Source organism: Polypterus senegalus, chromosome 8 (genome assembly GCF_016835505.1).
Source record: "Polypterus senegalus isolate Bchr_013 chromosome 8, ASM1683550v1, whole genome shotgun sequence".
NCBI lineage: Eukaryota > Metazoa > Chordata > Cladistia > Polypteriformes > Polypteridae > Polypterus > Polypterus senegalus.
In genome coordinates, this window is record NC_053161.1 from 168,289,215 (window position 1) to 168,361,303 (window position 72,089).

General features: G+C 41.4%; 2 protein-coding genes across 3 annotated transcripts in view; one reads left to right on the top strand and one right to left on the bottom strand.

The window, feature by feature from the left end:
- Nucleotides 1-13,405: 13,405 nt before the first annotated feature.
- LOC120534689 (zinc finger protein 79-like) lies at nucleotides 13,406-51,437 on the top strand. The gene is made up of 5 exons (XM_039762280.1): nucleotides 13,406-13,463; nucleotides 16,355-16,821; nucleotides 47,289-47,698; nucleotides 50,635-50,723; nucleotides 51,107-51,437. The coding sequence occupies exons 2-5, from the start codon at nucleotides 16,392-16,394 to the stop codon at nucleotides 51,435-51,437; spliced, it is 1,260 nt and encodes a 419-aa protein (XP_039618214.1). The 5' UTR covers nucleotides 13,406-13,463; nucleotides 16,355-16,391.
- A 7,559-nt stretch (nucleotides 51,438-58,996) lies between these two features.
- The window catches only part of LOC120534485 (zinc finger protein 239-like), a 17,076-nt gene continuing 3,983 nt past the window's right edge, over nucleotides 58,997-72,089 (bottom strand). For both annotated transcript variants that reach the window (XM_039762084.1, XM_039762083.1), the window contains exons 2-3: nucleotides 71,569-71,996; nucleotides 58,997-60,090 (exon numbers count right to left, since the gene is read on the bottom strand). In XM_039762084.1, coding sequence (XP_039618018.1) covers nucleotides 59,585-60,090; nucleotides 71,569-71,947 — 885 coding nt within the window. In that variant the 5' untranslated portion in view covers nucleotides 71,948-71,996 and the 3' untranslated portion in view covers nucleotides 58,997-59,584. The remainder of the gene's footprint in view (nucleotides 60,091-71,568; nucleotides 71,997-72,089) is intronic.

The following is a 72,089-nucleotide window of genomic DNA, read 5'->3' on the forward strand; positions in this document are numbered from 1 at the left end:
ATTTTTAGAAGACAGCATAGCTATAGATCACCATTTGATATATTTAAAAACTCCCGTCACGTACATAAAAAGGGTGATGGTAAATTACATCGAATGTTGTATAATATTAATTATTAGCATTTTGAATGGATGGTTTAGGTCGACGACAGCAAAATTAGACCCACTTACTACTGCTATTTGTTTGTTACTTCAAAATATCTATGATTGCAATAGCTACCTAATTAAGAAGTAAAACAATTAAAAAAAAAACACGTTTTTGATCAAAACACATTACATACCAAACTTGCGAACAAAAAGGTAAAATGTGACATTAAAAGAGTCACACGTAAGAAGAATGCATGAAAATACATGTGGCACAAACATGTCTGTGCATTGTCTTCTCGAACGTAGCAAAGCAAGTGCGGACATGAAAAACCGTTGCATGTCCGCGCTTGCTGGCGGTGGGACGAGACGACGGATATTCGACATTAGCAGAATCTCTCAGTCTTGTACGGCCATGCTTTCATAAAACACTAGAAATGATGTGACGTGTACTTATTTGTGATTTGAACTTGTGATTTCTTATTTATTGAGGAGCAGAGCTGCGAAAAAGATAATCAGAGGACAGTTTATGCATTCGAGTTTGAACAAAAATCTTCTGTTTCAAGTAAGTACACACTTTATTTATTTATTTTTTTAATCACAGGGGCTGTCGAAATTGTTAATTCTTCAGATAATATGACTGAACCAAAAAAAGAAATGCAGACAGTACAGCTTGGTCTATTTGTACTTATTTTTAAATTGACATATTTATTTCATAAATGTAAAAATGTTTAAAAAAAAAAAACTCTGCTCGTATTTTTTTGCTTTAATTTTCGTTAGTGCAGGTTTCGATATTAAATGTTGCACAAGATAATGTCATATTCCGTAGTCCTTTTATCTTTTTCGATCATTAACTACAAGTGATTAAAATGAAACGTTTGATATCTAGTGAAATATTTAATATCGCGTACTGTACAAATTAATTGAGTTGAGTAAGTAAAGTAAACGACTAGGGGGTCGGCGGTTTTAAAAGTTTTTGGTAAAGGGGTCTTGTGAACTCTTGATTTAGTGTCTGAAATGTGCACATGCATTTATCATTCATAGCCGTGAGCTCACTCTTGCAAAATGTATAATGTTTAAATCATTGTGTTCTGGAACTCAAAATATCTGCACACAATTTGCAGCACAGCCTGAAAACAAAGTTATTTTTGTGGGTACCTTTGAGGGACTATTTTTATGACATTAACAATATGGAAAATTAAACAGACTTTGGCTTCCTGGGACCTCCCTGCGTGGAGTTTGCATGTTCTCCCCGTGTCTGCGTAAGTTTCCTCCGGGCGCTCCGGTTTCCTCCCACAATCCAAAGACATGCAGGTTAGGTGGATTGGCGATTCTAAATTGGCCCTAGTGTGTGCTTGGTGTGTTTGTGTGTGTCCTGTGGTGGGTTGGCACCCTGCCCAGGATTGGTTCCTGCCTTGTGCCCTGTGTTGGCTGGGATTGGCTCCAGCGGACCCCCGTGACCCTGTATTCGGATTCAGCGGGTTAGAAAATGGATGGATGGATGTTACTTTGAAATGCATTAATTTTAATGACATTATCAAACCTTCGCTGAAACACTGGCAGCTGGTTACCATTTCAGTGACACAGCTGAATAAAAGCCGACGCTTTTTTATTTTTAAAACATTTGTGCAATGTTTTCAACTGTACCTCACTAAAATGTAAAAACTATTGAAATTAATTCAATACTGCATTCCGCACATATTAAAACAGCATTACTTATGCAACAGTCAAACCCCCGTTTTAAATCTTAAATTCGTCACATAATCCAAGGTCAGCAGGATGCGCTTTAGTACTTCGTATCGGCTCTTCTCACATCGCACACTCCACTTCCAACACGTTAAAAAAAGCCCCTTCAACGAGCTTTCGCACTGCCAAGTACGACACCCCCATTGCGAAGCCAGTGATCCACTTCCATCCAACACATGCTTAAAAAATAATCACTAAAAATACGCGCTGAAAGTCACAGCATGTTGCTCATAATAAACCACTTATCGATAATCATAAAGAAATTTTGAACTTCTAGTTACATTAACGTTATATTGTAACTCACCTGATATCGTTAAAATGTCAGAGTAATTTAGCAACACATAAGAGCTTGTTGGCTCTTAATCCACACTCCTTCAGTTTGTACTTTTTTTGCCACAGTAATAACATTGAGCTACTGCAATGACAGACACCTAAATTCAATTTTACACCCTGGAGTGACTGTACTCATACATATCAACAAACTTAAAAGACTATAGGAATTTTTTTAGCTTACATTACTTCCGTTGAATTTAGGAAAACTTCTTGCCCGTCTATCCCGCGTTGCAGACACGTTAACTGATGTTGGGAGGCTCGATACTTACGTATCGAACTTTCTAAGCGCTGATTGAAGCGCCGCTGCGAAGCTTGTATCTACTATGTGCCCGTCACGTGATATTGATGCGCGCTAGCAAAGACGTAGAATTACTAGACTCCGCATGACCAGCAGCATCGTACGTCAACGTCGCCGCCATATTGCGAGTGGCACTGCTGTGGAGTGAAGTAATGAATAATGTGCTGCTTTGGATTGTACAAACCGCTGTACGCTCTAAGCCAGATCCCGGGGGTAACATTTCATAGGTAAGGCTGAACAATTGTTTTGGTTATATTTGGCCATTAGAATATCCCGTTTTATAATCTTAACACTCAAGGTCACCTTACAATAAAATGAAACAACATTAGTTGAATTAAAACAAGAGAATGATAAATCAAAAAGCAATAATTAGCGAACAAACAAAGATCACTTTTGGCATACCGGTTTGAAAAGATAAGTTCTGAGGGTAGTTTTAAAATTTTGTTATTGAATCGAGTTGACGTATATAAGAGAATGAATAGAATTTCCGAGTTGAGGAGCACTAAGAGAGACGCTCGAGCTCCCATAGCACTGAGTCTGATGTGCGGTACAGAAAGTCGAGCTGCAGATGAGGATCTGAGTGAGCGAGAGGAGTGTCAGTCTGTAGGAGATCAGTGAGGTTGAGGAGAGCTTTAAATGTCCAGAGCAGTGTTTAGTATTGTATTCTGTAGTGAACAGGGAGCCAGTGAAGTTGAGAGAATAGGTGTAATATGTTCAGTGGATTTAGAACAGCAGGTTATTATCCTGGCAGCAGAATTTGGAAGAAGTTGTAAGCGATGGATACGTTTTTGTGGGATTCCAGATAGAATAGCATTACAGTAATCTATACGTGAGGTGACTCGGGCATTAACCAATACTTCAGTACTGTGTTGCGTAAGAACAGGACGAAGTCTAGAAATGTTTCGGAGATGGAAGAAGACAGTCCGAGAAATGTTACTTATATGGGAGGAATTATTTAATAATAATAATTATTATTATTATTTAATAAATGACATTATGAGTGTATAAATTGATATAAATAATTGCATGTAAACGTTTCGCCAATATCTATTGTATGTAAAGATACTGTTTTAAACGTTATTGTTTTTTCATCAGAAAACCCGGTTTCCACGTCTAACTGTATTAGTTTAAATGGCACTTTTACCACTCGCAATAGGGCGGATGCGCTGACGTATCGTGTCGACTGGGCCACACAGTTAATGCAGCGTTTATCTGTATATGTCTATGCGCGCTAGCGCCGTGACGTCACTGCCATTTCCATTGGTCAGTGCGTTCGCCGATCTTCTTTGGCTGACAAAGTAAAAGTAGTGACCCTCCTCCATCTGCGCGGTGTTCCAGCCTGAGTTTGAATCTTGCGGTTCCCGTAGGCAGGACTCGTTCTTGGAACACAGTCAAAAGAAAAATTCCATCCATTTTCCAACCCGCTGAATCCGAACACATGGTCACGGGGTTCTGCTGGAGCCAATCCCAAGGCACAAGGCAGGAACCAATCCTGGGCAGGGTGCCCACCCACCACAGGACACACACAAACACACCAAGCACACACTTGGGCGAATTTAGAATCGCCAATCCACCTAACCTGCATGTCTTTGGACTGTGGGTAAAAACCCACGCAGACACGCACGGGAGAACATGCAAACTCCACGCAGGGAGGACCTGGGAAGCGAACAATTGACTTTTTCTAAAAACTCGTACTAATCTAAAAGCTAATAAATACGTTTAAGAGACATTGTGAAAGGTTCACACGGGATACCACATTTCTTGGTGTGGAGTCTTGTCTATGTAAATTGATGAGCATATTTACCATAAGGCAGCATACGTATTGTAAAAGTGCAGCTTCTATTCCACTCCGTGCCAATCATGTCACAGAGGATGAGTGACATCACACATTAGAACTTACAAAGCCGACGTGGTCAAGACACTCCTCATAAAACATTTTTAGCATTCAGTGATTCTCAGATCTGTAGCTGAAATGTATTGTTGATTTCCAGAATACAATGCGAGTAAAACCGTGTGCTGTATAACTAATCACAACTGTCTTTAAAACAGAATCATTGTAATCGACAGGGTCTTCTGCAATTTAGGGAAAGCCTCGGGATTTCTGCGTTAATGAGACAAAATAAGTTGAAAAGACTTTGCGAATTCATCCACAGGTGGGCATAAAGATCATTCATGTAATGACAAGAATAAGCACATCTGGAGCCAAACTTTCAAAAACGCACCTGACTTTGTCAGCAATGTCCACGTCCCTTGTGAATGCATCTTGTCAAAGGTTGTCGAGGATCAGTAAATAAGAAGTCGTATGCACTGCAGTACAGCAGAATAATTCATTTATGTAACTATAATTATTAAAAGACTGAGCTTTTGCCGTTTCTGTATTCTTAAACCATCTTCCAGTTACACAATCCCAGTCACTGACACATTTCACATTCTCTGCTCAATTTCTGCCGCGCTACCCAAAGTAGGCATCTGCTGTCACTTGTCACCGATCATCTACAATGAGTTTTATTTAAAGCTTTACTGTCCTTTCTGTCACACATATAAAATAAGACAAAAATTGTTCATAATTAATAATAATATGCCAATAATGGGAAAACACACACACACAAGATGGGAATATTTATGAGAAGAGCCTGGGCATCAGGGTGAGGAAGTGCTTTGTCTCCCATTGTCTGAGGTCTCTTCTGTCGCCTCCCAGTCTATCAGCCACACTGGCACGCGTTACACTGGGACCAAAAGCAACGGAGAATACGGACAATGTACATCTTCAGAAGTGGAATAAATCAAACTATATACTGATAAATTTCATTGCCAAACATAAAAATACAAAGCCTGACATTTCAGACAAATGAAGAGTTTTGTTAGTTATACAAATGCACCATAACTGCTATACTGTATTGTGTTGTGAGTTTCTGTTTATTCACAGCAAGCTTTACATACCAACAGGGGCAATTAATATGGGAGATACGTTTAAAATAATTCTGATTGGATTAAAATAAAATACTCAAATATATTAATAAACAAACCGAGAAGCCTTGGCCTTTAGGAAATATCAAAAAGCTTGTGAGCTCTCATTAAGAACAGAATGCATTGTTAACGGTACACACTCTCTACTGACATGATGTCACGTTAAAACAAACAAAAAATAATAATATAGCACAGTCCACACAAACTCACAGCCTCCTTAATTTGTGATCTTATGATTGTCAAAAATCATATAAATTAAGTCATTTTAAGAAGAAAACAAGTCTGCTACAGTCAATTCAATAAACACTCCCTTACAAATGTTTGCATATACAGCATAAGAGAAAGAATCTCAATGAAGAGGGGCTTGTGAGTAGTGACAAATAATATATGACGCTAAATTATGTTTGGGGTAAGAGTGAAGTTCCAACGTGTCCACTCTGTCCTGGACGAGGATCCCTGGAGCATATTCTGAGTAGCTGCCCATCTGCCCTTGGAGAGGGCCGATACCGTTGGCGACACGATCAGGTCCTAAAGTGTATAGCAGAGACCATTTCACATGCAGTGGCCAACAACAAATATGTTGGTAGCCAGAGAAGAATTGCCTTCATAAGGGCTGGTGAGCAGGCGCAAGCAAAGCAAAAATCATTCAGCCTCCTTTCATCTTCAGCAGACTGGGAGCTGCGGGTTGACCTGGGCAGGCAGCTCAAGTTCCCGGAATTTGTAACATCAACCTCATTGAGACCCGATATAGTTTTAACATCTGCATCGTCCAAGCAAGTCCTTTTGTTGGAACTGACAGTCCCATGGGAGGACCGCATGGAAGAGGCAAATGAGCGTAAGCTGCTCAAGTACCAGGAGCTCATTGAGGACTGCCGAAGGAAGGGCTGGAAGGCTTGCTGTGAGCCCATAGAAGTAGGGTGCAGAGGATTTGCCGCTCGATCCCTGTGTAAGATCTTTGCCAGGCTTGGAATCACAGGAGCTGCAAAGAGGAGAGCCATTAAGTCCATCACAGAAGCCGCAGAAAGAGCCTCGAGGTGGATTTGGATCAAGAGTTCCGCAAAGTGGGCCAGTGCTGCTGGGACACAAGTTGGGGCGTGATCAACCCCGGCTGGGTCACCTGAGAGAGGGTGTCTGATGTTGTGAGACCCGAAACACCCGATGATCTCAGGAAACATCACTGATGATGTGTCCCAGCGCATCCAGAGATGTATCTAAATACTAATGCATAATAATGGGAACAAGTAAAAATGACAACTTTCAAAAATGGATAAGTCCCGGGAGGTTCTGCTCAACCTTTATAATGCACTGGTGAGGCTTCATCTTGAGAACTGTGTGCAGTACAAGGCAGCATCAGTCTGGAGTGTGCAGATCACGTAATCAACTAGAGACACTAGAGCTTATATTATTAGGATGGGTGATATACCTGTATAAATTACAACAAGTTCAACATTTTAAATATCTGGGAAGGGAATCTTTCTCCCTTCAATCTGTAATTTTCCGTTAAAAAGACTTTCAAGGAGTTGGTGACCAGCAGGATCTTGAAAGATCAGCCAGGAGTCAGTTGGGCTTTACACCTCTGGTCACTAAAAGAGAAAAATGAAGTGAGCAAAACTTGAGACCGTGGCTGACAGAATATGAGATGAGAATGAATACAAATGTATGGAGTGGGAGATTAATGTAGTTCCTCACAGTTCTTTCTCTATTATCTTTCCTGTAGATGTTAATGACTGGCAAATTTTGGCCACCAGCATTATTATGTGTGTGTATATTCAGTGGATCCAGAAATTATTCAGGCCTCTTCATTTTCTGCACACTTTACTGTGTTGTACATTAAATTTTAGTTTATTACATTTGACGATTCTGCCCATTAAATCTACACTCAATAACCTGTAATGAGAGTGAAAAAATGTTTTCAGAAAGGTTTGCAAGTTTAATACAACAACAACAACAACATTTATTTATTTATATAGCACATTTTCATGCAAATAATGTAGCTTAAAGTGCTTTACATGATGAAGAAAAGAGTTATAAAAGACAAAGTCAAAATTAAAATAAGACAGCATTAATTAACATAGAATAAGAGTAAGGTCTGATGACCTGGGAGGACAGAAAAAAAAAAAACTCTGCGGGGGTTCCAGATCATTAGACCGCCCAGTCCCCTCTGGGTATTCTACCTCACATAAGTCAAACAGTCCTCTTTGTATTTGGGGTTCTCATTGAAGGACTTGATGATGATGGTCATGCAGACTTCTGGCTTTTAATCCATCAATGTAGGAACATCACGGTGCTTTGATCAGGTGGTGGTGGCGCAGGCCGCCACCACAGAAAACCAGGAAAAGAAACAGAAGAGAGAGTTGGGGTCAGTACGGATTTTAGAGCCACCATAAATAGTTATAATAATAAATTGAATATACAGAATATCAGGATTAAATTAAGGTGAAGTTATAGAAAGGCCATGTTAAAGTAATGTGTTTTCAGCAGTGTTTTAAATTGCTCTACTGTATCAGCCTGGTGAATTCCTATTGGCAGGCTATTCCAGATTTTAGGTGCATAACAGCAGAAGGCCGCCTCACCACTTCTTTTAAGTTTAGCTTTTGGAATTCTAAGGAGACACTCATTTGAAGATCTAAGGTTACGATTTGGAATATAAGGTGTCAGACATTCCGATATATAAGATGAGGCGAGATTATTTATGGCTTTATAAACCATAAGCAGAATTTTAAAGTCAATCCTGAACGACACAGGTAACCAGTGTAGTGACATTAAAACTGGAGAAATGTGTTCGGATTTTCTTTTCCTAGTTAGGATTCTAGCAGCTGCATTCTGCACTCGTTGCAAGTGATTGATGTCTTTTTTGGGTAGTCCTGAGAGGAGTGCGTTGCAGTAATCTAGTTGACTGAAAAAAAACGCGTGAACTAATTTCTCAGCATCTTTCAGTGATATAAGAGGTCTAACTTTACTTATGTTTCTTAAGTGAAAAAATGCTGTCCTAGTGATCTGATTAATATGCGATTTAAAATTCAGGTTTCAGTCAACGGTTACCCCTAAGTTTTTAACTTCCGTCTTAACTTTCAATCCTAGTGCATCAAGTTTATTTCTGATAACCTCATTATATCCATTATTGCCAATCACTAAAATTTCTATTTTCTCTTTATTTAGCTTGAGAAAATTACTATTCATCCATTCAGAAATACCAGTAAGACATTGTGTTAGTGAATTAACAGCGTCTGGGTCATCAGGTGGTATTGATAAGTACAGCTGTGTGTCATCAGCATAGCTGTGGTAACTCACGTTGTGCCCTGAGATAATCTGACCTAACGGAAGCATGTAGATTGAGAATCAAAAACTGAAATCTCTAATTCATGTAAGTATTCACACCCCTTATTTCATTACTTTGCAGAAGCCCCATTGGCAAGAATTCCAGCTTTGAGCATCACTAAGTAATTCCCTATAGTCTGTGCACACTTGGATTTGGGCAGTTTACTGCATTTTTCTTGACAGATCTTCATAATCTCTGTTAGATTGTATGAGAAGTGTCTGTAAATCTGCCATCTTCAGGTCTCTCCATGGTTGGTCTACGGGTTTTAAACGTTGTCTTTGGCTGGGCCTCTCAAGGACACACAGAAACTTGGACTGAAGCAAGCACAGTATTGTCTTTCGGTCATTATCGTACTGAAAGGTAAATCGTCACCCCAGTCTGAGGCTGTGTACTCTGGAGCAGTTTTCATCACGGCCCTCTCTATATTTGACTGCTTTCATCCTTTCCACGGTTTTTAACACTTTATCTGTCCCTGCTGCTGAGGAGCATACCACAGCATGATGCTGCCACCACCGTGCTTCACTGAAAGGATGATCCTAGACAGACGATGAGCAGTGCCAGACAGGGTGCTTGGTGTTCTGCCCAAAGACTTCAAATTTTGTCTCCTCTGACCAGCAAATCTTTTTCCTCCTCCTCTCAGAGTCCTTTAAATGTCAGTTGTCAAACTCCAAGTGGTATGTTACTGTATATACCTTTTATCCAAGAGTGGCTTTCCAGGTCCTTCTTGTGTGGAGAGCGCTTTGAATAGTAAAAAAAGTGATATATAAATATAAAGAATTATTATTATTATTATTATTCATCCATCCATTTTCTAACCCGCTGAATCCGAATAGGGTCACGGGGGTCTGCTGGAGCCAATCCCAGGGCACAAGGCAGGAACCAATCCTGGGCAGGGTGCCAACCCACCACAGGACACACACAAACACACCCACACACCAAGCACACACTAGGGCCAATTTTAGAATCACCAATCCACCTAACCTGCATGTCTTTGGAGTGTGGGAGGAAACCGGAGCGCCCGGAGGAAACCCACGCAGACACGGGGAGAACATGCAAACTCCACGCAGGGAGGACCCGGGAAGCGAACCCGGGTCTCCTAACTGCGAGGCAGCAGCGCTACCACTGCGCCACCGTGCCGCCCATTATTATTATTATTATTATTATTATTATTATTATTATTATTATTATTATTATTATTATTATTATTATTATTATTATTATTATTACTCTACCACAAATGCCTCAATAATGGAGTATGTCAATATGGTTGTCCTTCTCACAGGTTCTACTATCTTCTGAAGATCAGTTATAGTAACCATTAAGTTCTTGGTCACTTTCATAGCCATGGCCTATCTTGGCCAGTTATTCTGTTTAACTGGACTGAACATTCAAGGAGGAATCCTGGTGGCGCCAAATTCCTTCCATTTCACAATTATTGATGCCAGTATGTTCCTGGAAACCTCCTGAGCATAAGAAATGTTTTTACCCTCTTGCCTTGATCAGTACCACACCATGATTTGATTGCAGAGGTCTACAGAGAGTTCCTTGGACATCATGGCTTAGTTTTTATCCTGATGTGCAGTGTGAATTGCAGGACCTTATATACACAGGTACACATGGGCCTTTCTAAATGGTGTCCATTTAACTCAGTTTGTCACAGGTGGACTTCAAGCATGTTCTCTACACATCTCAAGGAGAATGAAAGCAAACAGGATGCACCAGCGTACAATCTGAAGTTTCAAAATAAAGCTTCTGAATGCTTGTACTGTAGAAATATAAGATTTCATTTTTTGATAAATGAATTTGCAAACGTTTTGGAAAATGTATTTTCATAATGTCATTATGGGTTATTGAGTCTAGATTGATGGGTACAAATGTCAAATTTATCAATTTAATAATAAACCTACAACACAATAATGTGTGCAGAAACTGAAAGGCTCTGAATACTTGATGAAGACACCATACTGCTTATGTAAACTGCTTAATCCAATTTAAACAGCATATATTTACATACATTGATTGGAAGAAAAATCACATGGATTATCTTTTAGTGATGAAGAACAACTAGTAACACCTGTCAATGAGTATTAAAGAAGTTATTAACAGTTTGAGGTCAATATTCCTGCCTCATAGCTCCAGCACTGTGAATCTGAACATCAGCCTCTTTACTTCCCCTGTGCAGTTTTCATGTGTTCCTTGTTACTGTGTTTTCTTTTTCCTTCCCATATTCTAAAAATGCACTGAGAAATCTGATTTTGCTTTGTGAGGTAGTTTTGAATTAGTACTAAATTTTAGACTTTGGTATCGATACCAGCATTCAAACCACAGTGCTTGTTCCAAATCAGTCTCAAAACAAATAACGGTCACCTCTATGTGCCACCGGACACTCTTAGCCGATCACCTGGGGCCTCATGTATAAACGGTGCGTACGCACAGAAATGTTGCGTAAGAACTTTTCCACGTTCAAATCGCGATGTATAAAACCTGCACTTGGCGTAAAGCCACGCACTTTTCCACGGTACCTCATGCCTTGTCGTACGCAAGTTCTCCGCTCGGTTCTGCAAACTGGTGGCACCCAGCGTCAAAGCAGTGCTACTGTTCTTGTGTGATTACTCATTATTTTCATGACGCAGCTTTATAAATACACTGAAACTAACCGCATATTGTTTATTAGTGTAATGCATCTGATTGTAATTAACTTGTAACAATATAATGGTCCAGGGAACAGCCATAGTATTCCAAATACCATAACTGCTTTAGCGTTGTTACTCTCACTTCGTCTTCTTCTTCTTCTTCTTCTTCTTCTTCTTCTTCTTCTTCTTCTTCTTCTTTCAGCTCCTCCCGTTACGAGTTGCCACAGCGGATCATCTTTTTCCATATTACTCTCACTGCACGACTCGGAGTATTTATATCACTGTACCTGAGTGTGAATCACAGCAGCAGCTGATCGGAAAGAGAATTATCAGTATACGGCATTAAGGACACGCTGTCTCAGCCACAGCAAAACGTTTTAAAGCCTTTCCTGTACGGACCTCGCGGTTCAGAAACAGTTTAATCCCAAGAACTTTAAATGCACTCAATCAATTTCTCCTTGTAGAACTGTTTGTACTTATAAGTACAATCACCCCACTGTAAACTTGCACTACAGTTATAATATCTCACAACCTGGGCCACTTTATAAAGCGCGTATTTACATATGATGACGATATCATTTTTAAGGTGAAATGCAGCAAAATATGTTTGTTAAATTATACACATAAAACTTTAACTTCATTTAAATAATCTATATTCTTCACTGGGAGTGTCGTGAAGGATAGAATAATTAAACATGTACTACGAAGATATTTCAATGTTCTTTAAACGTTTTGAAGAATCGGCGCTAAGCTTACAGATGGCTTAACGTCTATTACAGAGCTGATTGTATGGCGATTGGTTACTTGGGGAAAGAAAAGCAAGGACTCTTGGGGCGGCCACGCCAATATATATTGAATATAAAACAGAAAGAAAATAACAACACAGCTAAAACACAGCGACAAATTTCGACAATAAATTATTTCATCGAAGTGAAACACATGTTTAATAACGTGCTTTAACTCCTATCATCATGAAAATGACATCACGTATACATCTCAGTATTTTAGTTATTCAGAGAGCTGTAATATCACAAATGTAATGGACTCTGTGTCCAGTCGGAGGAAGAGAGCCAGTTTAAGAAGCAAGTAGTGATTCACACACATAGATCACATACGAGTAGAAGATCAAATACAAAACAAAGCATTTAACATGCTACTTTAATTACGATGTGATTTGAGAAACTGGTTAATTAAACGATTTTAAGATGAAGTTTATAATGTTCTACTAAATGACAAAATAAACGACGTGATTAAAGTGGAAATGTCGAGATTGAAGTTGACATTTCGTGCTTTTTCCCCACCGTGTGCCTTTTTCTCTGTACCCTAATAAACTTTCATATGACACTCAGACAGTGGGCTTACAACTCTTCTTTTCACGGCAACTTTGATATGTGACTTCTTTTTTATTTCCGGCACTGTGCGATTTTGTGAATGTGAGCTTTCAAGTTTCTCCAACACGCTATGTCACTCGATCAACTTCCTTTTGTTGATTATACCACGGCTTATTTGAACAAATAGTATGTTTTTCCTTTGCCTCCACTTGGTATTCGCTGAAATTCTTATATTTTCCCCGTGCTTTTCCCGTTGTCTTTTCACAGAAGGCTGCGCTTAAGGGCGATTTATATTGATTTGCATATTCAAATAGGCGTAATTCTGGGAGGATTTGGGGCGTTACATAATGCGCGTGCACGAGCGTTAGTTTTCACGCTGATCGGGATTTATGTAGCAGAAGAACGTGGAAGTTGGAGTACGCACAGATTCCTGCATCTGGATTTTTCTGTGCGTAAGCACATTTCGGCTTTTGTGCTTACGCCATGTTATAGTGCGAGTTCTACGCACGGCGTTATACATGAGGCCCCTGGCCTCTCTCCTCTTGTCAAGATCCTCTTTAATTTATTAGAATATTCATAAGGGTTAGTAATTGGCTGTTACTTGTCTGGCTCCTCCTCTTAGGGTTACCCACAGCTGATTGGTCACTCTGGTGTACAAAGCTCCAAACAGAGGAGCTCTAAGAGTAACTGAGACACAGAAGGTCTCAACCGCGCCAAGGTCACAATACTGGGAGGAGTTGAGATTTAGTACTGGGGTATGTATGAAGCTATTTATGGTTTTGTGTGTTTGTGGGCCACATTTACTTCTACAAGATGAAATCGGTAAACATGAACGTCTGTCTTGAGATGTTAAAAACAGAGCTGTAATTCTGTTTTAGAGATTTTAAAATACATTCTGAAGACATTCATTTAGACTCACACCAGGTTGCTGCTGTCCTCCATCATGAAATCTCTGTTTCCAGACCATTTTATTTGTAAACCACCTGCAGTCGCCCAGTGCCTCAGTTATATGTGACCCTCCATGACTCTTTAAACATTGGGGTTCAGAATTGCTTGTATGTTGACAGAAGTTTTTTGTGTTATAAACTATACACCATGGTGCTGGTTTACTGGGCATTTTACTACACATTTATTAAGATTTTATGTTTAAGTTCTCTTTGATTTAGGGAGGAAGACATTTCAGATTTTTACATTTTTTTTATTATTATATTAAAGTCATATTCTGCTGAAGTCAGGCTGTTCAATGAGGCAGGACCCCCACTACTTGACGTTTAAGTCAAACACCTCATTTAAGCACAGGCTGGTGTCCATCCAATAACGTACTGTACATATCTGATTAGTTAGCCTCCATTACAGTAGTGAATCAAACTCAATGTCAAAACTATACAGACAATAAATGAAGTATATACTGTATATTTGTCATTATAAATGCAAAAAAATAAATAAATAAATAAATTGTGGTGTGAAATAAAAATGAAAAAGCAAAGGAAAATGTGCAGACTGTAGATTTAAAGGTAAAGAGTACCAGATTTAAGAACTCTATTATTCTCAGAGCTACAGTATGAGCATTTGAAATGATTTTATTTGTAGGAATGCTGCTAAATGCTCCATTTTGAATCATTTTGGCGCGTTAAACATAATTATTAATCTTTGAACTAATCTTGAAGGTGTGTACTTGTGCTAACGCTGGTCATCAGCATTTCCGTCTTCTCTTATTTTCTTGTATTTGTGTAATGGTGGTTTATGTTTATTTACTATCCTGCTGAAACAAATTTAACTCCAGGATTATAAAGTCTGCCAAACCTAACCTGCAGACCCCCACTTCCAAACAGAAGCTCATGTGACAAAGAGAAAGTGGTGCAGATTGATTTGCCACTCCAAATGCCACCTTCAGATGATGGGCAGAAAGCTGGTAAATACATTAAGTCAATAAATAATTACAGTCTGAGGAAACAGAGGCCAATAACAGCCACTGTTATCAATTTGTGGATAAATTCTTGAGAAGGGCTAAGACTTAATTCTTCAGTGTTCACGGAGAAGATCACAGCACCAGCAAGATCTATCTCCTAAAGAAAACTCAAGATTTTAAAACAATTTTAAAACCACAACCAGCTCATATGTTTACGTCTCCTGCCCCCTCAGTCAATACAAGCTGTGGGTGTCTTTCTCATAGCACAGTAATCACCTCACACACTAAATACTGCCATCTTATGAAATACCAGCAGGAATCTCACCTCCGCTCGGTGATTTCACCCGAGTGTCCACCTTTGACCGAACTCTCTTATTATTAAACAGACCAGCACGACCTCCCTCACTAAGTTGCTCAAGTGACATACGTGTTATCACAAACTCACTCATCTGAATTTGTACCCTAAAACTTTTAAAACATGAGCACCAATTTAAACAAGTAGCTTTCTGCAGAAGTTCTTTAAAAAAATAAAAAGGTAGATAAATAAGTAAATAAACATACACACAAACTCTGGCCTGAACACATGCCAGAATGGCTATGAAGCAAGAACATTAAAAAGACAGAAAAGTTCTGACTTTCTGCCCCGGTCAGGGTAAGGGATCATGCAGACGTATTGCTGTTGGTATTAAGGAGCCCCCGTAATGTTTCTTTGACTCACTTATGCTGAATAATCTTTTAGCTGAAAGAACTCCATTGTAGTGTGTCAGAGAGAGAATGTGCAGCATTGTTTATAATGACACTCTGTTTTGTTTTAATTCTCTCCTTAGCTACGAACTTCAGGGGGTCCAGGGTGTGTCCCATAACTGAGTCTGCCCTTTTAATTAGCCTGCTCATTCGGTCAGACTCTTTTGAAGTGATGTACACTATCACACTGGCAGTCACAGAGCTGTAAGAAGATATGAAGGATGTCACTTCCTACATTAAAAGAACGCAGTCCCCTTAGTAAAAAGAGCCCCCTCTGCCCTTTCTTATGTAGTTACAGTACTTTTTCCATCTGTATTATGATGGTGCAGTTAAGGAGCTCGAGTCAGGTCAATCAGCTATTTATTAATGCAGAAGGGATGGTCACAGTGAAACAGAACAATACAACACTTTTAGTGAGAACAAGGGGTTTTAATAATATAATAATACAATCAACACTTATAATTTATTCAGTGCATAATAGAGGGGACTGGTGGCTTTTAATGAATTATAAAGGCTTGTCAAACCTTCTGACAAAAATCGAAGCACCATCAGTTACACTTGTCCAACTAAACTAGCAAACCCCTTCTTCACTTGCTTGTCTTCTCCTGTTGCAGCCTGTACCTTTCAGTAAAGTTAAGGTCCTGTTTCATCTTCTCCCTCCTGACGTTTCTGTTTCTTAACACAGTTCTGTGAACTTACTTGAATAGGCCTTCATCAATATAACTGATGATACAATTCTGCTACACCTGCAGCACTGCATGTTTAACTCAAATAGTGAATACTGCTGACCTACCTCTTCTTGTTTCAGCCTGTTGGACCTTCAAGATTGTTTCACGTCTGATAATTTGAAATGAAGGGTAATGAGTTTCTGGCAGCATGCTATGAAAAGTCAAACTTCACATAAACCTTAAATGACAGGGTGTTGTAAAATGGCATTCAGTTGTCTTAAGACCTAAGTGTTGCAGTTTTAGTTAATTCCCATTCTTTCTACAGAGAAAAAGAAAAATTTGCTGTTTACTGTGACATCTCAATGGATGTGAAACAGGAGACCTGTGATGGGGACACAAACATCATGGATATAAATGTAAATATTAAGGAGGAGGACGAGGACTGTAATTGGGAGTTCATCTACCCTAAACAGGAAAGTCTGAGCATCAAGGAGGAAGAACGTGAACTTCAGTCAGTGGACATTAAAGAAGAAGCTGAGGAGAAGTCTGTCAGTATTGGGACGCATTACCATACAAATTTAAGAAGTGTTGAGGAATGCGTTCTTCATGATTGGTGTCAAGATGGAGTGGTGACAGGGTTAGACTCTTCTCAAAGCAGACACTGTTCATCTCCAGAGCCTTCTATCAATGTGAAGTCTGAATCATTACAGTCTGACACAAAGAGGACTGAGGAGACTACATCTGATAGAACTCGGGAAAATCGGCCACCACCTACAAAGAAGTCTGGGAAAAGTAAGTGTAAAATAAAATGTGAATGTAAAGTTTTAGGGTTGGTGTTTATTGGCCTGAAAGGTTGAGGTCTTGTGGTTATTATAGGAAATGTAGAAATGGAGTGCTTTTTACTGTGTGTTTAAATGTAGTTTGGGATTTTGTAATGTAAGGCTTAGCAATTTGCTATTATTCCATTGTAGTGACTTTACCAAAGACATGTTTAGGACTTTTGTATAAAGAGTGATATACAGATATACAACTGCAAAAAAGAGGTTCTGATCCCTTTGGAATTCCCAGGATATCTGCATTCATTCCTCTTAACAATGTGGTTTGATATTCAGATATGCTCTAATTACAGGCAACCACAGTCATCCTAAACTAATAACACACAAACAAATGGACGACTTCTTGTCAGTCCTGAACACATCATTAAACATTCACTGTCCACTCTGTGCCCCTCCTGTATTTACCTACTGGTTGGCCATTCTTTTGCAGTAATGACCTCCACCAAACTTTTTGTGTAGCTGCTGATCAGCCTTGAACTTTAACCCATTCCTTCTTTCCAGAACTTTCCAGTTCTTTCTATTCCTGAGAGCTCTTTTCTGACCAGTTCTCTTTAGGTCAGGCCACCACAACTCGTGTCTCTTATTGACCATTCCAGAACACCAATTTCCAGCTGTTTAAGCCTTTCTCCATTTGATTAATTCATGTGTTTTTCCTACATGTCCTGTGTCATCACTCAACTTTTGTTAACCTTCTACTACCCTGATATTTTCTGTCAGATTTCTCGATAATATTTTGAAGTCAGTGTTCCCTTGATCATATCAAGCTTTCCAGGCCCTGAAGAAGCAAAGCAGCCCCGATCATGATGCTCTTTTCACCTTGAGGTTTTAGTATCGATGTGCAGTTCTCTCTTACCTCCTAACATGGTGTCACATGTTTTGGCCAAAGAGTTCAACTTTTGTCTCATTCATTCACAGAACATTGTCGGTTCTGGAACATCCAACGAAGCAAAATCTCCGGGGCAAAAGATGCACCGAAAGGTTTTCACCTGAAATGAAGGCTATTAGGAGACATAGGATAGGCAAACAGAGTATATAGCTTTATTGAAATAAACCAATAACACGGACTCAACACAATTCGGCCAAATCGAGTCAAGCCCATCACTTCTTTTAACCGCTCTCTGTTTCAAGATAGCTCCAAAGAAATGACAGACATCATGTGCATAAGCTGAGTCAGTAAAAATATTGACACCTTTCTGTTCCCCTAACCTGCATGCCTCAGTGTGAGCTTTGAGTTTAGCCAGTTGTGCTGAACATGGCTGATTGCACTTCTGCGAAATTAGTGTTTGGAAATGACCTCCAACATATTCCACAACTCCAAATCCTGCATGAAGACCTAAGTAGTCTTTGAAACAAGAGCCATCAACAAAAAACACATGGTCTGGAGAATGGAGTGGACCAGACTCCAAATCAATTATGCTGAACAATCCAAAAATTACAATTTTTATTATCATTTCTTATCACTCTGACCTCGCTCAAAACAGCTCATTCGCTGCTCATTTCTGACTCCTTTTTCTGTAGCTGGCCTGTCAAATTCTTCCACAATAACTACTATTATCTTTATCTTTTAGTATTGGTCTGTAGTTTTCTGCTTCGCTTATTTTAATTGAGTTTACAGACATTCCCCTTTTTCTCCATCCTTGGGCTGTCTTATCTTATCACTTCCCTTCCTTGGTCTTCGAGCAATTTTATATTAGTGGCTAAAGCTAAGCTTGAATTAAAAAATAAATATGGCATGTGCCTTTATTTAACCATTCACTTAACTCGCATTAATATTTCCACTAAAGTTAATGCTTATATACTTTTCTATATTTATTTTATAATAATACATAAATAAACTAATTTTCCCTTTGAAGCTTAATCAAGCCTCACCATCTAACCTGAAATTCCAAAAGAAAGGTAGGGGATGTCAGTTAAAATCTTCCTTGGAGCCTAATACAGGCTCCTCCATAGGTCTTCTAAATCCATCGACACTCGTACCCTTCCTCTGGTGGCACAGGAGCCAAACATCTCCCTTCATCAATCAGCAGAAAGGAGTAAAAGACTTCCTGGCCCTACCCTAATAGTCAAAAATATGCATAATCAATCATGAGTCCATATAAAATTGAATAACATGGGGATATAACATATTACATGAAGATTACAAGGGAATGATGCATATATGAAGTTTATAAAAGTAATTTTTCATAAGTACTTTTTCTTCTTTTGGAGAAAATATCTTTCCACAGTAATAACATTTTTCTTCAACCCAGGTACTTTGCGCACCGTAGAGGGTCACCTCCCTGGGGAGCGGTTACCATCACTTCACCCAGGGAGCCTCCTCTTCTGTGCTTCATTTTGTAAAACATCATCCAAAACAATAGCAATGTCCGTCCTTGGAGTGGGCTGTGGTTCACAAATCTGTACATTCAATTGTTTTACAGCAATCTTGGAGATTAAAGATCGGGCAATGGGCAGGGCACAGCAGAGCAACATGGAAACAGCCAGTAAAATAATTCCTGCTTTAATAAGCAGAGACTTCCATAATCCTATCCCAAAAATATCCCAGAAATCTTTATCTCTTCCAGCGTTCTCATATACTTCCTGTGTAAGTGCTTTTAGTTTAATCATTGCCTGTGTAAAGGAACCCCCAGGGGCTGTGTTGTTTGGAATGAATGTACAGCACTCATCCCCAAACATCTGACATGCTCCTCCTCTTTCTGCTAATAACCAGTCTAATGCTTGTCAATTCTGCCAGGCCATACGACTGGTGGCATCCACCTGTTCGCCCAGGGCAATTAAAGCATTATCAGTGTAGTTAATAAACCTCTGTTGATTGTAATATAAATAGTTAATCCACTCTAGGTTCTTATTTTGAGTTATTCAGATAAAGATTGATTCAAATCCTGATCTCACCTCATTTTGTGCCTTGTATTCTTCAGGAATCACCCTGGGCTGTCCTGTTGCATCTAGATAAACTCTTGGGTCAGGTGTATATGCTCTTTTAACCCTTCCCTCTTCCTGCAGGTATCCTATATTAACTTCTTGCACTGCCATTACCATAGCACATTTTCCTGACCAGTTTGCTGGTAGGGTGTCAAGGAATCCGAGTCTTGGGCCACACAACCACAATCTGTCTGCTAAGGGCCTATCCTGTAATTCTACTGCTTTCATTACTATTGAAGACCACTCTAGATTCCATGTTTTAAAGCAGTCACCTTCCCAACCGGCACTGTCCCTTTTCTTGAACAGCACTCATATTCTGAGGGGGTTACGTTAGTATACCTGGGTGGCTTTTGTCTTGTGGTGGGCCAGATCCCTGAATGCTTACAGTTCAACATTTTAAGCCCTTCATTAGTAAATTGTGACCACTTTAATAATATGCACCAATATGGACAATATCCATCATTCTCCTTAATATTCTGTCTGCATGATTCTGAGAAATACGGAAATGGTACTACGATTATGGCCGGCATAGCTTTAGCACAGAAACAACACTCCTTTTTTGCTAGTTCTCTGGCTGTGTACACTGCCCATCGGTACCAGTCATTGTTCTGGGCTTCCTCCCATAACTCCAGAATTCTCACTGTCATTTTCGCTGCTCTTCTAGTTCTTACTGGATAATCATCATCTGTCTCAAATACCTGTGTGTCCCTTCTTCCTTATAAAAATCAGTGCTATTGTGGAGTCCAGGCAATGTCTGAGTATTCGATTCTGGGGAGGAGGTCTGATGGACCTTCTCCTGGGCTTGTTTGGTCCTCAATATGACCACCAGCATCAGTAACCCCAGGCTCAGCAACGCCAAAATCGTCAGCAGCAAGTGGATCTTCACACATCCAGTTGGCGTCATCAGGATCAGAGAGCTCATCATCCGGTCTTCCACCATCGTTGTCGTCATCTGTATCTCCTGCGGAATCGGCCTGACTGCCAGGACTGGCACTTCTTCGGGTAGACATACCCTGAACACTGACATCTTGATTGCCTGGCTGGCTTCCTGGGCTTTGTCTTCCATTTTGGGCATCACTTGGGGTGGCCTCCGGAGTGACATCGGAGGTGTCTCCTGATGGGACTTCTCCTCCTCCGTCAGAAGTGGAGTCATCATCTCGGGGTGGTCCATGAGGTGCTCTTGTGACCCGAGTGCAGTGATTCAAGTGATACCAAGTTGTGCTGCCCCTCACTTGGATAGCTGTGGCTGTAGCCCGTGTCACCTTAAACAGGCCCTCTCGTCTGGCTTGGTCCCACCTCCTTTGGAAAGACCCTCAGATAAACCTGGTCCCCAGGCCTGGGCCTGATGGGGCATTCGGGTTCTTCTGGAACAGGCTCTCTTCTTTTCCTGTGAATATATAACTTTGTGGATAGTAGTTAACTGCCTCATATAGTGCTGCATTTCAAGCTCAAGCTGCTCTAAAGGGGGACCCTTATGGGGTTCCCTCCAAACCGCTGTAAGCATTGGTCGACCAGTAAGCATTACATGCGGTGTTAGATGAGTCACTATGTTAGTTTGCGAACGATACAACATTAAAGCAATGGGCAAAGCATTTACCCAAATTGAGACCAGTGTCTGCGCTGATCTTTGCTATTTTATTCTTCAGGACTTTCCACCATCCCTTGTGATTGGGGTGGTACACACAGACAAGTCTCTGTTTTATCCTCAGTGTTTGCAATACCTTCTTGATTGTTTTTTCAATGAAGGCTGACCCATTGTCTGAGCTGATCATTGACGGAATGCCAAACTTCGGTATGACTTCTCTTGTTAAGAATTGGATCACTGTTTTAGCACTTTGATTGGGTGAAGGAATCGCTTCTATCCATCTGCTGAATCTGTCTATTATCACCAGTGGGTACCTTTTTCCAGAAATTGTAACATTCATGTCTGCGTAGTCCATCAAAAGATGCTTAAATGGTCCTTCAGGTACTGGAATGTGCCCTATGGGGCAATAATTCCTTTTCTGACATTGTTTTTTGCACAACCCTCACAGTCTGATAGGCATTTATCCACTGCTGCTTGAAAATAAGGTGACCAAAAACCATCATTTTTGATCTTATTCAGCACTTCCCCCCCCTTGCGCAATGGTCAGAACCATGCACATCTCTAATAAGCATTTGTAAAAGTGAAGCATGGGCCACAAGCAAACTGTTTGGGGTCCTCCATAGTCTCAGAGCTGACCTTTGTTCACCTCTTTGGTCCCAGAGCATTTTTTCTGCCATTCCAGCTCTATCTTGTATAGCAATTATGTCTTTTTCTGTTGTGTTTGTCTCAATAATGACCAATGGTGCCAGCATTGCAACCGCAGAGTCGGTGGCCTGACGAGTCACAGCATCCGCAAAGTTGTTACCTTTGGTCACATAGTCATTTCCTTTTTTGTGGGCTTGGTATTTGACAATAGCAAGTCTCTTAGGCAGCAACATTGCCGTTATTAACTGCACAGTTTAATGAAAATGTTGGACAGGTGAACCATCACTTCTTTTAACCGCTCTCTGTTTCAATATAGCTCCAAAGAAATGACAGACACCATGTGCATAAGCTGAGTCAGTAAAAACAGTGACGCTTTTCTGTTCCCCTTACCTGCATGCCTCGGTGAGGGCTTTGAGTTTAGCCAGTTGTGCTAAACATGGCTGATTGCACTTCTGCGAAATTAGTGTTTGGAACTGACCTCCAACATATTCCACAACTCCAAATCCTGCATGAAGACCTAAGTAGTCTTTGAAACAAGAGCCATCAACAAAAAACACATGGTCTGGAGAATGGAGTGGACCAGACTCCAAATTAGGTTGTAGCTTTGTGAAAGCTAATGATTCTACAATGCAATCATGTGGTTCTTCTTCTACTGGAACAAACTCAGCAATGTTCAAAGTATCACACCTCTGAATGGTGACATCTGGATATGTCATGTAAACGGCACTATATAGCACCTGACCCGACACAGATTGGACACTGGAGGCACGTGTAAAAAAAAAATCTTTTTTATTCTTCTTCAGCTGGAGGGCACGTCTTCCCCGTAATCCCCTCAGCCACAACACAGTTCCAAGCACCAGTAACCACCAGTGCAGCACAATCACAAACACTCCTCCCTCACAACCTTGTCTTCCTCCACCCGACTCTGGCCGATGAGTGGTGGTCACTGGCTCCTTTTATAGGTCACCTGGAAGTGCTCCAGGTGTTTGATCACCAAGATCTGACGGCACTTCCAGGTGTGATGAAGCTGCTGTCCATATGGGCTCAGGAGTCCCAAACACAGCACCCCCTGGCGGTACATGCGGGACCCAACAGGGCTGCCCCCAACTCCAATTCCCAGAGAGCCCTGTGGGAAACTGAGGCACTTCACCAGGCCAGGGGGGCGGCCATCTATCTTCCAGGGGGAGGTATTGCACTGTCCAAGGCTGCTCCCCCTGAATACAGTGTGCGGGGGCGTCCCGACTGGGCATGGACGCCAGGCGCCTGTCACAGTCAACAGTAAAGACGCAGCAAACAGTCTGGCAGGTGTCCTGACAAACCTCCCTTGGTTAATTAATTCAGCTATTTTATGGGGCGCCAGAATGTGCACTGGGTAGCCCATTGTAATAGCAGATGCTTTGTCGTATGCAAAGTGATCTGCTGCCAACCCTTGAAAGCAGGGTGGGTACCCCTGAGCTACACTGTCCAGCCTGGTACTATAGTAAGCAACAGGCAAGTGTCCTGTAGAAGGATGGCAGTCGCAAATCCAGAGCACGGATTTCCCACATAGAGCAGGAATGGTTTGTCATAATTTGGCAAGGCAAGTGCCAGTGCTGACTGAAGTTCTTGTTTAAGAGCATTAAAAGCCGCATTTGCATCTATAGTCCAAACTAGCGTGTTCCTAAGGTTCTGCAGTCCTGCAGATTTCATTAGATCCCTCAGAGGGGCTGTCTTTAGCATGTAGTCAGGAATCCACTCAGAGCTAAATCCAGTCATGCCCAAAAAAGTCATCATTTGTCCCACACTGATTGGTTTAGGGGCTTTGCTAATCTCTTCCAATTGCAAGGGGGCGATAGCTCACCGGCCCCGAGAAATAATTTGACCTAAATATTCTACTCGATGACAATATTGTAATTTAGTTTTTGAGACTTTATGTCCCCCCTTTGCTAGCCTCTGCAACATCTTTATTGAGTCCTCATGACATTGTTCTTGTGTAACAGAACAAAGCAGAATATCACCTACGTACTGGATCACCACACTTTTCAACATTAAGTCTTCTAAACCTGTCCTCAGAGCCTGATTAAACACATGAGGTGAATGTTTGAACCCTTGTGGCATCCTGGTATAGGTGTACTGTGTTTCCCCATGTGTAAAAGCAAATAGAAACTGGCAAGCTTCTGCTAATAGAATACTGAATAAAAATCAATGACTGTAAAATACTCTGCTTCATCAGGCAAATTGGTCAAGAGTGTTTGTGGATTGGGGACCTTGGCGGGCCAATCCTCAATTTTTGCATTCACCGCTCTTAAGTCATGAACAAGCCTCCACTTTGATTTATCTGCTTTTAGGACTGGTAAGAGAGGATTGTTGCAAACACTCCTTGTCTCTTTTAACACACCTGCTGCCAACAGTTATTGTGCCCTGAATGCCTTCCTCTGCATCTGGCTTAAGCGGGTACTGCAGTTTCCACGGTGGGCGGTGTCCAGGCTTAATTTTCATCTTCACTGGGTTTGCTGATTGTACTAATCCTACATCAGTGTCACGGGCTGACCATTGCTCAGCCGGGACTGCACGTTCCATTTCTTGCCTAAGTGCAGCTTGTGAGGTGTCAGGTTTCAGTGCCTGTCTGCTGGCAGTTAACATTACTGCTTTAGGAATTCCTTTTACACAAGTTTGGTGGGAGATTCTTCAATAATCTTTATCTGTGGAACGCTGGAGTGATGGATTAGCTGTCTCCTCCCACTCACCTGTCTCTGCTCTCTTAATCATGGGGCCCAAATCTTTACTGTCAAAGCCTTCTGCTACTAGTAAAGTTACATGTGGTAAGGCGTTAGGAATCTGAAACCATTTGTCTGTGAACTGATTATTTTCTATTTGCATGGATGCTCCCTGTTTCTCAATTATGAAGTCACGGGAGTAGAGCGAGACGAGCTTTGAGCCAGTCTCTGAGAGCCATTTTTTCTCGAGTTCCTCATCATTTTCGGTGTCATAAATCATAGTGCAGTGGTACTCTAGCTTACGTTTTCTAGCCTCGAGATGACACAAACCGTCTCCACTTTTCCCATAATTGGGTTATAGATTGAGTGAATGAGTCTGAAGGCATATCTCCAAGCAAATAAACAGTTGCTTCAGGCACCTGGATAGTCATCTGGGTTGGGATGCCACCCGCATCTAAGCTCACTCCAGCCAAGGTGCACAAAATCGTAAGATTCATTTTGCACAGTGCATCCCTTCCCAAAAGATTTATTGGTGAATGATGCGAGACAAGTATTGGAATTTTTATTATTTTCCCTTGTAAACACAGCTGTACTGGAGCCGTTAGTGGAATTAACTAAGCTCATCCCTAGAATCCTACTGTCTTAACATGTTTTCCAGACAAGAGAAGGTGTGTCGCATCATTCTTTTGGACGCAGGTGTATGTGGCTGCAGTGTCTATCATGGCTGAAATAGGTCTACCTTCTATTTCTACACTAGCAAGTGGTTCACCGTCAGCACCTCCAGATAACATTGGGTACTGCCCTTTCCAAGTAGGATTCTCCGGGACTCCCTAAAAGTCTTGAACAAACCCCATCCAAGGATTGGCAGGTACTGACACAGTCTGTTGGTGGCCTCCATTTAACTGATTCTGGGCTTGGGGTCCATTATAACTCATCTGGCTCTGGAGCTGGGGAGCATTGTAATTTGTCTGGTTTTGAGCCTGTGGCACACTGGACTGGAAGCTTGGATTATTCTGGGCCAGCTGACTGTTGCCTTGTTGCCATGGTCTAACTCGGCAGGTCCTACTGGTGTGACCTGGTTGGCCACACACCCAGCACACTCCAGGGGGTCCCATTTGTGATCTAAAATTTCCACTTCTTGGAAATCTCTGTTGTCCTCGTCCACCACCACCTTTTCTTTCGCACAGTGTTTTCCCACCGCATAGGACACATGATCACAGAACTCTCTATACGACTTCACTTCCAGGCCTATTGTATCCTCCAGCTTCTCTCTTACTGGTATTGGAAAGGCCTCTGAGCACTGCCCTTCGGAACAGTACAGTTGTTAATGAATCCTTTTCCGGATCCTTTCCCGTCTCCAACCTCCACTTTCTCAACTGTCTGTCCACAAAAGCAACAGGATTCTCCGAGTCACCAATGGGGTCCTCCTTCAACATATTTGGCTCTATTTTAGTTGGGTACTCTTCCTGCAGGACCTTCCACAGTGCTGCCCTATGAAGGTCAAAGAGATTTGCATCATATACAGTGGTGCCCAGCACATCTGATAGATTGGCTTGTTCAAGTAGATCCGACATTGTAGTGCTGCCCCCTATTCTTGCTAGGAATGCTTTAATGTCTTCCACAGCCAGCAATTTCCCTGTTGTTCTTTCCTCAAATGCTCTAATCCATTTGGCCCCCCATCGTATATGCTGGGGAGTGCTGCCACCAGGTACTCCAGGTCTTGTGTCATCCATGGCATATATTGTGCCCTGTCTCCCTTCATTAGCACAGGGTATTGCCCTCCTTCTAGTCTAGCAGGTGGTTTCAGTGTTTTTCTGTTTCTTAATCTATTTGTGTATTCTTCCTGTCCGATGCTAAGCACTTGATCTAATTCTTCCAGGCTCAAATCAATAACCTGTTTTTGTAGGCTGCCTAACTCATCGTTTGGTTCTTTTTCTCTTGGGGCTTCCCCCTTTAACAGGGGGAGGCCTGATCTTTTCCCCATGCCCCCTGTTTTTTGTGTCCTTTTTCATTTCTCACAGTTTTATCTGACATGCCCTCATCCCAATCCTCATTGTCTTCAGATTCATCTCCCGGTTTATCACACATGTACCTCCAATGTCTGCGATCTTTGCCTTCAGCCTCACCCCTGTCTTTCAATGGAGCATCCCCTACTTCTACGAGTGCCAGTTCCCGAACCTCAGGGTGTGTTTTCTCCAGCCGTCTGGAGTTTTTTTGTTTTTTCTTTCTGTCCCCCCTGGCCATTGAACCTTACTCTTATTCGATGTTAATTAATGTTAATTTATTTTGTTTTATAATTGTCTTTCATTTTTCTATTCTTTAATATGTAAAGCTACTGTTTGTATGAAAATGTGCTATAGAAATAAATGTTGTTGTTGTTGTTGAAAAACTGACTTCTTGCATCTTTTTTCCATTCTCGTTAGTTTTTTTTCCCCATGTTTCTTTCTGTTTATCCCACTCTTCTGCAAAACCCAATCCTGGATTTTCAAGTTCCTTCATTATGGTTCTATAATAAGTTTTTCCATAATTCCTCAGTATTTCACCTGTGTTTTGACATTCCCGCAAGGTTTTTCTCAAACTACCATAACCTACACCCTTTTATTTTCAGTCTGCCGCTCCTCTTTAGAAGATACATCCGTCTCCTCCCACCACACAAGGCTGTCATCTATTTTACTGTTGCATGCCTGGTGCTGCCTCTGAGCTGATCTAAGCTCTCGCTCTTCTAATTCATCCTGTCCTGCTTTTCCCGTTTCTCCTTCTAACTCTTCCTCCTCATCTCACACCGCTATTTGCCCTTTAAACTCTACTTTTCCTTTTAACAATGGGAATTCGTATGACATATCCAACGGCGGTGCTGACGGGGTCCTACTCTCTATCTCTCCATCACCAAAGCACCGACTCATCCTTTCTTGGGGTGTTGCTTCTTTTCATTGATTCACCCACAACCCACAAACATGTGCATGTTATCTCTCTTTTCGCTAGCATCTTTTGTTTTATAATTCTTTATGTGCGTTATCATTTCTTCACAGAGTCCCAGATTAAATGAGCCTTTTTGGGGCCAGCAGGTCTTAAGACCTCATGTTCTCTTATGCCATTTTTGAGACAATTTTTCAATGAGTTCTTTTGGAGGGGAACGTTACCCCCCAACATGTCCACGGGCAACACATGCATCCATTTCAATTCCCTGTAGTTGTTGGCTTCCTACTGCCAATCTCAAATTTGGATCTCTATTTAAATTATGTTTGATTTTGCACAGGACCTTCCTCATTGTGAGTGCTGGCAGCACAAATCTTCCTATGGCATTTCTTGGACACCAGTTTACTCTTCTGGCTATGATACTGTGTTCAACACCAGGATCCATCAGTACCTCTCCTGTTATTCCTTATCCTCTCTCAAAGCCACGATTTATTCCCTCGTGTAAGTAAGCTCTAAATGTCCCTCAAAAGGAATTACAATAAAATGAAGTCTGTTAGACTCCACTAACTCGTCCAAAGTAGCTCCTAATTTTCTTATTGTCCAATTTCTTCCAATCACAGTTTCCCAATCTATATAGAGCCACTCTTCCCACACCTCATCCAAATTTGATATTTCTGTCATAGCCCTCAGTAAAAAACCTGTAGCACCCCTCTGTTAGTTCGCACGGCTGTCCTGCTGCTTTTATGTAAAAATCCTCGTTCCAATAGTGTGTATGCACACCATGAGTTATTTGCAACACCCTATCGGCGATGTGCTCTTGTGCCATAAAAAATGAATGCCTAACTCTCCCACAACTTGTATTCACAATAATAAATCTGCACTATATTTTTCTCAGCCTTCCAGTATTCACACAGGACTCTTCCTGTATTTTGATCTGTGGCTCCTGCTATCTTTTCTTTTTTCTCCTCAACAATCTGTAATATTCTTATTTTTATTCCACTCTTACGCAAATATTTATCTATTTTTAGCACTGTTCTTTTTGTTTCTTTTCTTGCTGTCCTTTTGCTCCAATTTGTTCCACTGAACGTGTATGTATGGGTGAGTAGACCAAATCCTGATTCCCATCAACCACACTTCCATTACTTTTATTCTCCTTCGAATACATGTCGTAAAAACGTTCAATACTATGTTTTCTTTTCTACCCCACAACTTATATCCTCCGTAACAATATTTTTTCCATACACGTCTCCGAACGGTGTACAGAGTCAAAATCAAATATCTAAACAATATCCTTCTTCTTTTACTGCTTACTGAAAGTTTTTTCTCTACTCTTCCTCCTACAGGGTGCAATTTATTTACAGCTACTTTTACACGCATAGGTTTCTCTATGTTCTTTAAAGTAATATAGTCCTTTATTTTTGCACACAAAAACTTGCACACATTATATATATATATATATATATATATTGTGAAAGCCGGCCCAGGCACAGACAGACGGACATCATATTTCACCCAACACACTTTTTATTTACACTAATTATTTACAAGTTTTTCTCACGTGCACTCACAAACCCCAGTGCCTCCTGCACCGATTCCCCCAAGTCCAGGCCACACAGTTCTACTGCCTTTCTCCTGGCCGCCTCCAGTCCTTCCTCTCGCTCCGACCTCTTCCACCCGACTTCCGCTCTAGACTCAAGGGAGGCGGCCCCTTATATAATGCTCCCGGATGAGCACCAGGTGTTCCCGGCATTCCCTCCATGGCCACTCCCCAGCGTGGCGGAAGTGTCGGCTGTCCTCCCGGCAGCTCTCCGGGCGCCACATTAAGTCTTCCCCCCAGCACTTCCTGGTGTGGCGGAAGTGCTGGGCTCCAGGGTTCCTCAGGCACATTACCCGAGGCCCCCAATACAACCAGGGCGATCGCCCCCTCGCGGTCTAGAGGAGGCACAAGCCCTCCTCTCGTCCTCCTGGGCGTCCCGGCCGGGCTCCATATATATATATATATATATATATATATATATATATATATATATATATATATATATATATATTTTTCTACATTCCCTAAAGTCCACACTCGTAATCACTCAGCAATTTTTGCACCTTGCGTGCTTGCCCTAGTGCCCTGTCTTTGCCCTACGCTAGTTTTGCACCTTTTTGCCACACACGCGCTACACTCTGCACCTTTGTGCTTCACTCGCCGTGTCGCTTTAATGCGCTCCACACGCACCCGCACTGATGTGCTCTCATCCGCCTCGTCACTTTAATGCGCTCCACACGCTCTTTGCACTTGCGTGCTTTCCTTAACCTATCAATAAAAACAAAAAACTTTTCTATTCCCTTATCTGTCCCTAATACTAGCACACTCACACCACCTGTTTCATCGAGCAGTCCTTCCACTTGCTCTCCCTATGGCAAGCTTGGAAGCGGTACCTAAACAGGACTTTTACCTACACATAGCAGCCCCCGTCTCTAATCCGGGGCGGTAACGATAGTCCTCCAGTCGCAACTGAAACTAACTCTTTTACTGAGGCACAGTCAGAAGAGGCTGTCAGCGCAATATTGCTGCAGCTTTTTCCCTCAGACTGGCTCTCTCTCGAAAGCGGCTTGCAGGCGGCCGGCAATTTATCGCCTCTTAAATGCCTTCCCGCTCACGCTACACTGGAGAACATTTACAGCCACAGCAAGGGGTGATAGTTCAGGAATTCCACGCCTATCTATGCACGGTTTGCCGTCATCACGGTAACCTTAGTATTCATAGGCTTTCAGCACACAACTTCACCACGTGCAGTCCTCCATCACCCTAGGATCGGAGCGTTTTCCGTTAAACCTTTAAACAATTCAAATTTCCATTATTTACTGCACTTTAACATTTATACAACCACACTCACATTCGCTGTACAGACTTCACACATTCCGTTTAAGTCTGTATGCCCATTCTTTTGTCCTTCCATGTTCTTATTAGAGAGGCTTTCTGCCGCTGTCTCCGTTGCGGACGCTCCTTGCAACTTCACACAAATAGGTTTTTAGCGAAATATCGCTTACCTTTCCAGGTGGCCACCGTCTGTGTTCATTTCGTAGAGCACCGTCCCGTTGTCGGGTCTCCAGTAGCCTTTTCCTTTGTCACGTCGGGGTCGCCAAATTCTGACGAAGAGAAATCTCGTCACACCAAAAGGTTTTCACCTGAAATGAAGGCTATTAGGAGACATAGGATAGGCAAACAGAGTATACAGCTTTATTTCAATAAAACAATAACACGGACTCAACACAATTCGCCCAAATCGAGTCGAGCCCTGAACAATCCAAAAATTACAGTTTTTATTATCATTTCTTATCACTCTGACCTCGCTCAAAACAGCTCATTCGCTACTCATTTCTGACTCCTTTTTCTGTAGCTGGCCTGTCAAATTTTTCCACAATAAATACTATTATCTTTATCTTTTAGTATTGGTCTGTAATTTTCTGCTTCGCTTATTTTAATTGAGTTTACAGACATTCCCCTTTTTCTCCATCCTTGGGCTGTCTTATCTTACCACTTCCCTTCCTTGGTCTTCGAGCAATTTTATATTAGTGGCTAAAGCTAAGCTTGAATTAAAAAATAAATATGGCATGTGTCTTTATTTAACCATTCGCTTAACAGGCCTGACTTGCATTAATATTTGCACTAAAGTTAATGTTTATATATTTTTCTATATTTATTTTGTGCTAATACATGACTATACTAATTTTGTTTTCCATACATCAAGTTGATCTTTTACAAGTTTTGAGATATGCAGTGATGCTTTTATTAGATCACACTGATATCCTTGGTGTTGTCCTTCTATAAACGCCATTCTTATGTTTTCCTTCACATGAACAGAGACCTTCTCAAGCCCCAGAGGTTTCTGCAGGCCCTTTCTCTGCCTCTCCGAGTTCCTTTTCACCTCTGCGTTGATGCCATGATCTTTGCAGGATGACAGTTCTGAAACTCCTCCATTTTTGTAGAGAGTTTTGGTTCCTAAGGATTGATGAAAACCCAGGGCTTCCAAAATGGTTTTATCACTTTTTCCAGCTTTATACAGCTCTTCAATTCTTCTAAGGTTCTTGTGACATCCTTTAAGAGTATCTGGATGAAACATCGAAGCTTTGGATTACACATTGAAACACTGGATTGGAGAAACAACGTCGGCTGACATGCTGACATTATTCTTGTATTATAAAGTGAAAAAGACTGTGTGTTCTGTGCTACTTCTGTGTAAGAGTCAATTAAATACAAGTTTTTCCCCTAAAAAACTTGTTTTGGTAGCTGCTGTGAGGGAGTTTTTATAGTTTGTTTTTCATATTTACAAGGGTGGTTTTGCTTTTTTTTTTTGTAATCCATAGAAGAACAATGGCATTTGAGTATTACTCAAAATTTTGGGTTTGTGGAGCAGAGGATGGAGAAAGCTTGTGCAGTAACCAGCAAGTCAGTGTCTTAGCAACAAACAGTTGAGAGTAGCTGAGATTCGTCAGTAGAAAGAAGTTAAACGTTTACATATCATGCAGGGTGGATTTAAAGAAATTAATAAAAACTCTGCAGTAGGTATAAAGAGATAAAAAAGAAGCTGCAAAGGAAAAAAAAAACAGCTCAATAAGTCATAGAAGATGAAAAACCTCAATGCTAATGGCGTTTGAGAGCAACCATTAAGAAAGATATTAGGGTCTCTAAAAGACAGTTACAGAGAAATATTGCAGATTAGGCAAAGATGAGCTGACAACATTCATCCAGTATTTAATAGTAAAAGAACAGTTGAGAAGGTGAAGTGCATCACAAACAATAAAGGGGAATTACAATACACAGACAGTGAAATACGAAATGCTGTAAACTTGCAATTTTCTGAAGCTTTCACATGTGAAAAGTGGAAAACCTCTCAGTTGTAACAGGGACTACTAAGGAGGTACTGAGAGATTTGGAAATTGTAGAGAGAGAAGTGCTGCTGAGATTAAATAGGCTGAAATCAAACAAATCGCCAGGACCAGATGCTATTTACCCTCAAGTATATATATATATATATATATATATATATATATATATTGTCACACACATGCACATGGGGGCAGTCACAGGTTCAATTAGTGTAATTAGTCAGCCAGACCGGGTTGGCTCTCACCTGATCCTCTCTCCTCTTGTTCCTTAGCACTTCAACCAAAGACCCTGCTACTCAATGACATCACCACCGGTCCGCCCACTATTGATGTCACTTCTGGCAACCTCTGTTGATGTCATTTCTGGTACTTAGAATCCATCTTACTGCTACCTCACTTCCTGTTCCGGGTCTCCCGACTCCACCTCTTCCTTTGTTCCATCATATTTAAGACTAGTATATATCCGTTAAGTCAGTTCAGTTGTGAACTCCACATCTGTAAATAATTGTTTTGTTAAATTTGCTGATTTTTTTCAGTGTGCAGAGTGGCCATCCCCAAACCTTTTTCACTCTGCTGGCTGCTTATTTAAAAACCACAGGAACAGAGCTTAGAAGTGCAACCCTATAGGGGGCCGTTGTAAATAAATGTGTGTGATGATTCAAACAATGTCTGCCTGTCTGTGTCCGGGCTGTTTCTCACTATAAATATATAAATATACATATAAATAGCCGATCCCAGCCAAAACAGGGTGCAAGGCAGGAACCAATCCTGGGAAGGGCGCCAACCCACCGCAGGACACCCACACACCAAGCACACACACTAGGGCCAATTTAGAATCATCAATCCACCTAACCTGCATGTCTTTGGACTGTGGGAGGAAACCCACACAGACACGGGGAGAACATGCAAACTCCATGCAGGGAGGTCCCGGGAAGCGAACCCGGGTCTCCTAACTGCAAGGCAGCTGCGCTACCCACTGTGCCACCATGCTGCCCATATATATAGTCAGATTTGGAATATATAAAGTCATTCCAAAATATATATAGTCATTCCCGAATGTATAAAGTCAGTGTTGGAATACATAAAGTCATTCCTGATTATATAAAGTCAGCGTCGGAGTATATAAACTCATTCCTGAATATATAAATTTAAAGTCAGATTATATTGATTTTGATTGAAACGACTCAGGCACATACTGAAATAAGTTAACAACAAAAACTTATTCAGAAAAAAAATATATATATATATATATATATATAAAAAACTGCTCAGTTAATGTATTCAAACTGATGTATATGCCTGGCATTTTGAACACTATATTTATTTATTCTTTTTGTATGGGCGTATTGTTGGACGAACCTCAGAAGCCCGATTGACTCTGAGTAGCTTCTGTCGAAGTGATAGCATTGCTTTAAGGAGGATTTCTGATGTTATGTAGAGTTGTTGCTGTTGTAGTTCCAGGTTCAAGTGGTCTGGGGATTTTAGCTGCTGTCTTAACAGGCCTTGTGTACCACTAGAAATCCTATTAAAATGGACAATGCCCACTTTGACCTGGACAGTCATGGAGTATCTGGTGTTTTGACATAAACACTTGATGTGTGGCCTGTGCTGCTCCCCCTCCTAGGCCTGCTGTGGCAGGTGGTCTGTGAGCCTCAGTGACCCCTGTATGATGTCTGGAGATTAGTGCTGCTGACCAGGACTATAAACTGTAATTGTGACATTGGTGACTAGTATTTTGATTGTGATTTAAATTGTGCTTCTTTTATTTAACAAGACGGTATCTTTTATAGTTTGAAGAAAAATGATGCTATAAATTAGTTTCATACACAATTTCACAATCTTATCTCTTCTTCTAATTTCATGTTTTAAAATACTAGCACAGTGAAATGTCGGTTTAGTAAAAGGTGCAGAATGGTGAAATGTTAACTTTTTGTGTGTTTCGATCACATCGTGTATTTAGGACTCTCTGTTACTGGATATGCTAGGCCTTACATCTGTCTTTCTTTGTGTGTCTTGTTGCCTTTGTTCATTGGACATTACACTAGGCATGGATGGCAGACATTTTCTTTTTTAAATGTATTGAGAGATGTTTGTCTGATTGTTAGTTTATCCGTGAATAATATGTGAAAATAAAGCAATTTTGTTCTATATGACTTTTTTTTCTTTCTAAAGTTACTGTATATAATTTTGATGTAATCCTCTTTGCCTTTGTTAATTTACTTAACAACCAGAGCAGCAGTGAGATAAGCACTTTGTGTTGCCTGTGCAGTTTTATCACTCCTAGGTTTAGCATGACTGGTCTGCCTCAGTGGTCCTCAGAGTGATGTTGTGTGGAGATTTGTGTTCATGACTGGGTGAGCCTAAGAGGAGGTGGCAGACAAAGAACAATCCACGAATGGCCCTCACGCTCGTCTTGATCCATTCACAGAACTTAGAGGGATTGAATTCCCTGTCAGGAAGGCTTGTACAGTGGCATACAAAAATTTGGGCACCCTGGAAAAAAATTCTGATACTGTGACTAAGTAAGTAAAAGATGACCTGATTTCCAAATGGCATAAAGTTGAAGATGACAGATTTCTTTAATATTTTAAGCAAGACTACTTTTTCATTTCCTTCATTTATCATTTCACAATAACAAAAAGGTAAAAGGGCATGACGGAAAAGTGTGGACATCTGCATGGTCGGTACTTAGTAACACCCCATTTAGCACAAATCTCAGCCTGTAAACACTTTTTTTGTGGCCAGCTAAGAGTCTTTCAGTTCTTATTTGGGAGGTTTTCATCCATTTTCCTAATAAAATGCTGCTAGTTCTGTGAGATTCTTGGACCTTCTTGCATGCATTGCTCTTTTGAGTTCTGTGCACAGATTCCGATAGATAGATAGATAGATAGATAGATAGATAGATACCTCATTAATCCCAAGGGGAAATTCATAAATTTCCGTTAGATGTTTAGGTCAGTGGACTGTGAGAGCCATGCCAGAACCTTAAGCTTGGGCCTTTTGAGGTTGTCCATTGTGACTTTTGAGGTGCAGTTCTGATTGTTATCCTGTTGTAGAAGCCATACTCTTTTAGCTTTTTTTAGATGGTGTGATGTTTGCTTCCTGAATTTTCTGGTATTTAATTGAATTCATTCTTCTCTCTACCAGTGAGAATTTCCCAGTGCTACTTGCTGCAACACAAGCCTGAATGAAACATGACCGATCTACCACCTTGCTTAACAGTCAGAGACGTGTTCTTGTCATGGAATTCTGTGCCCTTTTTTCCACAAACACACCTTTGCACATGTTGGCAAAAAAAGATCTTTTTGACTTCATCAGTTCACATGATTTGGTCCCAAAATGCATCAGGCTTGTTTAGATGTTCATTTACAAACTTATGATGCTGAAGTTTGTGGTGAGGACATAGTAAATGTTTCTTTTGATGGCTTTTTCTTGTAGGTCATGTTTGTGGTGGTGTCGCTGCACAGTTGAAGGGTGCATCAACTCTCCAGAGTTTGACTATAAAAAAAACCTCCAGGAAGGTTTAGCAAACAGGAGTTTCGATTTGCCTTTGTATCAATCCAGTTCTCTTGGAAAGTTGTCTTGGTCTTCCAGACCTCAACTTGACTTCCACTGTTGCTGCTAACTTCCATTTCTTAATAACGTTACAAACTGAGGAAACAGCTACTAGATATCCTTTTCTTGCTTTGTGGGCATCAGCTATTTTATTTCTCAGAATGCTAGGCAACTGCTTAGAGGATTCCATTGTTACTGATTGTTGTTACAAGGTTTGAAGAGTCAGAGAATTTCTACAGCTTTTCAGTTTGCATCACCTGGCCATTCCTAATGATGACTGTGAACAAGACAAAGTCCTAAGGAGCTAATTAAAGTCTGACATCTTGGGGGAAAAAAGTTATCTGAGACCTCTGATCACTTGGGGTGCCCATACATTGGTGGAGTACTCCTTCCTTTTTTCACTCTAAAAACAATAATAATACACAAATCTTGCTTAAAAATGCTGAAAAGAATGTTTCATCTTCTCTTTATTGCTTTTGGAGATCGATTTGTCTTCTATTGACTTAACTAGGTCACAGTAACAGATATTTTGATCAGAGGTCCCCAAACCTGTGCCTACCACTGTATGTGGGATGACATGAAAGTGTTCATCTTGGTAGGAAAACGACAATCTGCCTGACAGAGTATATCGTGCATCCAAGTGATGGATGAATTAAATGATGGAACCCTACACTTTTCACTATAGAAAATGGTTGGGAATCTAAAATGATAAATTCCAATTATTTTTTACGATTACTCTTTGATTGTTTCCTGTCCTCATCATATTCCTGGTTCTTGTCAAACAGCGACGTTACTGATGTCTGAAACAAATTTCATTCCTTAGCGGTTTTCCTGTTTTCACTGCATTGTTGAAGTTGGTGAGCTCAGCTGAGTGCTGTAATATCAATCAATCATTCAATCAACATTTATTTATATAGCACATATTCATACAAAAAATGTAGCTCAAAGTGCTTTACAAAATGAATAGAAAAATAGAAGACCAATAAAAATAAACATAAGTCAACATTAATTAACATAGAATAAGTAAGGTCCGATGGCCAGGGTGGACAGAAAAAAAAAAACTCCAAAGGCTGGAGAAAAAAATAAAATCTGTAGGGGTTCCAGACCAAGAGACCGCCCAGTCCCCTCTGGGCAATCTACCTAACATAAATCAAACAGTCCTCTTTGTATTTAGGGTTTTCATGGAAGGACCTGATGATGATGATGGTCACGTAGACTTCTGGCTTTCAGTCCATCAATGTTGGTGCCTCATGATGCTTTGAGTAGGTGGTGGTGGCGCAGGCCGCCACCACAAAGAAACGGAAAAGAAACAGAAGAGAGTAGGGGTCAGTACGGATTTTGGAGCCACTGTGAATATTTATTATGATGAATTGAACATACAGAGTATCAGGATTAAGTTAAATTGAAGTTATAAAAAGGCCATGTTAAAGTAATGTGTTTTCAGCAGTGTTTTAAAGTGCTCTACTGTATCAGCCTGGCGAATTCCTATTGGCAGGCTATTCCAGATTTTAGGTGCATAGCAGCAGAAGGCCGCCTCACCACTTCTTTTAAGTTTAGCTGTTGGAATTCTAAGGAGACACTCATTTGAGGATCTGAGGTTACGATTTGGAATATAACGTGTCAGACATTCCGATATATAAGATGGGGCGAGATTATTTAAGGCTTTATAAACCATAAGCAGAATTTTAAAGTCAATCCTGAATGACACAGGCAACCAGTGTAGTGACATCAAAACTGGAGAAATGTGCTCAGATTTTCTTTTCTTAGTTAGAATTCTAGCAGCTGCATTCTGCACTCGTTGCAAACGATTTATGTCTTTCTTGGGTAGTCGTGAGAGGAGTGCGTTACAGTAATCTAGTCGACTGAAAACTAATTTCTCAGCATCTTTCAATGATATAAGAGGTCTAACTTTTGCTATGTTTCTTAAGTGAAAAAATGCTGTCCTAGTGGTCTGATGAATATGCAATTTAAAGTTCAGGTTACAGTCAACGGTTACCCCTAAGTTTTTTACTTCCGTCTTAACTTTTAATCCTAAAATCCTACCTACAAGAGTCTGATCAGATTATTACACAACTACACAACTAACCTTTTTCATTTTAAACTTTACAGATATCATTCCCATCACTTTTCAGATACTTTTAGGATACTTCAGAAACAGCAGTTTTCTTCTCCAGTTTCCACTTCATGCTGTCTGTCAGTACTGCACATGCCATCAGATTAACATATTCTGTGTCACAAAATCAGCAGACCAATCAGCCAACTGGTAACCTGATTTCACAACAACAACCAAAAGATGGACAATTTTGATTGAAGGCTGATTGATTGTGCCGCACTTCTGTTTAGTTCGGGTGTATTTCTTTAATTATTGAGCTCGTCATTGAGTGCAGGCTTGGAGTGCTTGACATTTCCAGCAATGATACCATAAGAGACAATAATTACATACATGAACACACATTTGATCAAATAAAAAGTAAAATCGAGCAAATTTTTGTTTATTTAACATTCAGACAGTATAATGTTGAGTTCAAATGTCACTGGCGTGTCACAAAGCTGGCCAGTCCTGGTGTCACCTGCCACTCCCCTTTAGGGCAGAAACACCAACAGCTCCGCTGACCCTGGGTTTTCAATTCAACTCAATTCAATCATCAATTGCTGTTTATTGATTTGGTGATTTAAAGAAGCCATTTTGTAGTTTGTTTTGCTGTCAACTGGTTTTACTCTAATTGTGCATAAATGTCAGGATACTGATTCTGATTATTAAAGGTGAATTTTTTTCATGTTTGGCCTGTCAGTCTGTTTTATTTAGGACCCTCCATAATGTTTGAAACAAAGAAAAAAAATATTTTGTTTACCCCTCTGCTCTACAGTTTAAAATTACAAATCAAACAATTCCGATATGATTAAAGTGAACATTACAGAATTTCATTTAAGTGTATTTGTTGTCCCGGACACAGACTGGCAGACACACTTATGTCACCCAGCACACATTTATTCTCCATTCTTATTTACAGTTCAGTACTCACAAGCCCCCCAATACCCCTCAGTCCAGGCCAATACAATGCCTTCTCTCTCTCTCTGTCTTCTCCTCTTCAGGCCGCCTCCTGCCTCCTTCAGAGACCTTGTCCAATCTTCCATCCGACTCTTGTCCCCCACTGGCCCCTTTAAATAAATACCCAGATGTGCTCCAGGTGTGTTCCCGGAAATTTCTCACCTACACGCCCCAGCGTGACGGAAGTGCCGGCTGTCTCCCCGGAAGCACTCCGGGTGTCTCTGTTCCTCTTCCCCCCAGCACTTCCTGATGTGGCAGAAGTGCTGAGGTCCAGGGTCTTCCAGGTATTGGGGTCCCACTGGCGGTAACCTCGGGTCCCTACAGGGTCCAGCTTCCCAGCTCTTTACCCGTGGCGCCCAGGGTGGTCGCCACTCGAGGTCTGGAGGAGGCACAAGCCCTCCTCCGGTCTTCTCAGGCGTCCCGGCTGGGTACCACCTCCATCCGGGTACCACATTGTATACATTTTGGTCACACTTTTTCTACATGTCCCCCACATTTCAGGGCACTGTAACGTTTGGGGCAACTGGCACGATGGCCATTTGTGATTCCTGAGAATGTGTTTCACTGCTTTAGTCCTGCAGGGATAAGAAACTTCGACTTGCTACTACCTTCAGATTACCTTTGGACTTTGTAGTTGCCATTTGGCCAACATGAGGATAAGAGCTGTGCTACTGGAAGTCAAAGAAGCCATTTTGAGCTTGAAAAACATTAATAAAATCATTAGATACATCAGTAAAACTTTAGGATTACCTAATTTAATTGTCTGGAATAATAAGAAGAAAGAACACACGGATGAGCTCAGTAATCATAATCATAAAACATTACCTGCCTTCTTCCAGTATGTGGATTGTAAAACTCGGGGAAACAGGACTATTGACCTACTATATGCAAACGTTAAAGACGCATACAGCGCCACCCCACTGCCTGCGCTTGGGAAAGCAGATATTAACCTGGTTCTACTTCAGCCTCAATACAAACCAAGAGTGAGGGCGCTACCTACAACCACACGCTCATTCAGGAAGTGGTCCCCTGAGGCAGAGCAGGCTCTGAGAGACTGCTTTGGAACTACAGACTGGAATATACTGCTGGGGTCACATAGTGAGGACATTGAAGAGGCTGTTGAATGCACAACTGATTACATCAACTTCTGTATGGACATTGTAGTTCCAGTAAGAACAGTACGCTGCTATGCTAACAACAAGCCATGGATTACAAGTGACATCAAGGGCCTTTTGAACCAGAAGAAAAGGGCTTTTAAAGGTGGTGATAAGCATGAGCTGAAGTGCGTGCAGAAGGAACTCCGAGTCCAGCTCAGGGCGGCGAAAGAGCAGTACAGGAGAAAGCTGGAGCAGAAGTTGCAGAACAACAGTATGAAGGAAGTGTGGGATGGGATGAAGATTATCACTGGCTGCAGCTCGAGCGGGTGCCGCAATCGAGACAGACGTGGAGAGAGTAAACCAAATGAACAACTTCTTTAATAGGTTTGATCACAGTAACCCACTCTCACCTCGGAGTACTGCATCCTCCAACCATCCTTCTGCTGATACCAGCATAGGTGAGACATCCCCACCCACAATTACAGCAGCCCAGGTGAGCAGAGAGCTGAAAAGACTTTGTGCCAGCAAAGCAGCGGGTCCAGATGGTGTATCGCCACGATTGCTGAAGGCCTGTGCGTTGGAACTGGGGAGTCCTCTACAGCGCATCTTCAACCTGAGCCTGGAACAGGGGAGAGTCCCAAGGCTTTGGAAAACATCTTGTATCACTCCTGTCCCAAAGGTATCACGTCCTAGTGAGCTGAATGACTTCCGGCCTGTTGCTCTGGCGTCACATCTGATGAAGACCATGGAGCGGCTGCTGCTTCACCACCTGAGGCCACAGGTCCGTCACGCCCTCGACCCTCTGCAGTTCGCATACCAGGAGAAGGTGGGAGCGGAGGATGCCATCATCTATATGCTACACGATCCCTCTCCCACCTGGACAGAGGCAGTGGTGCTGTAAGAATTATGTTTTGGACTTCTCTAGGCCTTCAACACCATCCAACCTCTGCTCCTTAGGGATAAGCTGACTGAGATGGGAGTAGACTCACACCTGTGGCATGGATTGTGGACTATCTTACAGACAGACCTCAATATGTGCGTCTTGGGAACTGCAGGTCTGACATTGTGTTCAGCAATACAGGGCGCCGAGGGACTGTACTTTCTCGGTCCTGTTCAATCTATATACATCAGACTTCCAATATGACTCGAGTCCTGCCACATGCAAAAGTTAAGCTGATGACACTGCTATTGTGGGCTGCATCAGGAGTGGGCAGGAGGAGGAGTACAGAAAGTTAATCAAAGACTTTGTTAAATGGTGCGACTCAAACCACTTACACCTTAACACCAGCAAGACCAAGGAGCTGGTGGTGGATTTTAGGAGGCCCAGGCCCCTCATGGACCCTGTGATCATCAGAGGTGACTGTGTGCAGAGGGTGCAGACCTATAAATATCTGGGAGTGCAGCTGGATGACAAATTGGACTGGACTGCCAATACTGATGCTCTATGTAAGAAAGGTCAGAGCAGACTATACTTTCTGAGAAGGTTGGCATCCTTCAACATCTGCAGTAAGATGCTGCAGATGTTCTACCAGACGGTTGTGGCGAGTGCCCTCTTCTACGGTGGTGTGCTGGGGTGGCAGCATAAAGATGAAAGACGCCTCACGCCTGGACAAACTTGTTAAGAAGGCAGGCTCCATTGTAGGATTAAAGTTGGACAGTTTAACATCTGTGGCAGAGCGACGGGCACTAAGCAAACTCCTGTCAATCATGAAGAATCCACTGCATCCACTTAACAGTGTCATCTCCAGGCAGAGGAGTAGCTTCAGTGACAGACTTTTGTCATTGTCCTGCTCCACTGACAGACTGAGGAGATCGTTCCTCCCCACACTATCGACTCTTCAATTCCACCCGGGAGTAAATGCTAACATTAATTTTATTTTAATTCTTTTCATTTTTATTACAATTTAATTTAATATTGTTTCTTTGTATCAGTATACTGCTGCTGGATTATGTGAATTTCCCTTGGGATTAATATCTATCTATCTATCTATCTATCTATCTATCTATCTATCTATCTATCTAATCACAAAGGGATTATCAGGCCAACTAACACCACCACTGCTGAGGACAGAAGAAGTTGCTGCTGATTGCATTTTGATCACGACTGGCACATCCTGATGGAAACAATACTGTATGTAATTCTGAAGCATCTTAAGTATACCATCTCATACAGGTGACATGATGAGGCTCCGGGTGACTGCAAGATTCCTCACCGGTCAGCCAGTTCACACTGAAAACCAGATATTGCCAAATAACGAACAGCTGTTATGACCTGTGACAGAACTGGGATTGTGTGATTTCTGTGTGATGGTCTCTGTAATGAAGGCTCCATTTCTGCACACAGTTCAAAGAGGACAACTGTGGAAAGTCTAAATCGTCTTATAATTCAGTCACCATCATCAGCCAAAAAATAATTGTGATCCCTGAAAACTCACTCCTTGTGTAGCCTGTCAAACTTTAGAATTCTAAAGTTTGAGATTTTCTGTTTAGTTCATCATTTTGCCACCTGGTATTGCTAAAATGCCAACATCAAAAAGTCTTCATGGGACTTATGATTACTCAAAACCTGCTGTAACATTAAGCCAATTTCCACGGCAAGTTCTGGTTTTATAAATCCTGACTTTTGCATAAGAAATGGCTTACACACGTTTCCAACCAAAAGGAAGTTTTACACATGCAGCCCTAGTGAGTAACCCTAACCTAACAACTACTAAAAACAACTTGAAATCAAACAAATCGCCAGGCCCAGATAATATTTATCCTCGTGTTCTTAAGGAGGCTAGTGAGTACAAATATAAACCCTTGACACGTATTTTTAGGAAGTCACTGTGCACTGGAGAGATTCCAAAGGACTGGAAAATGGCAAATATCATCCCATTATATAAAAAGGGTGACAGGGCAGATCCAAGCAACTATAGGCCAGTAAGCTTAACAAGCATCACAGGAAAATTAATGGAAGGAATTATTAAGGATAAGATTGAGCAACACATGGCAAGGACAGGAGTTATTCTGAACAGTCAGCATGGGTTCAGAAGAGGGAGGTCGTGTTTTACTAACATGTTGGAATTCTATGAGGTTGCAACAAAAGCATACGATCAAAGTGGAGCTTATGATATTATTTATCTGGACTTTCAGAAAGCATTTGATAAGGTGCCACATGAGAGGTTGGGCATCAAGTTAAAAGAAGTGGGAGTTCAGGGTGATGTTTTTAGATGGGTGCAGAATTGGCTCAGACACAGGAAGCAGAGGGTGATGGTGCGAAGAACCGCTTCAGAACTGGCCGATATCAAGAGTGGTGGCCAGCAGGGGTTAGTGCTAGGGCCATTGCTAGTTTTAATATATATATATAAATGATTTAGATAGGAATATAAGTAACAAGCTGGTTAAGTTTGCAGAGGATACCAAGATAGGTGGATTAGCAGATAATTTGGAATCCGTTATATCATTACAGAAGGACTTGGATAGCATACAGGCTTGGGCAGATTTGTGGCAGATGAAATTTAATGTCAGTAAATGTAAAAGTATTACACATAGGAAGTAAACATATTAGGTTTGAATACACAATGGGCGGTCGGAAAATCGAGAGTACACCTTATGAGAAGGATTTAGGAGTCATAGTGGACTCAAAGCTATCAACTTCCCAACAGTGTTCAGAAGCCATTAAGAAGGCTAACAGAATGTTAGGATATATAACACGATCTGTGGAGTACAAGTCCAAGGAGGTTCTGCTCAACCTTTATAATGCACTGGTGAGGCCTCATCTTGAGTACTGTGTGCAGTTTTGGTCTCCAGGCTACAAAAAGGACATAGCAGCATTAGAAAAGGTCCAGAGAAGAGCGACTAGGCTGATTCCAGGGCTACAGGGGTTGAATTATGAGGAAAGATTAAAAGAGCTGAGCCTTTACAGTTTAAGCAAAAGAAGTTTAAGAGGTGACGTGATTGAAGTGTTTAAAATTCTGAAGGGAATTAGTACAGTGGATCGAGACTTGTATTTTAAAATGAGCTCATCAAGAACACGGGGACACAGTTGGAAACTTGTTAAGGGTAAATTTCGCACAAACATTAGGAAGTTTTTCTTTACACAAAGAACGATAGACACTTGGAATAAGCTACCAAGTAGTGTGGTAGACAGTAAGACGTTAGGGACTTTCAAAACTCGACTTGATGTTTTCTTGAAGGAAACAAGTGGATAGGACTGGCAAGCTTTGTTGGGCTGAATGGCCTGTTCTCCTCTAGATTGTTCTAATGTTCAAATGTACCATCCCAAATGCTAACGTGGAGCTACCTGGGTTTAGCACAGTTAGAGCGGACAGAGACGCAAGTACCTGCGGAAAGAAGAAACGAGGAGGACTCGCTCTCTACGTCAATACAAAGTGGTGCAACTCAGGACATGTAAACGTTAAAATCTCCACTTGCTGCAGGGACATCGAACTGTTGGCCGTAAGTCTGCGCCCTATTACTTGCCCAGAGAGTTTGGACACGTGATTGCTGTTATTGTTTACATCCCCTCAAGCGAGCGCGGAGATGGCGAGTGACATCATCCATTCCGCAGTTGCTAAGTTACAAACGCAGCACCCTGAGGCACTTGTGCTAATCGCTGGAGACTTTAACCATGTAATGCTGGACAAAACATTCCTGCCTTCTCCCAGTATGTGGATTGTAACACTTGGGGAAACAGGACTATCGACCTACTGTATGCAAACGTTAAAGACGCATACAGTGCCACCCGCTGCCTGCGCTTGGGAAAGCAGATCATAACCTGGTTCTGCTTCAGCCTCAATACAAACCAAGAGTGAGGGCGCTACCTACAACTACACGCTCATTCAGGAAGTGGTCCCCTGAGGCAGAGCAGGCTCTGAGAGACTGCTTTGGAACTACAGACTGGGATATATTGCTTGGGTCACATAGTGAGAACATTGAAGAGGCTGTTGAATGCACAACTGATTACATCAACTTCTGTATGGACATTGTAGTTCCAGTAAGAACAGTATGCTGCTATGCTAACAACAAGCCATGGGTTACAAGTGACATCAAGGGCCTTTTGAACCAGAAGAAAAGGGCTTTTAAAGGTGGTGATCAGCATGAGCTCAAGCGTGCAGAAGGAACTCGAGTCCAGCTCAGGGCGAAAGAGCAGTACAGGAGAAAGCTGGAGCAGAAGTTGCAGAACAACAGCATGAAGGAAGTGTGGGATGGGATGAAGATTATCACTGGCTGCACCTGAAGCGGGTGCGCCATCGAGAGAGTGGAGAGAGCAAACCAAATGAACAACTTCTTTAATAGGTTTGATCACCTAACCCACTCTCACCTCGAGTACTGCATCCTCCAACCATCCTTCTGCTGATACCAGCATAGGTGAGACATCCCCACCCACAATTACAGCAGCCCAGGTGAGCAGAGAGCTGAAAAGACTTTGTGCCAGCAAAGCAGCGGGTCCAGATGGTGTATCGCCACGATTGCTGAAGGCCTGTGCGTTGGAACTGGGGAGTCCTCTACAGCGCATCTTCAACCTGAGCCTGGAACAGGGAGAGTCCCAAGGCTTTGGAAAACATCTTGTATCACTCCTGTCCCAAAGGTATCACGTCCTAGTGAGCTGAATGACTTCCGGCCTGTTGCTCTGACGTCACATCTGATGAAGACCATGGAGCGGCTGCTGCTTCACCACCTGAGGCCACAGGTCCACCGCCCTCGACCCTCTGCAGTTCGCATACCAGGAGAAGGTGGGAGCGGAGGATGCCATCATCTATATGCTACAACGATCCCTCTCCCACCTGGACAGAGGCAGTGGTGCTGTAAGAATTATGTTTTGGACTTCTCTAGCGCCTTCAACACCATCCAACCTCTGCTCCTTAGAGACAAGCTGACTGAGATGGGAGTAGATTCACACCTTGTGGCATGGATTGTGGACTATCTTACAGACAGACCTCAATATGTGCGTCTTGGGAACTGCAGGTCTGACATTGTGTGCAGCAATACAGGGCGCCGCGAGGGACTGTACTTTCTCCGGTCCTGTTCAATCTATATACATCAGACTTCCAATATGACTCGGAGTCCTGCCACATGCAAAAATTTGCTGATGACACTGCTATTGTGGGCTGCATCAGGAGTGGGCAGGAGGAGGAGTACAGGAAGTTAATCAAAGACTTTGTTAAATGGTGCGACTCAAACCACTTACACCTTAACACCAGCAAGACCAAGGAGCTGGTGGTGGATTTTAGGAGGCCCAGGCCCCTCATGGACCCTGTGATCATCAGAGGTGACTGTGTGCAGAGGGTGCAGACCTTTAAATATCTGGGAGTGCAGCTGGATGACAAATTGGACTGGACTGCCAATACTGATGCTCTATGTAAGAAAGGTCAGAGCAGACTATACTTTCTGAGAAGGTTGGCATCCTTCAACATCTGCAGTAAGATGCTGCAGATGTTCTACCAACGGTTGTGGCGAGTGCCCTCTTCTACGGTGGTGTGCTGGGGTGGCAGCATAAAGATGAAAGACGCCTCACGCCTGGACAAACTTGTTAAGAAGGCAGGCTCTATTGTAGGAGTAAAGTTGGACAGTTTAACATCTGTGGCAGAGTGACGGGCATTAAGCAAACTCCTGTCAATCATGAATAATCCACTGCATCCACTGAACAGTGTCATCTCCAGGCAGAGGAGTAGCTTCAGTGACAGACTTTTGTCACTGTCCTGCTCCACTGACAGACTGAGGAGATCGTTCCTCCCCACACTATCGACTCTTCTATTCCACCCGGGGGAGTAAATGCTAACATTACTCAGTTATTGTCTGCTTTTTTTTTTTTTTTCATTTTTCATTTTATTACTATTTAATTAATATTGTTTCTTTGTATCAGTATATTGCTGCTGGATTATGTGAATTTCCCCTTGGGATTAATAAAGTATCTATCTATCAATCTATCTATCCCTAACAAATCAAGTGTCTTTTCATGTATAACTAAAGTTTTATAATTACTTGTGCTCATAGGTTGTCCCTAATTTCAGCCAGCATGTATTTAATGTGAGTTAATGTTGGTAATAAGGCAGTGGATTGAAAGTAAAATTTTTTTTTTTTTACTTTATACAGGAAATAAATATAACTCGTGCTTGGAATGTGGCAAGGAATTCTCTGACAGGAGTGCTCTTCAGGTCCACACTAGAGTTCACACCGGAGAGAAGCCGTATTACTGTAATGAATGTGGTAAACAGTTTTCACAAATTGGCAATCTTCAGAGACACACAAGAGTTCACACGGGAGAGAAGCCATATTGCTGTAATGAATGTGGCAGACAATTCTCTGACAGAAGCAGTTTTCAAATCCACACAAGAATTCACACTGGAGAAAAGTCATACTGCTGTGTGGAATGTGGCCAAAAATTTTATGACATGAGCAATCTGAAGTACCACACTAGAGTTCACACTGGAGAGAAGCCGTATCACTGTAATGAATGTGGTAAACAGTTTTCAAATATAAGCAACCTGAAGAACCACACTAGAGTTCACACGGGAGAGAAGCCGTATTGCTGCAATGAATGTGGTAAACAGTTTACAGTACTGGGGAATCTTCAGAGACACACTAGAGTTCACAACAGGAGAGAAGTACAGCTGAACAGTTCCGAGTAAAGAGTGAGGTTCACTCGTGCCTGGACAGTAAGCACATGTAACCGACTGGAATCTGTCCTACTTGCTGTTGTGTCAGAAAGAAGGCAACATGGAGGAGAAACAGAAGTTTGTTTCCATTCCATTTCAAGAAAAAAAAGAACAGGGCATCATACACACAGCGTCTTGTCAATGCTGATTAAATAATAAATCAAGTAAATTACTAATTGTTGTGATATGAGATTTTGCATTTAACTTGATAAATATTTTGTATGTCTTTATTTGTAATTTAGGCAAAGTAATGTAATTTAGTGTTACTTTGGTGAGAGGCATTCGTGTTTGCCCCCCCCCTTTACGACGAAGTTTCTTTGTAATTTTTCAACAGAGTTGGGAGAGGATGTGTCTTAAACCAGTTTGGCAAGTATTTCTCTGCTAAAGTCTTTCAAACCCCCGCAAGGAAGCCAGGATGTCTAACATATGGTTTGGGGACAGGTGTAAAGATGTTCTATTTCCCCCATTGATCAGAGGTATGGCTGTTTGGAATTGGCTTGTCTCAGAGGCCTTTAAGTACCATGATGTCCTATTGGCTGTAGGGGTTGGACAGAACATCTACAGTATAAATGTACGTGCTTAACCTCACAATCTCTCTGTCTTACTAACATCTAAAAGAAGCATTTCTTTTGCTAACCTGTGATGATGTAGAAGTATCTTTCTCTTGCTAACAACTGATGAAGACCATCACACCATGAACTGATGAAGACAACACAATGAAGAGCACAGCTCAGCAGACATATTGAAGATGCCTTAACTAGAGACATTTTAAGTAACTACAAGTCTGTGTGCCACCTGAGTTACACATCACCATTTTATCAGGTTGTATGGTTGCCAATATTCAAATGTACTTTGCATTTTGTTATTATTTATTAATATTATCATTAATACATTATTTTATGTGTAACGTAACTCCTGCTTTTCTTTTTACTACATCTAATTGCCTGAGGTTATAGATATAGAAGGGAAGGTGGGGATAAGTTATATACAATAATACCTTATAAACAGTGGTAAGTCTGTGAGATTAGGCATTCTAAGGCTACATATTAATAATACAATAGGGGAAAGTAGTGCAATATATGTTACTCTACCAAGATAAAACACTAATACCGTATTGGCCCGAATACAACGCAACCTTTTTTGACTAAATATTTCCTGTTCAAAAGTGGACTCGTGTTAAATTTGAGGACTAGGCAATTCAATGTAACAACTCTTCTTATTAGTACGCCTATGCCTCCGACCGAGCAGCGTGTTGGTCGCGCGTGCCATATTCGGTATAGTTCTGATCAGTTCGAGTACATTAGACTACACAAGAGTTTCTAGCTCCGGTGGAATCGCTGGTTTCGAGCATTTCGATTCTGGCGCGCGTCCGGCGTACGCCAGCAAGTGGCTATTGTGTCTATGATTCACAGGTAAGTGTAGTCCACGTCTCTCGCAACTGTTATAGTAGTAATCTGCATGTTTGCTCTAGTGGCATGTTCTTTATTGCCCATAAAAAATGAGCGAGAGTTATAATAGTAGTTTTGAGAAAAAAGGCTCATCAAAGAGATAAATAAATAAAGGTACCACAAGAACCTTCGATATGAATTTTAAGATTATGGTTGCAAACGAGGCAGAGAGAACGAAGAACATGAGAGCTTCAAGGAAATACGGAGTTCCAGAAGTAAATGTCCGTCTCTGGAGAAAAGATTTAACGAAATATATGAATGCAAATTCCTCAAGAAAATCTTTTAGTGGACAAAAAATAGGAAGGTTTAAAGAAGTTGAGCAGCGAGTGGTAAAATTCGTAATAGAAAAGCGAAATGAAGGATTCCCAATATCCCGTGAAGTTATAAAATTTAAAGCGTTAGAAGAGGCTGCTAATTTAAACATCACTAAAATGGACTTCAAAGCAAGTATGGGTTGGTGTAAAATAATGAAATGGTTTATCACTATGACGGTGGAATTCTTTGAATTCTTTTATGAAAAAATGAATGGATCGCGTTAAATTCTGATTTTTTTTCTAAAATCTTCATGAAAAAATTGGGGGCCGCGTTAAATTTGGGCCGATACGGCAATTACAAATTTAACCTAATAATGCAAAATCATAGAATTTAAATCCAGAATATACAAATTACCATGTTGTACACCATGCTGAATTACATTAAAATGCTGTGGCAGCAAGATAAAAGAATAAATGCTTTTTTTTGTTAATAAAATCTACAAAAAGTGCATACATGAACTAAAAAAAAAAAAACAATAATAAAAAAAAACACGTTGCTTATTAGATGCTTGAGCATTTCCAAATAACATACGTGTCAAATAAAATACAATTACAAAAGGCTTGGGGAGAGCTGACTTACCTCTACAGCATCCTGTAGGCCTCTGGAGGTGCACTAGCAATGGTAACCTGTCAAAGACAGCTTGTTTTAGACTAAATATCAAAACTATTTGATGTGTTATGACTGATGGTCACTGACAGTGAGTCACCACGATGAAGTCACTTCACCTGCCTGTGCTAATTCTGAAAAAACAAAAGAAATATAAGCAATTGTGTCTCAAATGCTGTTATTATTATTACTGTTAAACAGATTAATAAAGTCACACCCTCGACCAGAAGAGGTTTCCTGTTCCCGACACACTTTGCATTCTGCTATCTTGGTTTACCTACAGCGTGCTTACTTGTTTGTTGTTGTAAATTGTTTGTTGCTTTGATTAAATTACAAAATACTGCAATTCACCAGTTTGTCATCTGCCCGTGACTCCTGCACTCGGCTTTCTGTTTTTTGAACTCTGCTCATTAGCACATTTTCCAGAGGTCCCTGAAACTCCTCTTTTACATGATCTTCGAGTCGGAAGCTAAACAGACCAACCGGAGAGTAAAGTGGACAAGGTGGAGTGTATGGAGGAGCTTAACCTCGTCTGTAGTGAACTGAGCATCGATGCAGACGAGAACACCTGACCTGACATCCCTGTGTTCAGACAAATTCCAGCTAACACACCATAGACAACCCGTCAGCAGCACTACAGTCTTTCAGCCAAGGCCACTGAGAAGTAAGGATTTCAGCTCACCCTTCAAACTGGGATGTGGGGTTCTGCTCTTCCAGAGCTAACATGTCCTCCATCGTGAGCTCCAAGCAAAGTGTGAGTAGCAAAACAGAAAAGTGCTGTTAGCGCACCTTCGCAGAAAAGTACCTGATCAGTTAAATCGGACCACTGCAGCAAAATATCCAGTGTACATACAACTTTAAGCAGTCTCTGTTTTTTTCTCGTCAGGACAAGTGACAACAAGAAACTTGCTGAACTGGAGGAGTTGGAGCAGCAGATGGAGGAGTACGATAGAGCCGATAAGTTATGCATCCAGCTTGATAATCAAGTGCAGGACGCTCTTCACCAACGGGAGAGTTTAATGCAAAGGCCGTCTAGGCAGTGGCGTCTTAGACAAGCTGGAAGGGACTTGCAGGAGGCTTCAGCCTTTCTGAAACAGAATGAGGATGAAGAATGTTTATCTCTGCGTGGTTGTCAGTCTGCTGACTTTTTTTTTCTAGGAGTCAATGTGGACTATCAAGTGGCACTATTGTGGCGTTGTCGTCCAGCTCTGCAATGAATGGATTCTCCTTTCTTTACATGGATCACCGAGGAGGCTCGCTACCCTTAAAAGGACTCGCCTTTTGTCACACTAGTTAGAAAACCATGCGCCTTTACTGACTTGCCATTTATATTGGCTCTCTTGCAACTGATGATGTAATGCCAGCTCACAACTGGGTGACTTATCCCTTACTGGTGTAACTTGTCAGTGCCGTTATATAGCCCTCCCATTGAAGTTGCCTTCTCCAGCACCACTTCCAACTGAAATGGCAGCATGGTCTTTTCTCTCACTTCAGTTGTGCAGCTGGTGAGGAGAACTCACCAGCAGGGATTGTGAGCGCAATGTCATCAATTGGCACAGCTGGCATGTTGAGTGCAGCGCTATCAGGTGGTGCAGAAGATGCGTTCAATGGGGATCAATTGCAAGCAAGCAGGTGAACCACCTAGTGTTGAGATGTAGATGTACTGGTCTTTTGGCTGTTTTCCTTCACTGAACTGGAGCTGCAAACCACGTTCCACAGGCCTCATGTATAACACCTTGCGTACAATTCACACTAAAACATTGCGTATGAACAACACTTGAAATATGTAAACACACAAAAAATCCAGATGCACTTCCTGCGCACTTTCCCTTATAAATCCCAGTCAACGTGAAACTTAACGCACATGCAGAGCCTACAGCTCCATTCTCAGAACTACACCTATTTGAAAACGCATATCTATATAAAATCTGCTTCTATTCTGTGTTTTGTTAAAACACAATAAGAAAAACCTGTGTTACTCTTTTCCCGAGTATTTCAGTCACTGCAAAATGAAGGTCCTGCTCAGTGAAGTGGAGGAAAGGAAAAACGTACTATTGGGTGGCATAAGCAGTGGTATAAGCAACAAAAGGAAATTGATGGCATGCCATAGCGCGACGGAGGCACTCAAAAGTTCAAGTTCAGAGAGTCACACAGTGCTCAAAATAAAAAAAAGAAGTGGTCACATATCAAAGTCAACGTGTAAAGGCACATCGTAACCCACCGTCGGACTGTCAGCACCACTGGAGGAGGCAGTAGAATACCGGCGATCACATTGTTATTGGCCAGACCCTTAAAACCAGTACTTTACCAGCAGGTGAGGGGGAGTCTGACATCACCATGGTTGAAGGAGAGTTTTCATTTTTTTTTTCGCTTACCATTATGCCTACTTTTTAAAATAATTTGCATGATTAGTACGACAAACAAGCAGATAGCAGATGTGGTATTACTGTTTATTTTGCTTCAGACAATATTACAAAAGGTGAGCCCTGTGCCAGGTATACGACTCCGGGCGGTGATGGTGCTGCTGTGCCCAGCACATCTGTGGGTACTGGCTGCACACACACCCCTGAACCGGAAACCGCTGGGGAACCATCTGGGAGACTTTTCTGAATTTACAAAATGGAGTAGTGGATACTGTAAGATGCTTTGGCCAATGAAATAAGGAATGTAAATGTTGTAATACTGTATGTGATATTGACCACAAATTAAATGAAATGGTTAAAAAGTAAATGCTGCATCTGATTACTTAATGTTACCTTCTGTTAAATTCATTTAAACAAAAGTTGTAACGCTGTGTGGTTTGGTTGATCATTTGATGGGTCAGGTTCATTATACTGCATATCTTCAGGTATGGGCAAGCCACATGCAGCACATTACATGCTTGCACAATGCAGCGCTCTTTCTGTGCGCTATAAAGCACCTCCTCATCAGTCTAATCCAGGGGACTCCAATGGCCCTTTAGTTGCCCTATAGTATGTTCTACCAATGCCTGAGACTGAGAGTGGAGACCATTATAACAGCACTCTTGGTCAGTCAGGGGGTTGGCCAGTGTGGTGAGAAGCCATGTCTTCAGTGAGTACTCGCTGTTACCTAAGTAATCGTATTAGATGGTTACATCATACAGATAACTTACAGTTTTGAGCAAAGGTGTAATATTAAATGTTTTATCTTACCAAGACGTGAGCCATCACAGTAAACCCCATTTTCAGGTTTGTTCTCAGAATGAATGAATCATGAGTTGAGCCAGACCACCTCACCACAACATTAATAAGATGCATTTTCAGATCACAGATAATTTGCACATGAAAAGAATGGAAATGTTTTCTATTTACTTAAGCAAATTCACTCACTAAAGGCGCCGTTATAGCAATTTGTGTGCAGTTGACTGCTCCAAATCTTCTTTTTTCGGCTGCTCCCAATAGGGATCGCCACAGAGGATCATTTTCTTCCATATCTTCCTGTCCTCTCCATCTTGTTCTGTCACCCCCATCACCTGCATGTCCTCTCTCACCACATCCATAAACCTTCTCTTAGGCCTTCCTCATCTCCTCTTCCCTGGCAGCTCTATCCTTAGCATCCTTCTCCCAATATACCCAGCATCTCTCCTCTGCACATGTCCAAACCAACACAATCTCACCTCTCTGACTTTATCTCCCAAACATTTCCAACTTGAGCTGACCCTCTAATTTCCTCATTTCTAATCCTGTCCATCCTCGTCACACCCAATGCAAATCTTAGCATCTTTAACTCTGCCACCTCCAGCTCTGTCTCCTGCCATCGTCTCCAACCCATATAACATAGCTGGTCTAAAGTTGCTGTGAATTGATGTTTGCCTATTCAACCACAGTGTAAGGAAATCTAATATGTCTGGATGACAAGCAGATAATATCAACCCATACAGCAGGCAAGGAGTGACTCAGTGATGACTGAGAAATACCCAATTGGTCAACCAGTTCATGTTGAAAAACTGCTGTGGCTGAAAACTTGAGGGAGTACAGAACATGCCCAGGAGCAGGTAGAGCACAATTCCTCAAAGTATGCCTTTGTAAAGCCAGTGCCAGTTTAGTACAGAGCTCTAGGAGGATAGCTCTTGGAAATCAAAATCAACTTAGGTGCCAGTCATCATGATGCAAATATGATCTCTAAATGTGTGCTCTCTTCTAATTATTCCATGAACAACAACATCTAACAAAACTATAGTAGCCGTGGTAGTTGGAATAGTTTGTCCATTTTGTGCACCGTTATATTGTTACAGAGTGATCAAAATCGAGTGCCTTAAATTTTCAAATAATATGGAATTAATTTCGGTGTCGAACTGCCACCTTATCGTGGTGGAGGGGTTTGCGTGTCCCAATGATCCCAGGAGCTCTGTTGTCCGGGGCTTTATGCCACTGGTAGGGCCACCCAAGGCAAACTAGTCCTAGGTGAGGGATGAGACAAAGAGCGGTTCAACAAAACCTCATATGAACAATAAAAAAATTTTGACAGTGTTTTTCCTTGCCCGGACGCGGGTCACCGGGGCCTCCCTCTGGAGCCAGGCCTGGAGGTGGGGCTTGATGCCGAGTGCCTGGTGGCCGGGCCTGCACCCATGGGGCTCGGCCAGGCACAACCCAAAGAGGCAATGTGGGTCCCCCTTCCCATGGGCTTACCACCTGTAGGAGGGGCCAAGGAGATCGGGTGTAGTGTGAGTTGGGTGGTGGCCAAAGGCGGGGATCTTGGCAGTCCGATCCTTGGCTACAAAAGCTGGCTCTTGGGACGTGGAATGTCACCTCTCTGAAGGGGAAGGAGACTGACATAGTGCGCGAGGTCGAGAGGTTTCCGGCTAGATATAGTCGGGCTCACCTCGATGCACAGCTTGGAATCTAGAACCAATCTCATTGAGAGGGGCTGGACTCTTTACCACTCTGGAGTTGCCCCCGGTGAAAGGCGCCGAGCAGGTGTGAGCATACTTATTGCCCCCTGACTTGGAACCTGTTCATTGGGGTTTACCCCGGTGGACGAGAGGGTAGCCTCCCTCCGCCTTCAGGTGGGGGGATGGGTCCTAACCGTTTGTGCGTATGCGCCGAACAGCAGATTGGAGTATCCACCCTTTTTGGAGTCCCTGGAGTTGGTGCTAGAGGGCATACCTTCTGGGGTCTCCCTCGTACTGCTGGGAGACTTCAATGCTCACTTGGGCAATGACAGTGAGACCTGGAAGGGTGTGATTGGGATTGGGCCGTAAGGTGGTCGGTGCCTGTCGTGGCGGCAATCCCCGAACCCGGTGGTGAACACCGGCGGTGAGGGATGCCGTCAAGCTGAAGAAGGAGTCCGATCGGACTCTTTTATCCTGTGGGACTCTAGAGGCAGTTAATAGGTACTGGCAGGCTAAGCGGAATGCGGCCTCGGTGGTTGCGGAGGCAAAAACTCGGGCATGGGAAGAGTTTGGGGAGGCCACGGAGAACGACTTTCGGACAGCTTCGAGGTGATTCTGGTCCACCGTTCAGCGTCTCAGGAGGGGGAAGCAGTACAGTATATGGTGGGGATTGTGCGCTGCTGACCTCGATTTGGGACATTGTGGGTCGGTGGGGGGAGTACTTTGAAGACCTCCTCAATCCCATTAACATGCCTTCCAACGAGGAAGCAGAGCCTGGGGATTCGGAGGTGGCTCCCCAATCTCTGGGACTGAGGTCACCAAGGTGGTCAAACTCCTTGGTGAGAGGGCCCCGGGGGTGGATGAGATACACCCAGAGTTCCTGAAGGATTTGGATGTTGTATGACTGTCTTGGTTGACACTCTCTGCAACATCACATGGACATCGGGGACAGTGCCTCTGGACGGGCAGACCGGGGTGGTGGTCCCCCTCTTTAAGAAAGGGGACAGAGGGTGTGTTCCAACTAAAGAGGGATCACACTCCTCAGCCTCCCTGGAAAAGTCTATTTGGGGGTTCTGGAGAGGAGGGTCCGTCGGATAGTCGAACCTTGGATTCAGGAAGAACAGTGTGGTTTTTGTCCTGGTCGCGGAACAGTGGACCAGCACTATGCCTTTAGCAGAGTCCTGGAGGGTGCATGGGAGTTTGCCCAACCAGTCTACATGTGTGTTGTGGACTTGGAAAAGGCGTTTGACCGTGTCCCTCTGGGAATCCTGTGGGGGGTGCTCCGGAAGTATAGGGTACCAGACCCCCTGATAAGGGCTGTTCGGTCCCTGTACAATCAGTCAAACCCATTTCCGGTGAGAGTTGGACTCCGCCAGGGCTGCCCTTTGTCACCGATTCTGTTCATAACTTTTATGGACAGAATTTCTAGGCGCAGCAAGGGTGTAGAGGGGGTCCGGTTTGGTGGACTCAGGATTGGGTCACTGCTTTTTACAGATGATGTTTTCCTGTTTGCTTTATCAGGCCGTGATCTTCAGCTCTCTTTGAATTGGTTCGCAGCAGAGTGTGAAGCAGCTGGGATGGATATCAGCACCTCCAAATCCGAGACCATGGTCCTCAGCCAGAAGAGGGTGGAGTGCCCCCTCAGGTTTGGGTATGAGATCCTGCCCAAAGTGGAGGAGTTCAAGTATCTCGGGGTCTCATTCACGAGCGTGGGAAGAATGGAGTGTGACATCGACAGGCGGATTAGTACGGTGTCCGCAGTGATGCAGGCTCTGCATCGGTCTGTCGTGGTGAAAAAGGAGCTGAGCCGTAAGGCAAAGCTCTCAATTTACCAGTAGATCTACATTCCTACCCTCACCTATGGTCATGAGCTATGGGTAGTGACCGAAAGAACGAGATCGCGAATACAAGCGGCTGAAATGAGTTTCCTCCACAGGGTGTCTGAGCTTTCCCTTAAAGAAAGGGTGAGAAGCTCAGTCATCCGGGAGGGGCTCAGAGTAGAGCCGCTGCTTTTTTGAATCGAGAGGAGTCAGATGAGGTGGCTCAGGCATCTGATCAGGATGCCTCATGGACGCTTCCCTGGCGAGGTGTTCCGGGCACGTCCAACCGGGAGGCGGCCCCGGGGAAGACCCAGGACACGCTAGAGGGACTGTGTCTCCCTGCTGGCCTTTGAACGCATCAGGATTCCCCTGGAAGAGCTAGAAGAAGTGGCTGGGGAGAGGGAAGTCTGGGCATCACTGCTCAAGCTGCTGACCCAGCGACCCGACTTTGGATAAGCAGAAGAGGATGGATTAGAGGGAGAAGAGCTGCTTAGATTAAATAGGCTGAAATCAAACAACTCACCAGGACCAGATAATATTTACACTCATGTTCTTAAGGAGGCTAGTGAATACAGATATAAACCCTTGACACACTTTAGGAAGTCACTGGGCAGATTCTGAAGGACTGGAAAATGGCAAATATCATCCCAATATATAAAAAAAGAGTGACAGGGCAGATCCAAACAACTATAGGCCAGTAAGCTTAACATGCATCGCAGGAAAATTAATGGAAGGAATTATTAAGGATAAGATTGAGCAACACCTGACAAGGACAGGAGTTATTCTGAACAGTCAGCATGGGTCAGAAGAGGGAGGTCATATTACTAACATGCAGGAATTCTATGAAGAGGCAACAAAATGATATGATTAAAGTGGAGATTATGAAATGATTTATCTTGACTTTCAGAAAGCATTTGATGAGGAGCCACATGAGAGGTTGGGCATCAAGTTAAAAGAAGTGGGAGTTCAGGGTGATGTTTGTAGATGGATGCAGAATTGGCTCAGACACAGGAAGCAGAGGGTGACGGTGCGAGAAACCTCATCAGAATTGTCTGATATTAAGAGTGGTGTTCACAGGGGTCAGTGCTGTGGCGCATATATATATATATAAAAATTATTTAGATAGGAATATAAGGAACAAGCTGGTTACATTTGCAGATGATACTAGGAAAGGTGGATTAGCAGATAATTTGGAATCCGTTATATCAATACAGAAGGACTTGGATAGCATACAGGCTTGGGCAGATTTGTGGCCAATGAAATTAAATGTCAGTAAATGTAAAGAATTACACATAGAATGTAAAAATGTTAGGTTTGAATACACAATTGGCGGTCAGAAAATCAAGAGTACACCTTATGAGAAAGATTTAGGAGTTATAGTGGACTCTAAGCTATCGACTTCCAGACAGTGTTCAGAAGCCATTAAGAAGGCTAACAGAATGTCAGGTTATATAGCACCCTGATGTGTGGAGTACAAGTTACAGGAGGTTCTGCTCAAGCTTTATAATGCACTGGTTTGGCATCATCTGGAGTACTGTGTGCCATTTTGGTCTCCAGGCTACAAAAAGGACATAGCAATACTAGAAAAGGTCCAGAGAAGAGTGACTAGGCTGATTCCAGAGCTACAGGGGATGAATTATGAGGAAAGATTAAAAGAGCTGAGCCTTTACAGTTTAAGCAAAAAAAGATTAAGAGGAGACCTGACTGAAGTGTTTAAAAATCATGAAGGGAATTAGTACAATGGATCAAGACTGTTATTTTAAAATGAGTTCATCAAGAACACAGGGACAGAGTTGGAAAGTTGTAAAGGGTAAATTTCGCACAAACATTAGGAATTTTTTTCTTTACACAAAGAATGACAGACACTTGGAATAAGCGACCAAGTAGTGTGGTAGACAGTAAGACGTTAGGGACTTTCAAAACTCAACTTGATGTGAATAGGACTGGTGAGCTTAGTTGGGCTGAATGGCCTTTTCTCATTTAGATTGGTCTATTGTTCTAATGATATGGCACTGCCAGTGTGAAAAATTCTTGATTCCTTAAATTACTATTGATATGTACATGGTTATTAAATTTACTTTTTGGCTCAATAAAAACTCTGTAATGTAAAATATATATTTAGTTGCATTTCTCATCATGACTTGAAACTGTCAAATTGGAGAGAAATTCTCATTTCAAAAAAAAATTACACTACATAAGACCATCACAATAAAAATCACAATACATGTTGATCTGATATGTGAAAATCAGTATAGTGTTGAACTGAGAGGCGTGAGAGGCCTCTGCTGATTTCCACCTCTGTCCATTACGATGATTTGTTATTCTTGATCACTTGTCTCGTATCATCAATTTCTGTACACCAATCCGGTGAGTCCACAAGTTCTTCTTAAAATTTCCTAAATGACTTTGTTCCCTCTAATTTGGAAATCAAAATTACATTTCTGAACAGCAGGTTTGCATAAGCTGTCCCAGGATATACTTAAGTTGAGAACTCATGACCAGTTTTGTAGAACTAGCAGTATGTGGTCACGCCTTTATCTTCACTGTGTCCTTACTTTCTCACCCATGGTACGCCTGTGCAGTCTCTGGTCTGTTCCACTGTGGTGAGGCCACTGTTAATTCATTTGTGACTCTGAAGTGGACTCCTTTGCGAAAAGCACTTTCCACGTTCAGAAAAGCAATATGGCTTCTCTCACGTATGAATTCTTTGGTGGGTTGAAAGATTGCTGCCTTGCGAAAAGCACTTGCCACATACAGAACAACAATAAGGCTTCTCTCCAGTATGAATTCGCTGGTGGCTCTGAAGACGGCTCTTTCCTGAAAACCGCTTGTCACATTCAGAACAGCAATAAGGCTTCTCTCCTGTGTGAATTTTTTTGTGGTTATGGAGACTGCTCCTCTGCAAAAACCGCTTGCCACATGCAGAACAGCAATAAGGTTTTTCTCCCGTGTGAATTCTTTGGTGGATCTGAAGATCCCATTTTTGTGAAAAGTGCTTGCCACATTCTGAACAGCAATAAGGTTTCTCTCCTGTGTGAATTCTTTGGTGTCTCTGAAGTAAACTCCTTTTTAAAAACCATTTGCCACATTCAGAACAGCAATAAGAATTCTCTCCTGTGTGAATTCTTTTGTGTATTCGAAGATATCCCTTGGATGTGAACTGCTTGCCACACTGAGAACAGCACTGATGTTTGTCTCCTGCATGAAGTTTAAAAGAAAAAAAAATCTTAAATAGATATATAAAAGTAATAAATATTACATTAATATTAAGCCACAATATTAAATACTGGATGAAATTATCTGTAAACCTTAGGTTGCAACAGGAAAGCAATTCAATGATAATTTCATTTCTATATTACGACTCAGCTCACGAGCACAATCACTGAAGAAGATGAAATAAACTAAACACATAAATGTGTGATATACCCAATTCACAAGATATATTGGTCACATTTAATTAAATCACAACTACATCATTGTTTTGTCATTATACTCTTAAAATGTAATTGAGAATTATATCTTGTTCTCATTTTAATTGATTAACAGAGGTGAAAAGTGATAATCTTCAGTTTCATTTATGAAACAGAGCACTATGCCAAATTTGTGAAATGCACCTTTAATCATCAAAATGTGTTCTGACATTTTCCCACACTTAGATCAAAACCACACACGTATCAAAATGGCTTATTTCAATCAGCAAAGCAAAACAGAGGAATTAAAGTGTTCGAATATTAGAACAAGATAGATTAGAACAGGCCATTCAGTCCAACAAAGCTTGCCATTTCTGCCCACTTAATTCGTCTGAAATAACATCAAGCATAGTTTTGAAAGTTCCCAAAGTCTGTCTATGCTTCTCTGTGTGAGGAAAAACTTCCTAAAGGCTGAACAAGTTTCCAACTCTGTCCCTGTGTTCTTGATGAACTCATTATAAAGTCACAGTCTCGATCCACTGGACTGTCACCTCTTAATCTTCTTTTGCATAAACTGAAAAGTCTCAGCTCTTTGAATCCCTTCTCCTAATTCAACCCCTGTAGCCCTGGAATAAGCCTAGTTGCTCTTCTTTGGACTTTATCTAGTGCTGCTTTGTCCTTTTTGTAACCTGGAGACCAAAATTGTACCCAGTACTCCAGATGAGGCCTCACCAATGGGTTATAAAGCTTCAGCATAACCTCAGGGTGCTACATAACCTGACATTCTGTTAGCATTCTTAATGACTTCTGAAGTCTGTAAGTTGATAGCATAGAATCCACTATGACTCCTAAAACCTTCTCATAAGGTGTACTTTAAATGTTCAGACCCCCTCCATTAAGTATTTAAACCTAACAATCTGGATGTAAAAGACATTGGACAAGCACTGTTATTTGTGCCTGCTCTGGATGGGGATTGGCAGTGGAAACAAGGATTGATAAGCAATATTCATACTCTATTGTAATGTTAATGGATGTGTAGTGTCATGATTTATTTATGCTATTGACAATGATTAGCCACAATTCAGGAGTAGCTCGTGTGGATTTGAACTCATTCTGAAAAGAGGCTTTCACTACCCATTTGGGTCATCCACCTGAGTCAGGTCAGCACTAAGTGGTGTTCCGTTGACAGCCCAGCACTTCTCTTTACCCAAATGTCCAGAACATTTGGTCTCAGAGTAGGCAAATTTGGTCTCAGAGTAGACAACACAACCACTGGCAACCAGAGTTGACCATTGAGCCCATGGTATGCTCACGGCAAAAGTGATCAAACACAGTGTTTGCTATAGAAAACCCTTAACCAGAACAGAAGTTGAGCAATTAATCACTTCAATGGAAATCACACAGATTATGCCCCTCCAAGTACCTCTAACCTTCCCCACAAGACTCTTGCAGTCTCCCAGTAGGTCTACACAACCAGTACATGGTTCCCCCTTTTTTTAAGCACAGAACCCAATGTCTCTTAAAAAGCCAAATACAATGAACAGTTGCTTGGTTCATGCGCACACAAACCATGATGAATGTTCTCCTCTGTGGAAATCTCATTAAGGTGACTTTCTAATCCTCTGGAAGAAACTCAAACTATAAGGCACTCAGCCAAGGTCTTCTCAGTACCCACACCTTTACCTAAAATGTCTCCCATGAGGCATCTTTACAGTGAAAGTGACATCACTTTGTTTCAAGTGCCAAAGTTGCATTTACAGGTGAGTCCCCCTATTTCTCACTGAGATTTTCAATCTCCTCCATGAGCTCTGTCTTATATCCCTTATTAGAGAAGCAAAATTCCATGGGCCAGAAGCCACTTTTCATCACATATATCAATCCATCACACTTTTCCTTATAGCCAACTGTGATTGAACTTAACCCTCATCGTTCATCCAGTGATCTCACAGAGTGGCTCCATTGTCAGACTATACTGGACTGTATACGTGAGCCACTTGGCCACCATGCACTCATCAATGACCACTACTCCCAAGCCTGGTCCAAAGGCGCAGTTTTTCTATTCTTAGCAAGGTTATTTTTGAATGTGCCGATGGGACCTTAAGGACGTTCATGGATTGTTCTGTGTCTGCCATCTCATCTTAGACTAGTTTTCTTAGAAAAACTCAATCAGTATTAGGCCTGTATTATTAATCCAATTCAGCCTGGTTTTCGTCCATTTCACAGTAAACAGCAGCGTTTCTGAACCTTTTTGCCCATGCAGAAACCTTGCAATAATACTCACGTTCTAGGGATCTCCTACATTGTAATTATATTATTATTAGTATTTTTTTTTATTTATAAATTTAAAGATCATAAGGAAAACATGTATGACATAATATAACAATAATAAATGCTATACTTAATCATTTATTTGCAGTTTTCAAAAGAATAAGATAAATCAAAGTAAAATGTCATATACACACGTGCCAAAGAAATTTAATTCTGGAAACATATATGATTAATAAAATTTACTTTTCTAATGTGAAACCTGTGCCACATTTTCACAGTTTCTTTAAAATAAAATAAAAATTAATAATGAAAAGAAGATGATAAATAAAACATAGACTAATAAAACTGAAGCAGGCCGTGTTTTTAAAGAGTACTAGCCGTTCGAATGAAATGTTCTTGAACAGAAATTCAATATACTTGGACACTTGCTCGAACAATGAAATTTAAAAACAGCGTGTGCAGCCCAAGGCTCCCTTCGATTTATTATTTACCTCTCTCTTGGTCATATTTTTAGGAAATTTGATATTCATGTCCACTATTATGCTAATGACACCCAACTTTATCCATCTACTAAGCCTGATTCCACAATCTCACCCTCTTCCCTCTCTGACTGCTTGCAGAAGTTAAATGATGGTTGTCTGAGAACTTTCTCCAATTAAATTGTGATACTAGATAGATAGATAGATAGATAGATAGATAGATAGATAGATAGATAGATAGATAGATAGATAGATAGATAGATAGATAGATAGATAGATAGATAGATAGATAGATAGATAGATACTTTATTAATCCCAAGGGGAAATTCACATAATCCAGCAGCAGTATACTTATACAAAGAAACAATATTAAATTAAGTAGTAATAAAAATGAAAAGAATTAAAATAAAATTAATGTTGCATTTACTCCCCCGGGTGGAATTGAAGAGTCGCATAGTGTAGGGTAGTACAGTGGATCTACTGGTAGGAGCTAAAACTGTTTTTGCCAAGTATTTCTCTGACCATTGAGAATTCTCTAATTTCTCCTTCCTCTCAGGTTTAGGTGTCATTCTTGATAGTACCATAAAATTTGAAGTTCATATTAATAATATCACTCGGTCTGCATATTTACATTTATGCCCGTTTCTTACAGGTAACAGCACTGCTATTCTTATACATGCTCTGGCTGCATCTTGAAATAGATTATTGTAATTCTGTCCTTTCTGGTCTTCCTCACAAATTCCTTCACAGACTCCAACTGGTTCAGAATGCTGCTGCTCATATCATTACCAGAACACCTTCCACAGAACACATTACTGTACTCCATTCCTGCAGCAATTTCATTGGCTCCCTCTTAAATACCACATTGATTCTAAGATTTTGCTTCACAATTTGGCACCTCTGTATCTCTCTGATCTTCTTCTTATCTCTACTCCTTTCTGTATTCTTACATCCTCCTAATCATATTCCACCTCCCGCTTGCCTGACCACTATGAGGTTTGGAGCTGTCAGCCGAGCAGCCCCTCGTCTCTGGAACTCTCTCCCATAAGACATCCATAACATTAACTTTCTTCCTACCTTTAAATTCCTCCTTAAGTCACACCTCTTTATGCTTGCTTATTTTGTCTGATATATATTTTACTTGAAAGGCACCTTAAATAAATAATGTTTCTCTATTTTTTTTTTTTAATTTCAAGAGATGGGATTTTTAACTAGCCTATACATTATAAAGATCTTCAGCACTGCACTCCCATTCATAACGCTTTTCTTTTCTCCCCTCTTCCAAATCTGCCTATTGAAGATCAAATGCAATGAATTGGTAAATCCAGTGTAACAACAACTAGGACACATTGCCTTATGGGTAAGTGCCACAAGGAGGGACCAAACACATAAAAGCATTTAACGGAAGATTTTGACACCTGTATAATGCATTTAAATAGACTTTACAGACTGAAAAAAGATTATTTCAATAACAGATATTGTTTATTGTGCCCAGTTAATCATTAAAATATTTAACTATTCTGTCACCACCACATGCAAAAAAACACACAAAGTGAATTCATGAATTCATAAAGAATTTAAACGCCTTTACTTTCTACACTTTGTGTTGTAGATTTAATTGTAAATAGATAGAGTAGCCACACCCCCCCATCAGTCTACCCCATATACAGTATAAATAAAATGTATTATTAATTTTTTTTTATATCAATGTGCAAACATTATCAGAAAGATTAGCAAATTTATTACAAAAAAAAAATTGAAATCTCTCATTCCCTTGCACAAAAGTGTTGCCCTTCATCCATTTTTCCTTCTACCCTAACGAAAGCCCCAGGTCCTGCGGCAGAGAAACACCCCCACAACAGGATGCTGCCCCCTCCATGCTTTACTGTAGGCATGGTGTGTTGTGGATGGTGAGCTACATTGAATTTCTGCCAGGTGTACTGTTTGGTAATCAGGCCAAATAGTTTGATTTTGGTCTCATCTGACCATAAGACCGTTTTCCATCAGAATCTTCAAGGCTAATTCTGGCAAAGTTCAAACGAGTCTTAAAACCCTTGTGGGTTTTTTGCAGTCCTCTTAAAGAGCTCATGAATGTCATTATCCGGTGTCAGCTCTAGAACAAAAAGTAGACAGGCCATTCTCCCTAGCTACATATTGTCATATGTTTGTGATACATGACAGGCTAAAAATGACAGAAAATCCTGCAATACATGAAGTGTAAGAGCCAGTCTTAGAAGAGTTAATGCTTAAGTTAAATTCATAAAGTGTTTGCTAAACTTCTACAGAAGATTAGTTTCTTATAGGTATTAGAATATGGTATAGTCTTTTACCCCCTGTAAGTTAATATGAAATAGAACTTTCTAGCTATAACTAAGATACTGTGTGTTAATTCAGTCAGTGGGTGCTTCAATTAGCTGCATGACAAGAACTGATCGCAACCAGCACGTTAAAATAACTGCAGATTGTTGCTTTAATCTGGGAAAAACTTAAACTTACAAAACTCATACTACATGTTTACTTCAAACATAACAAGCACATACATCTATTTCCTTAATTAAAAATATAACTGCCTCTCGTAACTCTCTTTACTGTGTTGAGTGCTGGTCCTTTAAATTTTGGGCTAAATTGGTAGTGTTTTCCCTCTTGGTCTGTAGTGTACAGTTTGCATGAATCCTTGGATTTACCATCCTCACTTGGCACAAAGCCGAAGTATTTCCAGACACCTTTGCGGCTGCACTCTTTGTCAATTAAATGTGACAGAGAAAGCTCTAACATTGCTAAGGTAGCCATCTGCATAACAACGTGTGTAATATTCAGAGAACACAATCTGCACAATGTCAGAGAGTACCAGAAGTAGGGTATTTAAAATCGATACCATTAAAAATTCATTTTGAAACCATTTTATACATGATGGAATCGATACCATATTATAAACAGAAAACTCACTTAGCCGCTAATAACACAATTTGGGCCAGCACATCAGCAAAATGAAACCTCAGAAGAAAAAAAAAGTCGCTTAGTCACTAACATCTGCAAAACCGTATCCTTTTACTTTTCCTTCCACCGCTACTGCACAAGCGATACGAGCATGTCAGCAAAACGGATCCTCCTACTGGAGAGAGATGCCCGGAGTAGTTTATTTCAATTACCAGACATCTCTACATTTCAGTTTTTCATCCCCACCCCACCCCCGACGATGTCAACTGTTTCTATATATGTTTGGTAGCATTCTTTTCAGAATTTATCCAACTTTAATGTGATGTTGTTAGATTTTAATTTAAAAATGGAATAAGAATCTGAAAATTTAAAAAGTATGAAGAACTCACATCCCGCGAGACGCCCGGGACCGGAAATAAAAGAGTAGGACAGCTGCTGTACAGACTTTTAAATGTTTGAAGTGCCGCACAAGATGCAGATCACACAGCACAGCAGCTGATAGAGCAAAGAGGAGGTTTATAATTAAAAAAAAAAAAAAAAAATTCTTTCCCATTGTATTACAGTTTAAGAGGGGCTTTCAGAGGAGCAACCATGTCTAATTGGGGTGCGTTAAGCCCCCCTCTTCACAACACAAGCTGCAGAGACGCAAAGAGGCTGGCGCATGAAGCGAGCAGGGGGTAACCCCATAGTATGTATGTATATTTTATATATATATATATACAGTAATCCCTCGCTATATCACGCTTCGACTTTCGCGGCTTCACTCTATCATGATTTTAAATGTAAGCACATCTAAATATATATCACGGATTTTTAAGCTGGTTCGCGCTTTCTGGACAATGGGTCTTTTCATTTAGGTTACATGCTTCCTCAGTTTGATTGTCCAGTTGATTTCATACAAGGGACGCTATTGGCGGATGGCTTAGAAGCTACCCAATCAGAGCATGTATTACATATTAACTAAAACTCCTCAATGCTATAAGATATGCTTCCTGCGTGGCGCTTGTTTTGTTTGCTTCTCTCTGTCTCTCTCACTCTCTCTGCCTGACGGAGGGGGTGTGAGCAGAGGGGGCTGTTTACACAGTGGCTGTTTGCCTAGAAGATAGGACGCTCCTCTACAAAATGCCTCTTTATCGCGGTGCTTCTGTATACTTAAAAGCACATATTGATTTTTTGATTGTTTGCTTTTCTTAGCAAGCGCTCTCTCTGACATTCTCTGCTCCTAACGGCGCTCCTTTATGACGGCGCTCCTTTGAAGATAAGATATGTTTGCTTTCTTTTAATTGTGAGAAAGAACTGTCATCTCTGTCTTGTAATGGAGCACAGTTTAAACGTTTGACTAAAGGGTGTTATTTCATGTCTAGAGGGCTCTAATAATGTTAACAGGGTGGGAGAGTTTATAAGGGCTTAAAATATATAAAAATAACCATACAAACATATGGTTTCTACATGATTTTCACCTATCGCGGGGGGGTCTGGAACGCAACCCCCGCGATCGATGAGGGATTACTGTATTTCATATATATTTTTTATTTACATATTTCAATATAGGTACTTTAATAAAAAAACAGAAATCAGAAAGAGAACTAAACAGGAAAGAATAATCTTTCATTTAACTTGAAGATCAGAACACTTTGTTAAGATGAATTCATGCAGAAATTTCAAGAATTCCAAAAGGCTGACAAACTTTTTCTTGCAATTCAATTTTTAAACAACACTCTTTATTGAGGGCACAAATATACAATTATAATGCAAGAAAAGAAAATTCCTAAACCTTACAACTACAGAGGTAAAGCACATTAAACACACAGCAGTGTTCTCCCCAGAAATTTTTCCCAGCCAGGTGGGGCGGGATGGGGAAAATTAAATGTGCACTATTTTTATTTGTTAATTATTATTAATTATTTTCCAATGCTCAATATGACTTCTTTTTTTAAGATCTGACACTTATGCCAGAATATTTTTATTAAATTTAAGAAGTATCAAATTCAGGATCCGGCAACCCTAACAATTTTAAATAACAATTGTTATGACAAACCAAGAGGCACAAGTATTGTCGCTGTCCGGAAGAAAAGTGAAAACAATGAAAAAAAGTATAGGAAACCTAATGAAGAAAAATTAAATATTCTTCGAAACCAACTTGCATATGCAGAAGGTGTCTTCAGTTAAATATTTATTCTTCTTTTCTTCCTAGAAGCCCAGTTGTCTGCAGCTTTCCCATAATCAAAGTCCCCAGGATCTGGGCCCTCCAAGGAGATGAGCATGAGATTATTTAGCGTGCTTTGATTCATGAGATTTCTCAAACATGTTTTGATCCCTTTAAGGGCAGAAAACACCCTTTCACATGCAGCTGTGCTCACTGGGATCACTAGCCCAATATGAGCTAGTTTGGCTAAATTTGGAAACGACTGTGAGCTCTGATGTCATTGTCATTTTTAGTAAAATCTGTTTTGGACTGAAGTCTTTGTATGATTGACTTCGGATCGTTTTTGACATAACTGTCCATTCTTGCCTGCTACTTTCAAATTTTAAAATTGGAGGGCTACCACATTGGAGTAATGATCGAAAAGAACTTCAGCAGACTCACTTGAATCATGAGTTTCTGCATTGAAAACTTTTGAAAAGCTGGAAATAATTGGCATGTCAGGAATCTTGCATCTAGGTGCTTTTGTTTTGAATGACATTACATCACTCTGTGTATAAACAATGCAGAGATCTGACCATTCCTCTGCCAAACAATGATGAAGGCTTTGAAAATATTTCCCAGGAGTGTCTTTCAACTCCATGATGGACAATTTTGTGGGGAGCAAAATTGGCTCAACTTCGGTAAGACTGACATCTTAGATAGTTTGGACAACAAAGGTAATACGTCTGAAAGCATCATTAGAGAGGAAACAAAATTGTACGTTTTAATACATGTGCTTAATCCGTCAGCTGTAATGTCATTTCGTTCAGTGCCCTCTCTTTCCAGCACAGCTATGACGCTCATCGTACACTGTCGTAGTGACTGTACTGCAAAGTCATCAGACAGCCATCTAGTGGCACTGGCCATTTCCAGCTCAATCTGGGGAATGTTCAGAGTATTTTAGATTTCTGTTAAAAACCAGCCATCCTAACTGAAGAATTTTGGAAGAAATAGAACAGCTGCCTTAAGATGTCAGTTTTGTTAAATAAGGTGCAGCAGCTGCTGCTTGGGCACTTGTAAGGGCCAATCGGTGGTTTACACAGTGGCAGTTGACCAAGAGTCCAGATGTTTTATTTTTAAGCAGTTTTGTCACACCTTTCTGTTTCCCAATCATAACAGCCACTCCATTTCACCCTAGTCCAACTAGATTAGCACTTTTCAATCCTAGAGTGTCCATTGTCTCACTCAGTATGTTGGTTATAGTCTCCGCTATGCAGTCAATCATATTGCAGGTTGATACAAAACTAATTCTGACCTCTTTAGTGACCTGGCAAACATATTTAATGTAAATAATTGTTTTACAACTGAGATGTCTGTGGTTTCATCACACAGAATACTGTACTGAAAAAATTTTCAGCATGTATATTTTTCAGTATGTTAGACTTTATTTCCGATGCTGAGACATCCAGCAGCTCTTGCATTATTCTTTCAGAGGTGTAATGTGAATTTTTATCAACATTGAGATGTTGTAAAAAGGAACAACCTATTTCTTTACAGTGTTCCAACAGCTTTTCAAACAACGTTGTATGTGGCAACTCATTTTTTGCCAACCAATACATGGATCTTAAAGCTCCCACAAAGGCATGTCTCTGTAAGTTATTTAACACAGATACAGATCTTTCAATTTGACCGATTCCTGTTTGCTCTAGTACACACTTTCCAAAAAGGTCAGCAGAAGACTCCATGTGGGTTTTACTTTTTTCATGGTCCAGCAAGTTTTCTTTTCGATTTCTTGTGCATGGCACGTTTACCCAAAGTAACTCCTCCTTGGGGGGTGTTTGTTTGAATATTTCATGCACAATGAGCACCACGTAACATTTTTTTTGACCATTAGTCAATCAAAATCTTTAAACCATTGTTTGTTTATGCTGGATAAGCGGTGCTTAGATTTACCAACTGGCAGAGTGTGCACTGAAGAGATTTCCCCTGATGGACCAGCCTCTGCAATGTCCTTGTCTGAAATTGCCACATCAGGAGTTGACGCCATACCTTAATTAGTTTGTGTCGTCTCTTTTCTAAAATATCTGAGCAGTGTTGTTTTCTCAATACTTTTTTTACTCATATTGGTAAAACATTTGGAAAAAATTAAAAGTACCTATGAATAAGACTTTTGAGTGGGAAAGTGAGAGCCTGTTGGATATTCAATGCACACTTGCACTATGGCAGGGCAAAAAAACGGAATGGCAGATGGGCCACTTTAACAAAACCCTCAGCAATTCAGTGTGACAAAACTCTTCCTCAGGACACAGTGTGTGCTGAAGGGTTTCTGAACACTTTTTGCAATATGGACGTTGGTCCAAATATGAGCAAATATAATAATGGCGGATGGGGTCACTTTAACAAAATCCTCAGTAATGCAGAAAAAAAAAAAAAGAAAAAGCCTTTTCCTCTGCAAACAGTGTGTGCTGCAACGATTTCTGCGCACTTGCAATATAGACGCAGGTCCGAATATGAGCAAATATAAGATGGGGTCACTTTAACAAAACACTCAGTATGAGCAAATATAAAAACGGCAGAGGGAATGACTTTAACAGGAACCACGGAGAGTGCCACAGGGATTATATATATACATACACACACACACCAGTTACGGCGTACTGCACGATAATGTAGCGTTAAAACTGATCGTTAGTTTTTGTGTTGCAATTACTTAGTATGTTTTCTTTCATTTTTCACTTAAGCTGGCACTTAAATCTTCTATCTGCCTCAAGAATGATTAGCGAAGGTGATAGGGAAGGAGAACGGCACCCATACGCATATACGGTATATATTGGTTTGCTATGTACTGAGCAAGAACACAGACTGCACTGACACTGAGAACAGAGATGTCACTCCCTGACGCCCTTTTTCTGATATCTGACAGTTTGTTCCACTAGTCTTTTTTTTTTTTTTTATCAGTCCACTTCTCGCCCGCCCACCTCCACATCCTTTTTGCTTGTAAACTGCCATTCCATCCCCACTATTAGCATGTACAGCCTCCTCTCGCCCATACTCCTTACTGCTGTATTAAGCCGCTACGCCCCCCGCTATTACCATGTACAGCCCCCTCTCAAAAGCCCACCTCCCCATGCTCTTTGTTTGTGAACTCTGCTGTGCCTCATTCCCACTATTAGCTTGTTCAGCATTGAGTGATCGGCAATACTGTATCCCGCTCCACGCCTCTCCCACTTGTGATCCTGCTTCTAAAAGTATTTGCCCACCTGCCCACTCGTTCCTTGCCATCTCTGCAGATCATTAATCTGCCTGTGCAATGTCATGCAAGATGACAGCCGGGCGGAGCGCCCAACTAAAAGACGCTAGGGAGAACGCTGCACAGTAAGCCACATCAGTTTCAATCCCTTTGAGGCTCATAACCCCTGATCCTAAAACTTGCACATACTTTTATTTTTAAACTTACCTTCCTGAATTCTAAAAGATGAAACTTCTTCAGTTCTCTTTGCATCAGACTCTAATGATTCAGACTTCATATTAATAGAAGACTCTGGTGATGGACGGGGCCTACTTTGAAAAGAGACTAACCCGGTCACTACTTGATCTTGTTGGTCTTCCTTGACGCTCTCAGTCCTTTTATATTTGTGTACCTCGATGCTGATGGACTTTTCTTCTGCCTCTTCTTTAATGCCCACTGACCCCAGTTCACATTCCACATCCTTAATGTCCAGACTTGCTTGTTTAGGTTGGACACACTCCCTTTCACAGTCCTCCTCCTTAACATGTGGGGTCCTTTTCTCCATGATATTCGTGTCAGCCTCACATTCCTCCTTTTTCACATCCATCTAGGTGTTGCAATAAATAACAGTTTTTTCTCTCTCTCTTCCTCTTTCTCTGTGAAAAAAACAAGATTTGATTCCAACAAAACTGCAACATTCAGATCTAAAGACATCTGCATTGAATTTTACAACATCCTCTCATTTAAAT

Coding starts and splice junctions, on each gene's coding strand:
- LOC120534689 (XM_039762280.1), top strand. CDS start 16,392: ATGGATGTGAAACAGGAGACCTGTGATGGGGACACAAACATCATGGAT. Junction 16,822..47,288: donor TACAAAGAAGTCTGGGAAAA/GTAAGTGTAAAA, acceptor TACTTTATACAG/GAAATAAATATAACTCGTGC. Junction 50,724..51,106: donor CGGAGAGTAAAGTGGACAAG/GTGGAGTGTATG, acceptor TTTTCTCGTCAG/GACAAGTGACAACAAGAAAC.